Raw genomic sequence first — 67,970 nt, 5'->3', positions numbered from 1 at the left:
CTGCTGCTGCTTTCTTCCTGCCCAGGATGAGGGACCCCGCTGAAAGGCAGTGTGGCCAGGAGCAGCCCAGTACAAACCATGCTGTGGTGGCCAGACTCAGACTGGGTTTTGCTTCAGTGTTGCAACGCTCTTTCATAGGTAGGTTCCAACCTACTGTATGGCATTATCTGCAGTACAATATTACTTACCCATTCCGATATACTTTTCATTTCAGTTATATGTTTTTGTGCTGTTTTAATAATTCCCAGCAAATAACTTTGCTGGCCTTGGCTAGTTCTGTGCACATGTTCATTGTGGTCCCTTACAGTTTGTTTTAGTCTAGTGACTACTGAATGATCACAAGGAATTGAGTTGTGTAAAGGAACTGCCTAGAAAGGGATTAATCACAACCAGACCTCGTTAAAATCCTGTTGTCACATCAATTCCCCACACTTACAGAATCTGACCACAGTGTGAAAATTGATATTTATGCTGAGTGTCAATGAACTGCCTGTGCACTGTTTCCTCATCTAGTGTCCTTTGGGGTTCAGATTCCGGGGCTGCAGTGAGATGTTCTGCTTGATTTCCAAGCCCTGAAAATGAAATAACTGCCCACCTAGGCCATTAGGTGTTGAATGTGATCAGCCCGTTAATGCTGCTAGATTCTGCAGATGATCAGCCTTCAGCTTGAAGTTGAGTCATTTGATTTCTTGCAGTCCTATTTCTGTAAACTTGTTGAACCAGATGAAATCAGTAGTAGAACAGCCAGATTTCGTGATAGGGATTAGACATCTGCTGCCGGGCATGATTTAAACTCATTTCTCTTAGCCTGTGCTTTCCCTCCCTCCCACTGGCTAATGGGGGCCAGCCTTGGTACAGTGGTGACAGGTTTCCAAAGAAGCCAAAAGCATTGGGGGATGTTTTTCTGGACATAAGGTGACTTTCTGGGGCTGTTGGGCCCTGGTCTTCTCCTCCTTGGGCCGTGTGTCCTGTGGCTGAAGAGATCTCCTTGCCCAGGGCCAGGCACGGGTTTGAGAGTTTGTTGAAAATGATAAAAATCTCTTAGTTACCAGTATTATGGCTCAACAAAATAGGAGGGTTTTGTAATATTCTGTACAGTGGAATAATTCTGTGAGTGAGTGTCTGTTGGCTTTGAAAGTCGCTCGCTCCGATACTCTTAACCAATGGATTGCTGCTTGCAGTGATGTGATTAGTCTACACTTGCGACCCTTTGGATTCCACGTAGACATAAACATTTCTTTAGGAAAGAGCAAGTTCCACCTGAGATTGTAGCTGTGGCCTCTGGGGACTGGAGGCAATGGGTAGGAGAGGAGTTTGATGCCCCATGGCATGCACAGCTTGCCCAGCCCCTCGCGATACCCAAGCTAACAGCATGACTTTCATGCTCTGCAGCTTTTCCAAGAGATGCAGCTAAGGCCTGGGTGGAGCATCTTGCTGAAAAGGATGCCAAGGCACACTTGCTGAAGCAGGGTATGCTAATAATTCTAGTGATTCTGGTTTAACCAATAACGGAGCTGTTAACGTAGTCTCTGCAACTAAGAAAGACAGGTTTATTTCTGTACCTCTCAGGAGAGAGACTGGAGCTATTATAAAGTTATTAAGCTATTATTATATACAGGTATTAAGGCTGAACAAAGAAGTTGGCTGTTACGAGGGCATAAGAAAGAGAAACCTCCGAGGTGCACAGAAGTTAGGGGAAGTGATGGTGAGATGTTTGTAGTGAGAAGGGGCTGGTTTAGCTGTGGGACCAAACAAAGCTAGAGAAGAAAAACTTAAGTTGCCTTTGAGCTCTTGACAAGGTTCGTAAACCGTTTTCTTCTGCTGTAAGGATGATTTGTGAGGATTCCTGATTTGTGAGGGGAGGTGAGCAGGAGAGCTGGCCCTTAACTGAGGACATCCTGATCACCAGATCCATAAGTACTGTTGTGCTCTGCAATGTGAGCAGAGACCAGCAAGCTCCAAAACTCAGGGAAGAGCCCACCTGTGATTGCTCTTGCTATAGGCCTCTCTGCAAAAATTATATTTAGTCAGCAAAACTTGGGTATTTGGTGTGAGCAAGTGTGCAAAACCTGTAAGGTCTGAATTCAGCTTGCTGGCTGGAGGAGGGAAGCTCAGGAAGAAAGGAGGACATTACATGGAGGTGGCATGTGAAGAGGATACCTCAAGACCCAGTGTGGGCAGTTTCTTGGATTCGCTCAGGGCTTAGAAGCTCTAAATACAGTGGGATACAACAACTAGATATTTTTCTGTCAATCTCAACATCCGCACTGAGAACAAAGGCAAGGCTGTGATGCACGAGCACAAAATGTTAGTCAGAAAGGATAAATGGGATGTGAAAACCACCAGAAACTCTCAAAGTGAGTTAAATTCCTTGATGCATCTCACAATAGATGTAGGATGGGAAGGGCAGGATCAATCTGGTTGCATGTCCTTCTGTCCCTCCCGAAATCTGGGCTCCAGTGTGGGCCTGACTCCATCACGGTGAAATTCAAAGCAGGCGGCTGAAACGATGGAAGCCAGAGGCTCTGGCTGTTCCTCCGCCACCCGGGCCTGCCTGGCATAATATTAGCTTCACGCCTGAGTGAGAAGGACTTGGCTTATTAAACTTGCAAACCTGCCTTGTGCTAACCCTTGGGTATTTAGGCATGGCGGGTCTCTGGGGCAGGATGCTCTAATGCTACTTTTACGCCACATCTACCGCAACGAGGCCTCATTAATTGGCTTGTGGTTCCCACCAGCACTGCTAGCGAAGAACAAGCAATGGAGAACAATCTGCCAGCACCACAGATACCATTTGGTGCCAGTGCATCATTAGCTTATGTATCGTCTCCCTCCCCAAAGACAAACAACCTGGGTAGTGAAAAAGGTCTGTGTGGAAGACGTGCAGCAGAATCCAAGCACAAGATTTGGGGGGACACAGGCAGTTCTCATCTTCCCATCTGGTTGCCCCCCTCCACTGAGTCCTGACTTTTCAACAGTATGGGGGGAACTTGAAGTGAAATTTTCTTTTTTTATTAAAAAAAGTAGTGTGTGCCCCTACCCCTCCCTTCCCTGCTTTAATCACTTTAAAACAACCCTGGAGGAGCAAGACTAAGGTAAATAAATGTGGGAACCAGGGGAGTTCCTGAACTGTTAAAGAAATCAATATAAATCACAGAGTAACCTTGCCCTGATATCTCCCTTATCACCTCTGAGGCTTTACCTGCCTTTGTCTAACAACAATCTCATTTAATTAGATAATTAATCTAATTATCCAATTAGGTGGAATTGCTAATAGCTATTCCACCTAATTAGGCCAGTGGCTGTATCTCAGCAGCAGTGGTTCTGTCTTTCTGGCTAATGTTCCACCTTCTGCCATGCCTCAAACCAGGCACTGACACAATTCACATCTCTTTGTTTGCTTTAACCAAAACCACCTGGAAACAGTTTTACATTTTTACTTGGGCTTTCCTTGAATGAAAGCAAGGTGACCAGTTGGAGAGTAGACAAAGCAGCTCCCAGCACAAGATTAATTTTTAGCAATGAGTGCAGCAAGCTCTTAACTGTTGCAGTCCATTCTCCTGGTGTAAGATTATTTTTAGCTTTGAATACGGCAACCTGCTATATTCAAACTGGTCCTAGGAAAACACATTGCTCCGAGGCTGTAGAAACAACATAAGTATCTTCCCCCCACCTTAATCTGGACAAGTTTAGCTCACTCATAGCTTTGGTCCTAAACCCAGTCTCTTCTCCTGCAGAAATGCAGGTTGTTCTCTCACTGCAGCTTTCCCAGTCTGTCCGATGTGTGATGGCAGGAGGGAGTTGGACAGAATTAAACCCAGCCTCAGGCTGTTGGTCCCCCTGGCAGCAGTTCCCCCCTCAGCTCTACAGGGATGCTGTGGCTGGCAGTACCGTGACACTCCTTTGGACTGGTGATGGCAGCACTGCTGTCCCCTCAGGAACCGTGGAAGCCTTTGGGGCTGCAAAGCTACCATACAACACTCATGGGGTTTTTTTCCCCCCTTAATGCCTAAATTGGATTTAAGGGCATTTTTTTTTTATGTTCCAAAGCAAATTGGCAGCTGTCTGCGAAGCAGGCAGCCAGAATTCTTCCTGAGAAAAGATCAATGTGCTTATGCTTCATACCCAGAGCTCTGCTTTCATGGGATTCTACCTTATGCACCAGTCTAAACACAAGAAATACCATTCAACATCTGAGCAGTCAAGGATTTAGATTCTTCCAGTCCAAGAAATATTTGATGTCCATCACTATCAGTTGCTGGAAAGCCTCTCTGGATCCACTCCAACACCCACAGCTGTGACAGACACTGTTTGGTGTGGTGCTCAGGGAAGGGGGCATTGGGCTTAGACATCACCTCTGGGTGTCGCAGAGTCCATGGGAGCCTTGGCTGGATTCTAGAGAAGATAAAATGGCCAGGTAGGTTCTGTAAGAGCATTTCTGCAGTAGACTACTTCTCTCTCCTGGAAATCCTTCCTGTAGTGCCCCCAGGTTAATGAGCTGCAATAGCATACAGACCTGTGACCTGGCTCTGGGAAGAGTTCTGCTGCTGCCTACATCCTCCTGTATGAGGATGGTGGGTAACAGATGAATCCATGGCTTTTTATTTTGCTTTCTCTGTGTTTTGGCTTGGGTTTTTTTTATATATTATATATATGTATTTAAAACTGAAGCAACCTAAAATGTCTCCTTGGGGTACTTTGACTTTTCTTTAAAAAAAACAAGTTATATATTTTATATATATTTTTGAACTGCTTGGAGCAAAGTTGTCTCGGCATTCTCATTTTGAAACCCCCATATTGAGGTGTTTATTACAGCATTGTGAAAATTCACATTTAGTTGAAACTTGGCAAATGTCTTTTTTTGCTTGAAGCAAGTATTCTTTTGAAGGAGTTTACCATTAAATGTGCAAGGTTTGGGGCTTTTTTTTTCTTTCTTTTTTTTAAAGCAACACCTTCCACAATTGGGCTCACAGAGCTGCAGCCATTCATGCTTTTTAACTGACATCTGTTAAGGGAATGTGAGGAAGGGAATTCAGCTGTACATTACTAAAGAGGCTCTTTCCTTTTTGTTGTTTTGGTGAGTCTTGATTAGCTACACTCCCATCAGATGATAGTGATCCTAATGAAAGCTGCACAGAGCACGGCATCTCTGATTGCCTGGAGCTGGTCCCTTCACATACCCCAGAGCAAGTCAAATTTGCAGTATCTGTAACAAGATTGAGTGTATGGCAGGCTTGTTGCTGTTCTGTGACTTAGCTGTGTATTGAATAAGAACATCCTTGGCAGGGCCCAAAATCATATTGTTACAGTTTCACCAGTGTAATTGCAGTTACTGCTGCGATCTGGTTTGTGCTATGACCTCAGTATTGATGACCCAATCCATACTTTGCTTTATATTCACAGGCTTTTCTTGTTTTTCAGGTGTGCAGATCCGTGTTTTTCAATGTGAGGATGTGCAGGTAGGTAACTAGATTTATACAACCTGTGCTAGCAAGCTGCATGTCCCATAAAGCCAGGAGCAGGAGTCACCTGTGTGGTCCTCTGATGGCAGCAAGCCTTGCTTCATTTCTTCCCTGCATGGAGGACTTGCTGTGAGGCAGCAGGAGTGTGTGAGCAGAGCTCTTGCAGGGAGGCTCTTCCATGTGCTGTATTCCTGCATGCCATGGATGTGTGAGGAGCAACCCAGGAGCTGGTGTCTGGCACCAGTGGGAAATGCTGTTGCTTACCAGTCAACGTTAGGTCTCTGGCAGCCCAGGGTAGCCCAGCAGTACTGCCAACGTCCTGCCCCTTTCAGCCTGTAAACTGTGAGATGGGTGAGTATAAGGATGGACAGAGCAGACAGACAGATCTCAGGCAGCACATCTTTAGGGCCAGCATTAATGGCCTTGTATATTTTTGGCCATTAGTACTTTTGGCAGTTAGTACTTTTGGTCCAGTCCTTCTGGTGCTTTTTCTATTTCTGCTCTCCTGCTGAAGTTGCCACAGCAGAATTGTGCTTGTGCTGTGAAGGTAACAACATATTACCACCATTTTGTATCACAGATCTGACAATTTCACTGCAATGTTTAAGATATCTTGCTAGAATACCTGTGGTTGGACAAGTGTGCCTTTGGCTTTACCTATACTGGGACGTTTCATTCCCTTCTACAACATACAACTTACCAATAAGTGAATTGCAATGTTGACTTCTTTTCCCCAATCGCCTTTCATGTTATCCTAATTTTTTGGTTTGTATTTTATTTGGTATTATTTTTGAAACTGTGCTCCCATGTGTCATTGCTAGGCAGCTGTTACACAGATCTATTTACCATTTTCCACTTGCCCTGTGTACTCTATTCAGCAGCTTTGTGTCTTTCCTTGTGGCAGGCTTCAATGTTCTACAAACTGCGTGAGGCTAGAAGATCAAGGTGCTTTTTCTTGGTTGCCAGTGTCTAGCACAAAGCGGGGAGGCAGATTTGGAGACATTGCTTGTTTCTATGGATAATAATCAATAAGACCCATTAGGGAGACAACTACATACATCACTAAACTTTGACCTCTGCTCTCCCGAGCAGTCCCAAGATGCCTATTCATATGCTGGTGACATCCAGATTGCGCTATTGCAAAAGCCTCTTTGCTTGGGAAGGGATTACAGATTTAAATTGCACAGCCCTTGCTATCTGTAGAATACAGCGTGCAGGATGCTTAGCTAGAGCCTCTAGTTTGTGTTGGCTTTCTTTTATAATCAGCTGAGGTTTTTTATTTAACTCTGTTGCACTCAGAGTTTTTATGTTTCTCTACCTTTTCAGGCTCTTTTCTACTCCTGTTTGTCTGGCATTTTAAGGGTCTGCAGACCCTGGAGATTCTTGGCACTGGTTGTTGCTTGCAGATTGCTCCTCATCTTTCAGATCCTTTTTCTTCTTAGTTTTCTCCAGCAGGCTGTTTCTGATAGAAAGTTTTTGGCTTGCTGTTTGAAGTTCCTGATAGTCGGCACTGGATCACTTGCTAATTCAGTTCTAAACTATTTTTCAAAGAACCCGTGAAAGACTATCTATAAATAGATTATATTAAAAAAAAAGAAAGAAAGAAAATTTTAAAAATACCCTTATTCCACTGAATAGAGGAAGTCTTAAGTTTTCTTGCAGGAAAAATGCACATGCCAAGTTTAGAAGCAAATTGGAAATCCCTGGATGTTTGAGAAAACTATTTCTAGGCACAAAAGCTGTATAAGAGTTTTCTTCTCCCTGTACTTCTCACCTTCCCTTGAGAGAGCACCTACTGAAATCTGTTGGTTGGAAACAAGTCAGGTGAGATTATTTGGTGTGGATGTGTGAGGAAGAAGAGACAGGACTCTGAGAGCAGTAGGTTCTGACCTTGGTGGCATTGCAGGGGAAGGAGGGACTGCTTGAGTTGCTCCACTGTGTGATTCTTTCCGTAAGGGATCAAGGTCCATCTTTACACTGACTGCCTTTTCTCCTCCTGTTGTGAGGCTGTTTCTGTTCCCTGCTCCTCTGAAGGTTAGAAACAGATGTCTAGTTTCCAGCCTACATGTCCAGTATAAATCAGTTAAGCTCTTCTTTCTTGTCTGCAAGGTCTTTTATTGCTGCAATGTGCCACCTTCTTCCCCAGTGTCATATCCTCTCCCGGCCTTTGTGTCCCTAGGCTGAGCAAGTTGAATTTATAGAGACTTCTCTGATAAAATAGGCTTTCCATTCCTATGCCTATCCCAGAAACTCTTCACTATGCTTGTCCCAGCTTGAATGTGTATTTTTCTTGAACTGGAGAATTGTCTGGAGAGCAGTAATTCCAACAAGATCTTACCTGTGCACTGTGCCACTATGTTTCCCTGTCCCTGTTCATTGGTACTTCTCCTGATACTGTCTGCTTGACACTGGCCTTTTCAGGAACTAAGCCACACCAGTGGCACACAAACTCCTAAGACAGGTCTTTTCTCTCCTGTGCGCCAAACCAACAAGCTCCAAGTCAGAAAGTTTTATTACAAGTATACTCAGCTACCTAAGTTGCTAACACTGTATTTCATTCCATTTCCACCCTGCTCTGTCTCAAAATTTTTTGCGCTGTCTCAAAATTTTCTTCCAACGTGTTGCTTCTCATCTTCAGCTTATTAGCTCAATCCCTCCTTTTTCTAATGGGGTCACTAAGGAAAATCTCAAGTAATGTTCATCCCAAAGCAGATCCTTTGAGGAGTTCTGCCAATGATCTTTGTCCAGCTCCATGGTTCTCCTTCCTTCATCCCTTGCCTACTTTGCTATGCCTGTGCTCCCAGTTCAGCTGAAAATATCCCATCTGAGCACGCATCTGAGTCTTTACACATGTCTGGAAAGTGGCACACTGTACAATAAACTCTTCCTTTCATTTGTTTCTCTCCCACATTTATCAGTGAAGTCTCTTAATGTCCCTGTATTAATCAGAGACATTTTGTTAATTCGGTGTGTCTTGCTGGAGCATGCATAAACCTCTGTGCTGCCCCAGGGTCATCATTCATCAGGTTCTGTGTTTATACAGTCCCTAGCACAACGCTGTTCCCTAAAACTTACAAATTCAGCCCAAGCCAAGTTTTCAAAGATGCTGTCAAGTGCTAAGTGAGAATTCCAAGAGTTGTTTTCTTCCAGCTTCTCATTTCCATCGGCACCTGAAGCCAATGACAGTTAACACCATGCTCTGAAAGCAAGAGAGGGTGCGGTTAGTTGGCCACAAGTCTTTCTGGCCAATGCATGCTTTCTGGTTTGGTGTTTTGTTTTGTGGTGAAGAATTCCAGGCTTCTTAGCCTAGGCTCCTGCTTCCCTTGCCAAGGATGCTCTTACAGTATGGCAAACATTATGCTACTTTGCGTGAAGTCCGACAGCTTTCACACAGCCTCTTTCTTCCACCCTTTGATGTCTTCTCCTTGATGTCTTCTTTGGGAGGCCAAACACATTTAATCCTCTCCAGCAGGATTGAAAAAAACGAATGCTGGCTGTTAAGGTGCAGTAGTGTAGCATGGTTCACCATTTCTACCCTTAATTGCTAATTTCCCTTTCCACCCACTTCAACTAAAAGGTGCTAATCGTGTGGTGATAGGCAACTTCCCTGCCCCAGCGAGCAGCAGCATCATTTCTGATCCTTTTACCTCTAGCTAGACTGATAGAGACCTGTGTTCTGAGACTGATTCCAACTCCTGTGTAACAAATTCCTTATTAAACCCACAGAAAAGTCGTTTAGCAATGGTTAGACTTGAGGCTGCTCAGGACAGCCATCACTTCTGAGAAGTTACGCACATCTGATGCAAAATTACAAAAATGTCTATTTACCACAGTGACCAATGGGGCCGAGAAGCCCAAGGTAATATTTATATTTGGCATTGAACCCTATGCACAAATACTGTCTTTGGCATGTAGTGTCCCAGTTCATTTTTAAAACAATTTATACTCATGGTCTGGGTGCAGAGAATTATCTCTATGCTCCCTGCACCCCAGGTTTCCAAGGTCTCACTGTACTGAAGAGGCTGTTAGCAGAGTGGAGTGTCCCTCAGACCATCCCTGGCCAGCTGCTCTGTGGAGGGTACAGACTGTCAGTTTTGCCTCCCACCTGTTTTTGTGGCTGAAGCAAAGCAGGAGCAGCTGCAGCGCTGCTGCGTGAGGGACAATTTGGGTGAGTGAGACAGGGATGCTGAGGTGGTGCAAAGGGATAACCATGCTCAGTCTGCCTCATTCCAGTATCTCCATACCTGAAACGAAGGATATACTGATGCATAGCCAAAGTTTGGCCAGGCAAAGGCAGTTGCCCAAGAGTTTCCAGCATAGGTTGTGGTAGCCAGGTTGGTTTGATAGGTTCATGCTCTGCTCTCCCAGCTGGTGTGAGTGTGCCTGCTTTCGTGCTGTCTCTTGTGCCCTGGAAGTACCTGCAACCGGTGTCCCTTTACAAGGCTTTTTGCAGTTAAAAATATAGGGGAGGGAGGAGAGAGGTGGAAAGAAGGGGGGTTAACAAGATCCTCTTGGAGTTGACAGTGCTTTCAAGCAAGCAGTTGCGCATAGCTGGCACTGCTGAGAAAGCACCATCTTCTGGAGGTAAGGATGGGAATTTCTTCAGCTGGATTTACTACCAACTGAACAGCACTGAGAAGTCCAAAACATGTAGCTGGAAGGAGTTTGGTTTCAAACCTGGTGTCACAGATTCACGAACGAGCCTAGAAATTTACTCTTTTCACTTTTCAAATCCAGACTGCTGGAGTTAATGAGAAGTGCTAAATGAATTGCCCAAGGCTCCTTTGCAAGCACATGAAAGTCCAAATGCAATTAAAAATCCCCAAATGCTCAGTGGGGTGTGCTGCCTATGCCACCTTTGTGAATTTTGAGACCAGCAGTATGTTCACCATGCTAACACCACAGTGTGAAAGAAATACCCCATCAAGGCACTTCTAATTAAATTTGACGGTATTTTCAACCCTGATTTCTGTCAAAAGGTTCCTGTCTTGGTGTGCCAGTGTCTTGAAAGGTCAAGAGGAAAAGGCTGCCTGCAGGATGCAGCATGCCAAAAGCTCTGGCTGAATCAGTGCATGAACCCACCAGCAGCCGTGGACATCCTCCAGGAGCTGCCTGTGAAGACAGAGACACCCAGCTACAGCTTGGAGGGTGTTTAACAAATTGGGAACGATCACCTCCCATTGTATGTACGTGACTGAATGAAGTCATGCTATACTTGGGTTGCCAAGCTTCTAGCATGTGACTTTCAAAGTGCTGTTTGCCGAGGAAGGAAGGTTTCCAGGGGAATTGATAATAAAGGATATAGTAGTTTTTTGGAAAGAAAACAACTTTTACTATGAAAAGAAAACAGTAACCCTGAAACTTTTTTGAGGAGATAAATTGCTTCCTAAAAATGGGCCATACGTCCTTGATGTTTCCACAATAACTTACTCTACCTGTGATGGCTGTCGCTCTGCTTAATGCAGCAATGAGAAGCTAAGGGAAGATGTGGCAGAAAACAGGAGTCAGACTGTGCGTAGATCTCCTCTCAAGCAAAATTTCAGAGCTTTCTGCCTTTCTGTGCTTCTTGGGTTCTCCATTGACTTTGTCCCCAAACATGGTATTCTTTTTGCCCCCATAAACATCATTGCCATGAAGTTCTATTACTGATTGCATACCAGGACTTGGTGCTTACCAGACCCTGTGAGCACTGCTGAGTTGCTGTTCCCACACAGATTCCCAAAGCAAACATTACTGCTTTAATCTAAAAGAGCAAAAATGTTTGGAAAACAGCAGATGCAATGGGAAAATGACACTTCCTACATGTGATAATTGCGTAGCCTTAACTCTGCCCTTGGAGTATGTCTACTTCTTGCTGTATTGTTTTGGAACTTGTGTGGCATAGAAAAGTCATTGGAAGTCTTTGCAGATATAGCAGTTAAATTGGTTGGCAGAGGTGCCAGCAAGGGTTAAATTACCTGTGTGGGGCTGGGTAGGGCAAGTGGATTACAAGCAACTATTAAATAAGGAGAGGTGACTCTGTCAGCGTGATTTGACTGTCAAAATGGGCATTGGTGGAGGGGGAAAAAAGCCTTTGTGGCTCATGGGTTTGGAGCACTCAAGCTTTAAAGCGCAGGACACGGTTATGCTTTGCTCCTGTCATGGTAGGAGCGTATCCTGCCTTAAGCCACTTGCATTGCTTTGCTTTTTAAGCAGCAATTTTCTTTATTTTTGTCTCGTAGTCGGCCATAGGTTAGCATTGTTCAGATTGTCTTCACTCTGGCCCTGCGGCCCAGTGCAGCCCACAGGCTTCCCTCCTGCCTGCCCTGTTTCTTGCCTGGGGATGAAGTTTGCTCTGCACTGGTGGGAGCTGATAGCTTGGATTAGTGAAGAAATGTCTGCCCTGCAAGGCTTCCACTCATGCAGGAGGAGCGGTTGAACCAACTTTTGTCTTCATCTATCGCTCATCACCCCTGCCCTTCCTGAGCTGTTTGTGCCCCTATCTCCTCCTGGAGCTGCTGGGGAAGCGGCCCTGCGTGAAAAGTGCGTGAGCAAAGACAGCAAGGGTTTGTCCTCACCACAGCCCCACCCAGCCCACCATGCCAGGGCTTCTGCGGGCTCCAAGCGACAGGAGGGAGAAGGGCCAAGAGCTCCTGCTTTTAGGAAATGCCAGTTTTTGCCATCCTAGGAGTTTTGAAGAACCTGAGCCTGTGAGTTTTGTACAAATTGAGCTCGGGAGCCCTGCTGAACCAGAGCTCGGGAGTCCTGCGGAACCAGAGCTCGGGAGTCCTGCGGAACCAGAGCTTGGAGTTCTGTGGAACCAGAGCTTGGCAGTCGTGCAGAACCAGAGCCTGGGCATCCTGCCGAACCAGAATTTGGAGTTCTGCAGAACCGGAGCTTGGAGTCCCTCGAACCCGAGCTCGCGTTTTTGGCGGAGCGGACGGATCCCGGGGAGGTCGATGGGGACGATAGGGGCCGCCGCCGCCAGGCCCGCGGGTGCCGGGGCCGCCCCGGGGCGCTCGGAGGGCGCAGGCGGCGGGGGGGGGCGCGGGGCGGGGCGGGGCCGCCCCCCTTGGCTCCTCCCGCCGGAGCGGCGCGGGGAGGAGGAGGGAGAGCGGGAGGGCGGGCGCCGGGGCTGCGCTGCTGGTCTGGAGCGGAGCCTGGCAGCAGCGGCGGGTGCGGAGCCGCCGGAGCCTGCTGGACGGAGGCAGCCGCGTCCCCTCCCCTTCGCCTCTTTCTTTGTGCGCAGGGCAGGGGCGGCCGCCGCCATCCATGGTCATGGGCGACAAGAAGAGCCCGACCAGGTGAGCGGGGTGTGGGGGGGGGGGGCGCGACGGAGAGAGAGAGAGAGAGAGACGGAGAGAGGCACCTAAGATGGAGGGAGCGCGGGGCCGCCCCTGCCCCGCTGCGGAGCGGCCGCGGGGAGCGGGGGCGGCGGCGCGGGGGCTCCAAGATGGAGGGAGCGCGGGGGGGGCGCGCGCGCCAGGTAACGCGGGAGGTGGGGGGGAAGGGGGGGGGGGGCCGCTAAGATGGAGGGAGCGCGGGGGGGAGCGGGGCCGGCGGGCCGGGCTGGAGCCGGAGCGGCCATGGCGGCCCCGCACCTCCCGCTCCGCGCACTCGCCGCTCCCAGACAAAGGGAGGTTTAACAAGGTGGAGGAGGAGGGAAAGCGCCTCCCAGCCTTCAAACTCGCCCACCCTCCCCGCGGGGAAGGGGGGCGGCGGGCGCCGCGGCTCGGCCCGGGCCGGTTCGGTTGGGCCCGGTTAGGCTCGGCTCGGCCCGGTTGGGCTCGACTCAGCTCGGCTCGACCCGGTTGGGCCCGGCTGGGCTCGGCTCGGCCCCGCCGGCCGCTCCCGGGGCCCGGGGGGGGAGTCAGCGTTGGGGGGAGCCCCGCGCCGGGTTCGGGGCTCTGCAACATGGTTTCTCATGTGTGTGTTTTCTTTCTCTCCTCCTCCTCCTCCTCCCGCCGCCTCTCTCCTCCTCCCCAAACACACACGTACGCACGATTCCCCTCTCCCTCCCCCTCCTCAAGGCCGAAAAGGCAAGCCAAACCTGCAGCCGACGAAGGCTTTTGGGATTGTAGCGTGTGCACCTTCAGGAACAGCGCCGAAGCCTTTAAATGCAGCATCTGCGATGTCAGGAAAGGCACCTCCACCAGGTACGTCTGCGGCTTTCGCTCCGCGCTGGGCTGCGCCGACTTGTTGATTTTTTTTTTTTTCCACCGTTGCCTGGATATCGCCTGGTTTCACCCCCTTTCCCTGCGGTGCGATCCCTTCTGTCCCCATTCAGAAGCCTTCTGGATTTTAAAAATTCTCTTTCAAGCGCTTAATTAGAGCTGGAAGACATGTTTTGTGGATGTGGCAGCGACCTGAATCTTTTTGTTGTTTGATGCTTTTTTGTTGATGATGTACGGAAGACCTCTTGGAGACACGCGGGCAGCCAGGAACCTTCCGACTGTGGTTTGGGTTTTCTGTGTTTTGGGTGGAGATATACCTGTTTTCTGCAGGAGTAGAAATGATGGGGGAGTATTAGAGTACGAGAAGGGAAATGGCTGAAACTAAAGATGCCACGAGAACAACTCCCTTCTTGAGATGTTGATCTCCCAGTGTCTGTTGTCATCTGAAAGGAGTCGGCTTTTTGCTCAGTGTAGGAGTGGTGTGGATTTCTGAAAGGTTTAGCTGTCAGGTCCCTGTGGTTGCGTTGCGCGGAGTACTCTGTGGAGGTCTTTATGAGATGGTGAAGCTGATGTGCAGTAGTTAATTTAATCTCAGAACTCCTCCAAAAAACTTGAACTCTCTCAGTTAATGGGTTCAGAAAGTTTATCCTGGAAATACCAGTTGGCACTGAAACAGGCATGTGGTGCTCTGATTTTTCTTTCTATTTCTGATGTGTTCTACCACATTCACTCCTGACTTTGTTCATATTGTACCTTCCAAACTTGAGTTCCTGTTGCTTTGCTCTGCCAAGGAAGTAGTGTAAGATTTCTATTGTGAAAGGCATCATTTTCCTCCTTTGAATGAAACTGTGTATTGAGATGCTCTCATCAGCAGGGTGTTTGCATGACTTGGCTGTCTTGACTTGATTGACAAAGGAGGTGAAGGCGTGTTCGGTTGGTTATTGTTCCTGCTGTGCTTTAAACAATGTGAAGTGCCTACGTTTTTAATGGGGAGCATGCTTTTGGGCCATTGAAACCCTGAGTTACAGCAGCAGAGCGCTGTAGTGCTTCACCCTGTGTTGTACAGTGCACATCAGTTACAAGTATTCCCGTGCTTTTTGCAAAATGTACGGAGGTGTTAAAACTGTTTCAGCTAGCATAGTTAAAGCATTGAGTAAGGATGAGCTTTAGGGTCTGCAGTGTTCTGTATCCACCTAGAGCTGATTCTTCACTCATTTTGTTCAGTCTTATTTTGCTATGCAATTGAACCTTCACAGCTTGCTTGATTTCTGTGGGCTTCTGCTTCGTTGGCTTCCCCCTTGGTTCAGGTGAAACATGTTGGTCTTGTAGTTGGCTTATATTTCACTGTGCTACTACAGTGCGTAGCCTTGTAGTCACTGCAAGTTCTATTGGCGTCACATCAAGCATGTGCATGGGTGTTTGTAGGAGGAGAGTCTTAATGAGATGTAGGAGCCCATATGGGTTGTATCTTTTACCAGACTCAAGCATTTCACTTGGCTACCGTGCTGATGTTCATTTTGAGAGCAGCAGCTTTCTCTCACATGCCCTTACTTCTTTCTTTTTAACAGTAATTTTCAAACTGTTTGAGGTAGTAGGATGTTTTGTCTTGTAAAAGGCCCTTGAGAGAGATAGCAGTTGATGATTTTGGGTTAAGAACTGCAGCCTTTCTTGCAGATGTGATCCTTGGGTCTAGAATATTGTACTTTTGTTTAGCTCTTCATGGACCCTTATGAATGGCTTCTAATTTTAATTCATTTAATTCATCAGCATTCTATTCATTTTTCTGCTTTTTAAATTGCTTTTGTTTGTAGAATTTGAGAAAGTATTTAAAATATTCAATGGACCATCATGTTGTCTTGCATATTTATGTCACTTATGAATAAATATAACTGAAAGCAGGAGTGATTCAACATTGTGAGCGTCATATGTTGGGAAGACCTGGGAGGTCAGAGGTCTTTGTTGTGGTTTTGCTTTGAGTGTTACAGTATGTGATGTATGAGTTGAAGCCGGGGAAATTCTTCAAAAATTTTAAAATAAAAATGACTGATGTAAAGATACTTATGATTGATAATTTATGACTTGAAATATAAGATGTCTGATGAGCTTGACTTTTAAGTTGTGATTTGACAAGTTGATGACACTTTTCCACATTTAAAACTGCCTTGCTTTATTAAGGCTTACTGCAGTAACACTTACTGGAAGTTTATCAAACTCATTTTTTTAAAAACTGAACAGTAGTGAAAGACAGACCGCAAATGTGGTGAGGCGACTAGTTTTCCTCAAATTATTGTGTGCAATTACAGCATGCTCAGTTTTTCTGTCGAGATCTAGTGTGACCTACTTTCCCCCTCCACTATGAAGCCAGTTGTTTGCTTACTTTGGCTGGTAAATATTCTCTGATTTGAGAACTAGTTAGGACGTTGGCTACTTCTCGCCGTGTGTATATTTTTTCAGACTTAGTCTTTTGGTAGGTGGGAGGGGTGGCTGGCAGCAGTTACAAGTTTTACTTTCTCAGATCCAACTATCTCCTTTCTCTAGGATCTCACAAAAGGAGCTTCAAACAAAGTGAGTTTCAGAGTTGACCTCTGAAGTCAAAGTTGCTGTAGATGCAAAACACTTAAATTGCACCTGAATACTTCTTCAAGGGGCTGTTTATAAATATTTCATTTGCACTGTTAAATAAAAATGAGGTCAAATTCATCTCAAGAGAATTGAGAGTTGGCATGCAAAGATTGCATTAAACCTGTAGTACTTACTCCAATACTGGATTTGTTACGCTATGTCACTAACTCCCTTTCCTCAACTTTATGCTTACTATTTTATAGTTAAGTTTATTACGCTCTATTTAGGCAAGTATGTTGATTTTTTTCAATGGTTTTCCTTCTGCGAGGATCATGGTAAAGACATAAACTATGTTCAGTGCAACATTCAGTTGGGCAAGAGCATGGTTTAACCAGGTGCCTTGGGAGTGAGCAGTAGTAATGTGTTTGCTGAGGTGTATGATAATTTATTTTTCTTCCCCAGAGTTTTTTGTATTCATGCAATGGCACAGGGAACTGGTGCTGGCCACCCCATCCACTTATGTCCTGTGGCTTTTTAGAGTTTTGCTCTGATGTACCCGCACCAGATCCGGCACTCAGGAGAAGGCTTGAATTGAAACTTTGCCAGGAAGTTTGTTTGCTTTGCAGACATGCATTCCCTTCCAATATCCATTACTTCTTCGAACATGGAAGTAAAGTTTACTTTGGATTTCCTAGGAATGTGAGGACAGAATTTGGGCTTGTATTTCCCATCATGGGGAGCTGGGTGTTCCTGTTTGAGGGTAGATGATGGCTCCTTGCTTCCATTTGTTTTTTTTAATGGGATTCTTAGCTCTGTTCCCCTTTGGTTCTCTGATGGTTTCCGTATATTGTGTTCCTGAACACCTTTTTCTGTGGCCTTCTCTCTCCTCCCATGCACGGCCACTTAGAGTGTTTCCATATGAGATTGCTTTCAGACATCATTGTGAAGGAGAATATTCTCTTCATCTGATTTCACAGAGGAAGTTATTGTTTTCGGAATCTTTCCTTTAGGATAAACAGGCAAGTGGTGCGAGGCCATGGAACCTCTCTGATGCTAATTTTTCTCTGACTTTAGGATAAATGCTTTCCATGTCCAAATGTCATGCCTTCTGCAATGAATGTGTCTTGATTAGAGAGAAATGCACTAAAAAAGCCAGTGGAAGGTGCAAGAGCAACTTCTGAATGTCTGACGTACAAATTAAAGAAAGCAATGGGACCTTTTAGTACATAATTTGTAGTGTATATGTCCTCTACAAAGCATGTGCTTTGCAAGCATTTATCTTGTATTTGTTACTCACTCTTGTCCGCCCCAAGTGTGTCATCTGGAGATTGGATCAAGTGATTTGAACATACCTTTTGTTTTGGAGGGCTCAAGGTGTATACATCAGTCGTATTTACCTCTTCTTCCATTCTTATGAGGGGAGGTTGAGCGCAAGCGATTCATCATAATTTTCAAATATGTTTTCTCTTGTGTGGAACAGGTGTCTCAGATATATACTGGCCTTTGTTCCCCAGAAAATTCCTTTGCTTGTTGGCAGGATCTAAGCTAGCACTTTGGAGGACGTAAACTACTGTCCATGGCACCATTGAAATGTATTCTCTTGTTCTGTGTACAAGCTGCGCTGACCAGAATAGACACTAGATAGTCCTGCTATTCCTGGAATGAGGAATCGGGCTTATGATCCTGACCTCTGTGCAACTAATACATGCTCTACTTATTTGCCATCTATTTGCAGGACTGTACATCTAAAAATGCTTGAATTGGTGTGTTGCAGTGGTGTAGGTTAGAAGAAAGTGGTTTCATTCAGTTCTTTTAAGTTAAATAGCTTTCACCTGCATTAAGGTGGGTTTTATTTAGCATCGTAGCTGACCTTTAAGTGGGTTATTTTCTATAAAATTTATATTTTATTTTATGGAAATTTTATGGAAAATATATTTTCCGTAAAAATGGAGTATGCGACTCATCTGCAAAAAGATGTGGTGGAAGGGACCAGTGCCTTTCCTCTGCAATACTTGTTTTACTAATTGGCCATTTATATCTATGGTTAAATCATCCCCTGATTTTTGCTGAAGTTAAATGACAGTTGGATCAGGTGGAGCAAAGTGTGGTCTGTACCAGCCTGGAGTCGTGCCAGCGTTCCATGGAGCCACCTGGATCCAGAGAATGTGTCCCCTCCAAGATTGCTTTTTTGGTAATGGATGGAAACCGTGTATTTCTGCCTAGGTGGCTCAGAGTGCTGTAATGAATGATACCTGTTTGCAAAATGTTTTCCTGCATCTAAGGAGTTCTTGAGACCTCTGTTGCCTCATAGCTTGTTTACGAGCACTGTCTGTAAGTAAGTAGCTGTGATTTTCTCCGTCTGCAGATGAGGATTACTTCTGCTAGGTCTGGCAAACCCACCAGAGCGCTGGAGCTACAGGCAGGAGAAGTGCTTTGCAAACCTAGTGTTTTACAAGCAGACGATGCTGATAGTCGCAGCAAGCCCCAGATTCTGGGGCTGTGGTTTGATGATCTGCTAAGTTTGAGTTCGTGATTCCTATTGCTGGACCCCAGTTGCCTCAACCACCTGACTTGAAGTATTGATCTGTTATAAATTGTGGGTAGAGATTCATGCTATGCTTATTTTTTTTAACTGGCATGGAATTAGTCTGTGAGATTTCACCTGAGCAGATGAAGCTGTTCAGCTTCAGATCAATTCCTATCCATCATCCTGGTGCAAGCATAAAGCTGGCATAAGATCTGTCTCTTGCACTTTGGGTGGTTGAAAGAAGTTAGAGTTGTGTCCTGATTTGTTCTTTGCTGGTGTTTGGCTCTGGTGTTAATGATCTCATTACCATCACCCCAGGATTTCTCTTGTGTCTCTGCTCCTCTGGGAAATCATTCTCAGGAGGGAGGATCCTGAGGATTGACGTACAGCACATTGGCAATACCCCTTCACTATGGTTGCTGAATTTGGGTGCCTGCAGTGCTGTAGGTGACAAACGCCATAGGTGCTGTGGTGACTGTTGTGACTAGCTTTACTTCTACTGCTTGGATAGGATCCTATTAAGGAATAATAGCTATATCTGTTGTGCTGCTTTTCTGTTAGGGGAAAAAAGAAGTCTTTACGTAGTAAGAACTTTAGCATACATGAGGGGTATGTGTTATAGTGTTTGTGTGGATTGTCTATTTGAGTTAAATAGTAGTGGATGGGGAGGTTTAAAGATCTGTCTGACTTTTGTTGGAGATAAAGATTTAATTTATAAACTGCGGCACTGAGCATGTTAATCTATTGCTGATAATAAGCAGCATAGATATTACTCATTTTTTCCTTCGGCCATAGACCGCTTTTTTGGGGAGATGGGCATCTAAATCAAAGTGTGTGTGGAGGAGGAGAAGGCATGTGGCTTTTACTGCTCTAAGGAGACAGTGCGTTCGCTGGGACACTGGCCCTCGCTCTTGGCAGGTCCTCATGGAGAACTGGTAGGCAGAGGAATGCTGAGCAACTTTTCCCTGCATGCCTTTCTTAATTGCACCAATTGTTTCATGTTCCCGACAGCTGGCTGTGGAGGGGCTGCTGCATTTGCAGGGTTGGCCTGGCACACTGATGTGAGTTCATCTAGTAAGTGAAACCTTGTATGAACTGGAAATAGAAAAGTGTTTGTGCGGTGTTGAACAGAGCAATAGCTGAGAGGAGGGAGGTGGTAGATGCAAGGCACAGTTCTCTGGAGCCCCTCAGCTCCTGTGAGATCTTGGCTGCCTGTCCTGTACTGCCTGTTAGTGTTCCCCATCAGCTCATTAGTCTGTGGGGCTCTGTTTTGGCTGAACTATTAGTCCCTGAAAGCAACACGTGGGACCCAAGGCAGTGAGGGATGAAGGCTGGCAGGTAATGTGGTGTGGGCAGGATGGATTATTTTAGCTGGCCACATCCAGCTTTTGTGCTGTAGCCTGGATACCCTTTCTGTAACTCCAGGCTAATGGTGAATTGGGTGTCACTTGTACTCTGACTGCTGCGAGACCTGCTTTGAGTTCACAAGGCTTACAGTTCCTTGCTGCAGTGGTGCTCCTTTTCTTCTTGCTCTATTGGGATTTGAACAAGCAGACAGGTCCTTCCAGAGTCCTTCAGCGAGAAGCAGAGAAGTTCACGGCACTCCTGGGGAGTCCTGCCTGTGTGCAGGAAGATGGCAGCAGGGCGGGCGATACAGTTGCAGCCTGATCCTGTGTTAGGGAAGGATGTGTTCTGCTTGTCCTTTATGTGCATCTCTCCTTGTCTGCATAATTTTTCTTGTGAGGAAACCCACTGACCTATTTTATGGGACTTCAGGTTGTTCTGTAGGTTAGTGGGTTTCAGTCCCGCAATATAGGTCACTTGCTAGGTGTGCTGGAGTTCTGTAATGCGTGGCTCTGACCTGGAGTAAGATTCACTCAAACTCTATCTGTGGCTGTCTTGCAGCTTTACTTTACGTCTCTCTTTGCACTGGTCTCTTTGTTCACAAAGTAAAAGGCAAAATTGAGGTATTTCCAGAGGGGAGAGGGTCTTACAGGAGGGTTTGTAAGGATTTACTTAAAGTGTTGATGTATCAGACAGGTAAGGGCAATTTATCATTATTGTCACTTAGGTTTATTAAGGACATGGCAAAAAAAAGTAGACCAGAAATACTGAGTAATGCATACGTGCTACCCTGAGCAGATGTCCAGGATTACATGGTATGACAGAAATAGCGTGGAAATGCCTCCATTACATTTATGTAAGTTCCTTTTACAGCTGACACATGCTAAGTATGTTGATTTGTCTTTGTACAGACAGATTTTCTTTATATCAGCCAGAACTCCTTTTACACTTTCTTGGTACATCTGGAGGTATGACCAAATCTGTAACATTGCTCTTCCCATAAACCAGTGATTAATTGGGAATGTGTTCTTTGTAGCAGAATGCCAATTTGTACATCAACAAATTCGCTGACTGTTAAACATGAGAAGGATAGCAATTCTTACTGGCTTAAATGAGAGCATCACTTCTCTGTTCTGGGCTTTTGGTTTTGTTTGACTGTTCAGTAACTCAGTGTCCTTAGAGTCAGGTGAATCTTGACCCCTTCCTAGATAAAATAAAATGAACTGCCTGAAGCTAGCATTATTTTGATCATATTTTATTGTTGAAGTGCTGCCTGTGTTTCTGAAAGTTAGAGGTACACTTTCAACCAAGCTTTTGTTGTGTAGTATTGGAAATACATGAGAAGAAGGGGTTGTAGAGATCTAAAGAATGGATTGTGAAACCTGGAGGCCTGGGTTGGAACTGTATGTGGTCTTACTTGAGATGCTGACCTGGGATTGTGGAGTTAATTCCTGGTTCTACAAGGATCAAAATACTAAAGATTTGTAATTATGTGCTTTACCAGGGAAGTCTTGTAATAATCAAACTGGTTTTAGCCTTCTTGCTGATAAACATTTTGAAGCATACCTGTTGTGGCAATTTGCTGAGAGGTGAAACAAGCACAGTGTATGCTTTGTGTCAGTTGCTATATAAAGGTGCAAACGCTCAAGAAACTAGTATTTGCAACTTACGTAGGAATAGGTTCAGGAATTCTAGAAACTTTTATTTGAGGATGTTATCTGCTTGGTTGTCTTTAAATGAAATGGAAGCAAAATAAGTCAGTTTTGGAGTCTGTTTTGGGGTAAACAAGGAATAAATGTTTAGATGTGTTTTCTTAAACAGATAGTTCTCCAGGATTTCAGAGTTACAATAGAGTGCTTGTAATGTGCAGAGGTGCTAAGTGAGACAAAATATCTTGCCTGAGATAAAACTGCCTTCTTCAGATTTATGTTGTTGAGTAGACAGACGTGAGACCGATCATAATCTGAAATATTTTTCCTGAACAAAACTATTTTTGTGCACATGGATTTATGTCTGGGTAATTCACGTGCGGTTTAGTATGGTTGAATTGGGGAGGTGGGTGGAGGATGTGGAAGTACTAGGATTTGGTGGCTTCAGCGATGATGCAAAGCTGACCAGAACACTGTCTGAGTGTTGAGCATGGTTTGCTCCCTGCATTCTGGCCCTGAAAGTGCAGTGTTTTTTTTACATTATTGAAATAGCTCTTAATTGAATGGGATTACTTCCTTTTAATTTTTTATTATACGTGTACTAAATAAATACATGGATGGATTTGTATTTTCTTTCACTTCTGCTTGCGGTGGGGATAGTATGATGCTAGTGTGATTTGAGCCTGTGAGGCTGGAATTCACCCTTTAGCAAATCAGCTAGCTAAATATCCTTGAGTTACCATTCTTTAATCTGTATGATTGTATTCACAGTCCGTGTTTCAATTCGATCAAGAAATTTATCTCTGTGGGGTAGGTGTTTAATTCCTTTTGTTTTATAAAAAAGTGTGCAGTTTAAGAGAAGAACATAGATCTTATTTCTCCTGTTGGATAAAGTATGCATGTATATACAGGTTGTGGGAATTGTGTGTTTTTGCTGAAACATTTGGTTTTAATTATATATCTTGGAGCTCTTATTCTGAAAGTGCTTTCACTGTTTTTTTCTGAAGTGGTACTGAGCACTTTTCTCTTCCCGAGATGAGATTACAATGAGAGGCAGTACATTGATGGAGGATGGCCCTGTGATGGAGTCAATCAGCCAGGCAGTCATTTGTCTCCTGGGAATACAGGGTAGAGCACATCATTAGCAGCAGAAGGGAGGCTCTGTAATGCTAATAGGGTGAGGGATCTCTGGTTGGTGCCTGTTTGCTGCTATTGCTCCCTTATTACAGGTGCCTAATGGAGAAACAAACCGTTTTCATTTGTTATCCGTAACAGTCATGGGTGTGGATCAACTTAACAAAAATATTTAATAAGCTCTAGGAAATGTTTACAATTCAGCACAGTATTAGTAATTTGTAAACCTGTATCACATAAACCTACTGGTCATAAAAAGGGTGATTTTTTTTTGTGGAGTTCTGTGTGTTTTATTGGTTTTGCACACCAGTAGCTGACTTCTGCAGGGAAAACTGGCAGCTGCCTGATGCCAGCATGGGATTCAAAGGACCATGTGTCTTAATCAGAGGGGAAGTGTTGAAAGTGAATGCAGTGGGTTGCAGAAGTTACTCTAATAGTGGCTGACGGCACTGGGTTTCTGTCAAAGTGAAAGACGAAGCAGGCCGTAGTGACGGCGGGTGGCTTGTCCAAGGCACAGCTGATGGTGTGCTGCTGTGTTGCAGCTGAAGGGTAGCTTGGTGTGCTTCTGGTGGCAGGCAGTCTCTAGCTTTGCCCAGAGAGGACAACTTAAACTGCAAGTGGCTGCTCCTCCGTGGCTGCCTTGTTCTTCTTGGGGGTCTTGCCTTTTGGCAGAGGTGGCGCAGTGGCAGACCTATTGGGAACAAGAGTGGGGTTTCGCTGGGGTGGGCAGGAGCACCCCTGGTAGGAGTTACAGGGCTGCCAACCTTACATAAGCAGTATCTTGCTGTCCGGAGGTGGTGAATTCCCCTGTGACGTACAATGAAAGTGTAATTGTTGGCAGAAAAGTATTCCTCTGGCTGGCAGGTGTTTCTGTGTACTTGCCAGGAGTGGGAAGGTGGCAGCCAGGGCACCGCTTATTCTGGGGACTCCCCTCCTCTAACTTGCTTTCACTCTGGACAGTTAGGTTTATCTGTCTGTATAGCAAATGTAGTAAGTCCCTACCACATACAGCTTTATAGGAGGTTAATTTTTTGAAAACAGCTTGAAATCCTGAAATGTCTTCTCAGAAACTGCGCGTCAAGTCAGACTTCAAATCCAGTGTTTATCTTCCTTTCCCTGAACTGTATAGATAACTGTTTAAGAGCAAGGGAGCAAGAAAGCAAATGATCATACAACTACTGGAGTGGTGCGGTAGGGTAAACTTTCTATACTTTGTTTCCCTGTCATGTATGGTGATGTCTTTGCTCCTAAAGCACTGGAGGAATGGCACAGCTCTGTGTTGTGTGGGTAATAAAGGCATGGGATTGTTAGAGTTGCACAATTTTGCATGTGCGTTAACAGGGTCAGAAATGTGCTTAATCATGGGTGTGGGTACATAGTACTCTGGCATCAATTAAGAGTCATTAATTAAAAGCATTTATTTACCGGATGTGACTCAAGTTAGTTATAAGTTGTTTAACTTCTGAGGTCAAAAAGATCTAATGCATCTGATACAAGTGTTACTGAGACTGTGGGTCTATCCACAGGGACAGATGGGCTGTAATGCCAGAGCTCAATTTGTGAAATTTTGAGGTTCATTAAGTCACTTACTGACAGTGACAGCTTCGCAGCACCTCTGCAAGCTGAGGCCACGCATTCGCATTCAGAAGCTTTAGACCTGTGAAGGGTCTGTTAAAGCTCCTGGGTAGTGTCTGCTGGGAGAGTACAAGTGTGTGATGGGAATTTACACTGCTGTGCTGAGAGTCACTATTATTCAGCCAGCATTCAAACAAGTGACAGTGAAACTTTATAATAAACAAAAGCTTCCCTGTCTGTATGAAGAGGATGATGTTTTTTTTCCTGTTACATATTAACCGATTTGTATAAAAATCAACAACAAACGAGGCAGTAGAGTATCCTGCCACTATGCTGCATACCTGCTTGGTGAATGCATGGGAGATCGCACCTTCATGTTCAATGTATGTATTAATAAAGATGTGAAATGTTGCTGAGGAAGCTCTTGGTGCTTGTACCTGAAAGAGGCATGGGTTTTGCCAATGGCCAGGCATGTCACGGAAAATGGTGCGTGGTAAGGTACCTGTTACAGTTCTGGGTCAGTTCTCAGGGTTTTTCCTAATGTGCAGGGGGTGTGAGTGATGACACCTAGCAGTAGTTTGGTTTTGTTTCCATCTCTTTAGTTTTTCACATCTTACCTTTTGTGTAGTAAGCCAGGCTGACTTTCACACTGGCACTCTAAATTCAAAGCCTTAAAATTATACAGCTGTGTACTACACTTACTTGTTTTTAAAAGCCTGTCACAATCATGAGTGGTGTTTTCTTTTTGCAAGAAGGCATACAGTGTAAGGAACAGGTTGACTTACTCACAGGTGTGGACGCTGTTCTAAGAAATCAGTTTAATAACTGTTGGTCACTTTATTTCTCAGTGTGCTAGCATTTGCAAGTCTCCATTGGTTTGACAGGTAGTTGATGCTTGTAGGGAATGTGACCTTTTGCTCTTCTCATTGATTTTTCCTGAATCATGTCCGGAGGCTGCAGAAGTCGGTGCGGCACTTGGTCGGCAGCTGCAAGGGTTGGGTCAGGCTTCGAGAGCAATGCCTTGAGAAGAAAGGGAATAAGTTGACATGACACGTAACACAGTTATCTTTTGTGATCTTGCTTTGTTCCAAGGCTATTTTTTTTTTTCCATGGAGATGTTTATACTAGATAAAAAAGGATTGAGAAGTGATTGGTATTGTGTAAAGACCTAAATGAGACCCGAGGGGAAGAGGGTCTGGTTAAGCAGTGGACTCCTCAGATCGCTGATTACTCTCTATTGTCCTAAGGAGCTGCTAAAGTCTGCATAGGGCTGAGACTGATAAAACTTTAAATAGGTGTGTGTTCAGGTTTTTTTTGGTTTTGTTTTTTTTTTTAAGTAAAAGTCATAGGTAGTGACCAGACAGCTTCTTGTATTTAAGCAGAAAGAAACAAAATACCCAGGAGGTCCAATATATTCACCAGATTTTGCAGAGCCATGGCTCTCAATGAGCCTCATCTGTCAAAAGTTTATTCGTTCTACTGCCAACCGTATAAAACTACTGATTTTGATGTTAGTGTACAAATACGTTAGTCCTTGTGTGTACATGTATGCCTTTGAGTCAAAAAGGTGATATTCCTTCCCCATGGAGTTGTATCAATGCCTTTGCTCATATGGGTGGCAGGTCATTAGTAGGTAAGATAGGTCCTTTATCAGTGCATGCTGCTCTTCTGCCCTGCTCTACTTCAGACTGTTATTGTTAGTAGCTTTTAAAGTAAGGCTTCTCCTGGAAGAATTTCTGGCACCAGGCAGAGAAGTTTTCTTACCAGTTTGGACTACTGGGATTATTGTGTTTTCTAAAATCCTATTCATTGCTTCACAAACTTCTACAAGTATCTTGAATCATGCATAGCCTGGAGAATATCCTAGGGGTAGGGAGACATAAATAATTGTTTAATTGGGCTGCTGTGCTGTGTAGCTTATATCCTGTTGAGTATATGGAAAGGACTGATTTTATTTAGTTTAACTGTAATGATTCTGAGTCCTAAGCTGAGTGTTTATCTTAGTAAAATTTAACATGGTGTTAAGCAAAACATGCAAATGTGCTTTTAGTTGGTGGATAAAAATGTGGCAGAATTCTCACCTTTCAAATATTCAGTAATTACGCTAACCGAAGTCTTATAAAGAAGAGTCTTAAACAAGGAAAAGACTCGGAATGAAAAAAACCTGTGAGCTAGCTATTTTGATATTTCATTAGATTTATCAAAAAACATATTTTCAGTGGTTGTTAGCAGAAAAGGCAAGAATCTAATTAATATACCAACATTGCTTTAATTAAAAATACATTGTTATTCTCCTAAAAATTCACTTTTGGCATCCAGCTCGTAGACTTAAAATGAAAGTAAAACATAGCTTTTTATACTCCAGGAAAATATGCTCTTGTGCTCAAAACATGCAGCAAAAGCAATCCCATGGAAATCAATTAGAATAATAGAGTACAGCCATTGCAAAATATCATTACAATAGTTAAGTAATTATCCCACTGCATGACTTAGCAAGAGGGATAAATAATGCATGTAGAGTTGTTGGAGCTTGCAAGGAAGGTTCGTGCTGTGGGAGAGGATGGGAAGGGCGAAGTCAGAGCACACGTTCTAGGATGGGGTCAGCTGGTTCTGGGAGCTGGTGATTGAAACCTTTCAGTGCCTGTGATAATAAAGATGCAAAAGAGAGACAATGTTCTGTTTTTCTTAGAATTTCAAGATGGCCATTGGGAAGAAGTGTTCTTTTGATGTGTTAGCACAGCTCCTCCAGCTGCTTCTCTGAGTTGCCTGGCTGGTCCTTGGGTAGGAGGATGTGGGGCTTCGAGGTGTGAGCATGGCCATCCTGGAGGGGGTTACCTTTTGGAACAGCAGAGTGGGCACTTGACCAGGGTCCAGCTGTGCTGCCAGAAGAGTGGAAAACCCCTGAGATGGCATCACATCAGGGTGCTGATTGCAGCAGCTCACTATCTTGCCTGGCACTCCACTCTTAACTTCTGTGTTTCCACCCACATTTAGTGTTTTACCACTCTAGTTCTGGGCTCCTTGTGCGCCATACGTTGGGGTAAGAGCTACTAAGCACATTAGCACAAGGCTTAGAGTCAGCAGTGTGTCCCAGACCCTGACTGAGCTGTGAGTCTGGTCAGCAGAACTGTTGGCTGTTTTTACAGCAGACAGATGAAAATTTTGATTTTTCTCCTTTCACCTCAGACTGAATACTCTGAATCTGTCAGTTGCTGTCAAGAAGATTGTATTTTGGATTAGTGAGCTACTGGAAGCAGTTTGAATCATTGCAGTTAAAAGCACACTGAACAATGGTGTAATTAATAGTTACGTAATGTCACCAACAAGCTCAGGAAACTAGAATGTGACTTGGAAAGAAGTACAGCCCCACACAATCCTCATATCACCTAAGGACCACAGTGCATTTGAAGGATGATGTGTTTCTTATGAATACCCTTATGGTCAGGGCAGGTTTGTTGCTGATGTGTTGGTTCTGTCATGAGACATATGGAAGCACTTTTTTTCCTTCCACTCCTTTTTTCTCTGTCTTTAGCATCAGGACAGAGTCAGAACAACAGCCCTGCTCACCTTAGGCTTGTCAGAGCTATTCTATGTTCTTGTGGTTGCAGGAATCTTCAGTTAATGTCTAATTATGGATGCTGTATGAAGTAACTTTTAGGTCATGAAATGCTTTTTCGTTGCTGTGTTTTTGAACTGAAGTTTCAGGAAAATTGTTCAATACCCTTTTGTTACATGGTACTAGTAAAACTGTCAACCTTTTACCACCCATGTTTTTAGGGAAGCTGAAATAGTTATTAACATTTCCACAGTATTTTCTGTTTTGTGACAAGCTCAAACTTGTCTGGAAAAGCTGGGTATTTCTGCAAGGCAGCAGATGGGACTGTGCTCCTGAGACCTCTCTTCTTGTAGGTATCGAACTGGAGGTATAATGCTTTCAAGTTGCTTGCTTTAACTTCTGTGAATATCTTAAGAACATGGAAATGGTGATCAAAATTCTGGGATGTTGCTGTAATTATGGACAAGTTTGATAAAAGATTAATGTAATTATTGTTCCCTTGGCTGACTAGGCTTCAGTTGTCTTAAACGTTGGAGCAAGGTGTAAGGGTTTAAAAATACTTCTTTCTCTTAGTTGAAAAAGGGCGAATTATGCTGGTACATAACTAAAAAAGTACCTTACCAAATGTTTTGATTGATGATTATTTAGAAAGTAATTCTCACGTCTAAAAAGAGCAACTTTATATTAGAATGTGGTACTGCTGCTAAGCAAATGTAAGACTGTCTGTCCAGTTTATCTACATTGCCTCACCGACTATCAGTTTGCTCAGTATTCACTGCCATTGACCTTGGATAATTAAGAAAAAAAGTCTGCTGTTCCAAGGAGATAAGTACAGCTCATGTTTGGAACGTGGCTGATTAGCTCAGTTGTGAAAGTGTAGTTTTATGTCTATAGCTTCTGGCAGGATGGATGCAGCCTTTGCAAAATGTGATGTTTCTCTTCTGCTCCCTGATACCCAGTTGAAGTAATTGTTGAAAATCTCCCAGGACTTCAAGGTCTGAAACTTGCAATGGGCCTCTGCAAGTTCCAATGAAAATGGATTTAATTTAGTAGGGGCTTCTTTTACTTAATCACCTTTTCATCTTCAGCCTGTTTTCAGTGTCGATATAAGACTGTAGTTGTGCACTGAGTGGGGTTTGAAATTCCAGGCTGTTGTGGTGACTGAAGCAAGAGTTGGTGGATGTGGATTTACCTCTTCTGGAGCAGGATTGGTGTCGGTGTTGGCTGTTGAGAACTGGAGTGCTCTGGGGCTGGGAGCCGAGTGTTGATTAGAGAAACACCAGTGGGGAGGAAAGCCCAAATCATAAAAGCAACAAAAAATTAAGGGAACCAGATTTCTTTTCAGACTTTTGAAAGCTATTTGTCAAAACTAGAAGATAGGAGACTGGTGGACACTGGAGTCTGTTTTGCCAAATTCATTGCTCTTCTGTTCTTCTCTGTGATTGCCAGTTAGACTCCCTTTTTTCACTTTTGTGTTTGCTCTTTGTGAGTTACTTGAACAATTTGTGACTTAAAGGGCTGTTTGTTTTTTAAATGTCTGCATAACGATAATTGAGTTGTGTAGTATTTTGGTGGGCTTTTTTCTTAGTGTAGGTTTTCTGCTTGAGATGCTCTGCTACAGAGAGGCTGGAGAAGGGCTCTTTGTCAGGGAATGCAGTAATAAGACGGGGGGAATGGTTTTAAGCTGAAAGAGGGGAGATATAGACTGGATATTAGGAAGAAATTTTTTACTGTGAGAGTGGTGAGGCACCGGCACAGGTTGCCCAGACAAGTTGTGGCTGCCCTATCCCTAGGGGTGTTCAGGGCCAGGTTGGATGGGGCTTTTAGCAACCTGGTCTGGTTGCCCATGCAGGGAGGTTGAAACTGAGTGGTCTTTAACGTCCTTTCCAGCCCAAACCTTTCTGTGATTCTGTGTTTGCACTGGCAAAGTACTCCAGGCCAAAGATGGCTAATAAAGTTGCCTTTTGGGTTTTTTGGGGGAGGCTTGGCTTTTTTCACTGATGTAATGAAACTACCTTAAGACTAGAAGCTGTCTAAACCAAAGTATGGCTTCGTAAGGGTAGTGACATCCATGCTGTTTTGTATTGGTGGATTTTGTTCTGTTTTGGTGTGGGTTTTTTTGTTGGTTTTTTTTTAAGCTAGTATCAACCCCTCTACTGCCTTTAGAGACAGCACTATAGTGGTAAATTGTGTATTTTACCAAGTTCTTTTGTTACTACACAGTGGGACACCATTCTTGATGGGATCCTTGGGTGCTAATGCAATGTCAATAATTATCAGGAAGATTTGGGAAGGCATGTGGTTTTTAGAGGTTCTTTGCTTTTGAAGACAGATCTGCAGCCGTGAAAATCTTAGGAACTTTGTAATCTTCCCCCTACAAGGGTATTATTTATTTGGGAAATTGCATAATGCTAGTTATGCAAGCAGTCTCTTTTCAGCCACTGTGTAAAGTGTATTATAGAAATAAGTGTAATTTTTTTTTTAAATCGGGCAGCAAGCGGCACAAAATAAACCCCACATCTGAGATGTTTTAATGAGGGTGGAATTCATTTTATAACAGAGGTGAGGTAGAACGGAACGCAGCTCCAACAAACGTTCACACCTGTCTCCACAAAGAAATTCAATTCCCACCATGCATCAGATTCTGAGAAATGGTGTTTGAGTGGGCAGACTGTGTTGCTGATAAAATCAATGTAGGTCTACTAAATTGAAATACATTTTTCCTGGGATGTTTCTAGTAAACATCTTATGTGTAACCCATCCATACCTTGCTTTACAACATCTCATTTCAGGATTTGCTGTTTACACTAAGTTCTAGGTCCTTTTTAACATGTCTATACGTGTCCTAAAATAACTCATTTTGTAGACATCGCGCCTTTTCCTCTGCAGGCTGGTTAGTGATCTTGGTTTTGAGTTTCTCTGAGACTCTCCTTTTAAAGAAGCAGGAGTTGATACCATGGAGTATTACTGAGCTTGTTGGAGGATGCTGGAGCCTTCATCCCATTCACATCCTCTGTGTGTGCAGACAGGACTGGAGAGGCTCCAACTCCACAATGTTAAAATATAGCGTGTCTGCTTCCCAGCGTTGGGGAACTTTTTTTTTTTTGTGAGGGGAACTGAGCTTTACATTCAGGTTTTAGCTGTGTGTATTCAATGTATCTGTTTAGCTGAGAAATGGTTGTTCTGTGTAGTATGTCTAAGAAGAAGAGTTATTCACTTGCACAAAAGAGACTTAAAATGAAGCTGTTAATTGTCACAGCTGGTGACTTTTTTTCTGTGTGTTGCTGCCAACTGAGAATGTTTTAAACTCACATCTGAGGTATGAGGAGACCTGTACCTCTTATCTTCACCTCCCTGAGTAAGCAAAGCAGTCATTCATTTATTCTCTATAATTAATGTACTTCAGTGGGTAGGCAGGTGGTAGTTATTTATTCATAGTCTCTTTCACTGCCTCTTACTTTTCCAAGAGTGTTTACATACCGGTCTTCTGTGCTTGCCTCTGTCCAGAGGCGTTGGGGATGAGGTCTGTATAATGTGTAGGCTACTCCTGAGCGTTGTGGAAAGGGGGTAAGTTCAGATGAGTTTGAAAATCAGTCCAGGTGACGTTAAAATATGGAATCTAAGTTGAAAGCATTTGAGAGATACTGTGATTGCAATAATTTATGAGTTATTTAGAATAACTTATCCAGTTCAGCATGGTTGCCCTGAAAGTAGGCTTGGAAGTCTGAGGGTCATTTTTTTTAACTGTGTGGTGTTGATTTAAACAAAGTTACATCTTTCTGTAGAAACTGTTGATCTTAAAACAGCAGACCAGCACAGCTTTAGTACTACTGTTGCTGCTGCTTTCTGTGAAACACAGATACAAGTATTGCGGCATCTACAAGGTTTATTCATGACTGAGCACTTGTAACCCAGGCAGGTTGTTTGTGCGCGTGTGGAGGGTGTGTGCATATAGGATTAAAATAGTTTAACTGTGTGGAGAACTTTGCTTCACTGGTCTGTAAAATTCTGAAAGAACCCTTAGGCTCTGTGTTAGGCGACTGATTTTTCCTCTCTGAATGGACCAGAGGAGATTAAATGTCCTGAAGCTTTTGCTGATATTAAAATCTTTTTTTGTATTTCTTTTTTTGGTGCTGAAACTTCTCTTATAAAAATGGTGAATGAGCTTGCCTGTGAAGCTGCTGTTGTGGGCTAGTTTGTTTTTTGAAGCAGTGAAGAAGTAATTTGTGAAGGGACACTGCTTTTGCAGTGGACATTGTGCGTGGGCTTGCTTTGCCTGCTGCTCTTTAATGGTCCAGCCTCAGTAAACTTGATGATTTAAGGTTCTTTTTATAAGCTCATCAGGTATTTTATGTCACTGTATGTCAGTCATTGAAATGGTAGCCCTTAAGAGACCATGTCTGTTTAAATTAAAATCACTCTTCTATTGGCAATTTTTTATCCAATACTTTGATGGGAGTCTGTCTGTTTTGGTGAATTTCTTGTTTAGCTGTGCCTGTGAAGAACTTGAGAGGAACAGCCCCGACCATCAGGTCCCTGCAGCTTGTTTTGCCCTGTGTAACAGTTGAGTTTCATGCAGCAAAGTAAAGTAGTAACCATGCATGTGGATTGCTGCCTGCTGAGTGTGTTGGATGTGCTCAGCTAGCCCGTGGGGCTGCTGCCAGGACCCCCGGTGAGAGCACATGCTGGCACAGCCTCTGCTGTGGTCTGTGTGGGGCTTGGAAGTCCTGTCCTGATGTCAGACATACCAGGTCCCAGCAGTGCTACTGTTAGCCACGTTCCAGTATCACAAGTAGCAGGCTATTTTGTGTACCTTGCAGTAATGTTTCTTTTCTTGTTGGCTAGGTGTACTTGACATCAGGAGAACTGTAGGTCTGGGTTTACATCTGAATGCAAGCACACCATTCCCAAAGGAAGTAGAGCAAGACTTGCGCTCTGCCTGGACACTGACTTTCCATGGAAATCCCTGTAGAAGAGCTCTACCACTGGTGTTAAAATGAGCATACTTGTCTGCAAAGGTTGTTCGGTATCCAGCTTTCCTGCTACAAATGTGTGCTTAAAAGGTTCATGTTGTTACTCTTCCTTCAGCCCTCGATCCCTCAGTAAGTCAGTCTTTTGTCTCCAAAAGGCAGAAGTCATTCACTTGAAGTTGGTGGAATTGGTGTCACTGAGGTTAAACTTCAGTGAGGGATGTGTTGTCTGATATATAACCAACATGCATTTTGCCCATAAGCAGACGTGTTGGACGCTTCCCAAACATTTGGTGACCCTACCAGAATCTCTGGGAAATGACTGCACCATCCAGGGAAGGAGTAGAGAGTTTTCTTCCAGCTCGTGCTGGTGTTTTTCACATTTGTGCAAGCAGTATATACGGCAGATCGAGCTTAGACTGTGTAACATGCTGGCTTTTCCCTCTTGACCTTCACTACCATTTCAGCTTAATATGACATTTGTGAAAAAAAACCAAGATTTTTTTTTTTTTCCAAGCAAACTCTGTGGTCATTTGCTACCCTTTTCCTTTAGAAAAGACTGAGGCTTCTTCTGAATTCAGAAGAACATAGCTACCTGTGTTTCAGAGAACAGCTGTCAGGGTGAGGACTGCTTGTTGGTTTTGGATGAAGCTACTTGCCCCATGCTGCCCTGGCTGCCACCGGGAGAGGAAAGAGGCTGAATAAACAGGGAAACTGTGAAATAAACAGAAACAAAATCAAACCTAGCCCCTGCCTCGGGGTGTTGGCTTGTCTCTGAAGCAGCTGTTTCAAAATTAGACTTTCTTTTGTTAAAAAGAGGTACGTAAAAGCTTTTCTGCTTTTGTTTTTGTGCCATAGTGATATTTTCCGTGCTTGTTTCTGTGTTCTTTGATTGATCTCAGTTTCTGCTGAGGGAACTTGTTGAAAAATGAGCAGTTGTATTATTGCAGCATTAAGGTGGTTGCTTCAACCTTGCCTACTTTGTGTACCCTCAAGTTTTCTATCAGAAGTGGCCATTATAATGTATTGAACTTAAGCCTACATGTTTTTCTAAGTTGCCACTTGGTCTTTTAAGATGTTAAATAGACCTTAGGGGCTGCAGTTCAGGCTGCAAATACTTGTGCTGGGGCTTCAGTGCTCATGACCTTCATTGCCACTGTTCGCTGTGAGTGCTGGAGCTGCCGTTGCGCCGGTGTTGACCTGGCTGGCTTTGTGGCTCTGGCAAGATCTGGCCAAGGGCAATAAGTGGGTTTGAGAGGCTGGGGCACAGGAGCAGGGCTCCTGTGGTGAGTGGAGCAGGGCTGTCTCATGTGGGCAGTGCAGATGCATGGGGAGGTTTTGTGATGGTTTGAATCCTGGCACTTGCTACTGCAAGTGACTCCAGAGTTTATTAAAAGAGATGATGATGACTAAATATTTTCTGGTTTTTCCTCAAGATGGTTTGTATGTGTGTAATTGCCCATAAAGTTATCCTAGCCACACAAGTGTGTGCTCTTTTTTACTCCCCAGTTTAGTGCAGAGCAGGGGTCTGAGCTCCTTAGGAAGTGGTTGCTCAACCCAGTCCCTGTTGCTTTCTGCAATGCGTTTGAATGAAGACAGGGTTCTGGTTTTAGCTTGCTCTAACTTGGAAATTCTGGTGATAAGCAGTTAGCTGAACAAATGCAGGGAGAATTTGGAGGAGGAAGCAACGTAAAATAGTAGAATATCACTGAGTCATTTTTGCAAATCTCTAGAAGCAAGTAATTTCTCTAATCGGGTAGATGTGTGTCACCAGTGTGGGTTAGTCCTGGGGCTCAGGAAACCTTTTTGTTTTCTTCTGCTGTAGTCATCCTTAAGCAAGAAAGTCACTGTTAGTCACAATTTCCCCATGGTTAGTTTTATTTCCTTTTAACTAAGGGCTATATTGGTAAGTACACCTGAGGCTGAGGTGCCTGAGTATTGTGATGCTGTGAGCTGGATGATACACTCAACCAGAACCAAACCCAGTGCAGCTAGGCTGCTTAGTAGTGCTTTTCAAAACTTTCCTTTAGTTGTTCTGTTATTGTTTGCTATTATAAAATAATTATATGTTTATTAGGAGAAAAAATAGGTTTATAATGTGTTGCCTTAAATTCCCTGTATTTAGTGTTATAGTAGGTAATCTTTGTCTTTCTTTGCTCGGATGATAATTGACAAAAAATCTAATCTGACATAAGATATGAAATAGAAAATCTTTGTGTATGGACAGAATGTGGTGTTTGAGGAGATTGCAGAGGATGTGCCATGTGCTGTGCTTGAGGTTTCTGTTGTATTTTCATGTATAGAGGAAGTGAAACTTCAGCTGTATTTTATGTACTCTTTTCTTCTATTTCCAAGTAAGATCTCTGCTGGTTCTGTATTTCATTCATCTACAAACCTGTTTCACTTTCATTACACTTCTTAGTTGGCATGATGTTAAATTTGCATTTATTTGATATTTGCACATTATATGTTGTCTCCTTTGTAAACTCATCCTGTAAGAATTTACAGTGGGATTTACAGAGCTGATATGTTTCCTCACACTTTAAAATACCGCACTATATTTTTATACTGAATGATGCGTAAGGCTCATTTCTTTTCTGCCCTGACTAAATGCTGGGCATAGGGTATGGTTTAAACTGATGAGTGACAGCTGACATCGTCACAACTCATTTTTGAGCCCTTATCTCTGAGTTTTTACTGACATCATTTAGTTAACAGAAGGTGGGTTATGTGAAAAAAAAGTTACTCAAATATAGAGTCTTTACATGCAGATTTTGAGTCATTGCAAGACAATGATCAAGTGGGGACAGATGTTTCATACGGGAAAGCCCTGTCCTGACTCTAGCCTTTGGTTAAAGGACCATGTGAAATGTTTCTGCTCCTACCCTGCATGTTTGCCTTTCAGAAATCAAGCAGTGGCAAACACCCAGACACTCACTTCTGTATCTTTTGCTACCAGTGCTGGAAAGTGTAGTAGCTGGGAGTTTTGGGAGCTGTTGGCTGTTGCTATGTGGACGCCGTTGGGTCTCGCTTCGTCCGGAGACTCTCCAGATGACATAGTGCATTAGGCTGACAAACCCACACGTGTTGTGGGCCAGGCAGGCTGCCAAGTGCTCAGCACTCAGCCAGCAGGGAGAAAAGGCATTAGGAATCCCAATAATCCGCACATCAGTCTCTGTGTGCTGCTCGGTCAGTGGAGACCGAGCGAGTGAGCTGTGGAGAGATTGTGGGTATTAAGTGGGATGGGTAATGAAAGGCTGTACTGGCGCTGATGTGAGACTCTTTAAATGGAAAATGACTTTAAATGATGGTGCCAAGGCGGTTGGAGTGATTTGCAGCTGGCACAGGTTCACAGCGTAACTAGTAGTTTTCAGCGAGATTAACCACTTCTTTAGGATGGAGCACCAGAATTGTTTTGAAGAATTAAGAAAAATAAAAAAGAACTTTTAACTGCATTTTCTTGCTCTTCCTCCTCGGGGCTTGTACCAGAAGGATGGCAATTTAAGGTTTTGGTTGTCTGGTTTTGTGTGAAGTATATGTACAAATAGATGCAAGCCATGTGAGTGTGTGCAAGACTGCAAAATAGCCGTCACCGGGATGATAACAGCGTGAGGACATTCTAAAATACAAAGTGAGCGTTTTAGGGTTCTTATCCAAGAACTTTCTTAAAAATTATAGTTTTGTTAGGACCAGTCATTGTCGTTGTTAGGACCAGTCGTTATCGTTGTTATCCACAGATCAGAATTGGTCTTGCAGAGGGCTTGGAAATATTTCTGTTGTTTTAATTAATTATTCCCAGCTTTCTGTGACATAGGATAGTGCACTCTGCTAGTTTTGTTTATAACAGTAGCTGAGTTTCCCTATTCTAAACATGCTAGCTGCAAACATAGGTAACTCTGGTGCTCCAATTAGGGAACCAACGGTCTGCTTTACAGGTTTCTTCTAAGGCTTTCTAGTTAGGGGGGAGGAAGAGCTTCCGATCCGAGTATTGTAGTATTGTTTCCTGGCAAATTTTGAAACCATCTGGGTCAGTTCCTCATGCTCAGGAGTAATAATTCTGAAAGCAAAAGTTTCTGTGCTCTTGGGCTCTCTTGTTCCCACGGTGCTGGAACAGCAACTATCGATGGCAGCCCGGCACCTGGCTTCTCCTCTGGCTTTCCCGTGGGCAGGATTGCTGCTTGTTGTGCTGCCTGGCTGGAGCCAGACACCCCAAAATGCCACTTGTATATGTGTATTCAGAGGATGCAATGGGGAAAAAGAGCTCCTTTTAGCACATAGTGGCCTTTTGAAAATGCATGTCTGTATGCCTCATTGTCCTTCAGTGCCTTTTATTTCTTCTTGTGTTTAGAAAAGCAAACTGGTTTATTGAATTGACAGTGACTCTTTCACTGCAGATTGTTCTGGGGCAGAGGTATGAAGGAGTAGGTGGGGTGCCACTTACGGGTACCATTGTGTGCCGCCTTGCTGTGCTGCTGCCTGGTGCTGTGTTGGCTTCCCGGGCAGCAGTGGAGCAGCAGCCCTTGTGTGTCACTGAAATCATAGAATCATAGCATGGTTTGAGGTGGAAGGGATCTTAAAGGTTATCCAATTCCAACCACTCTGACATGGGCAGGGACACCTCCCTCTAGACCAAGCTGCTGAAGGTCCCATCCAACCTGGCCTTGAACACCTCCAGGGATGGGCAGCCACTGCTTCTCTGGGCAACCTGTGCCAGTGCCTCAGCACCCTCGTTGTGAAGAATTTCTTCCCAATGTCTAATAGCACTACATGCCCTTGTAAAAAGCCCCTCCCGAGGTTTCTTGTAGCCCTCTTCAGGTACTGGAAGGCTACTCTAAGGTCTCCCTGGACCCTTCTCTTCTGAGGCTGCTGCAGGCTGGAGCTCTGTCGGCAAAGCCACCTTCTTGGTTGTTCAAGGACTCTTGAAATGTAGTTTCATGTGAAAGACAATCCTATCATTGATGGTTTGTGTTTTGGTTTTTTTTTTTTTTTCTTTTTTGAATAAAAAGGAGGTTTTGCTTGCTAGAAAAACTCAATTTCATTTAGGTAAAGCCTGCAGTGTCTGGTGTAGCTGAATTAAAATTACTGCCTTGCTCAGTTGGTGCTTTTTTTTTTTTCTTTTAATGGCATCCCTAGAGATTTAGCGCCTATTGAGACCATTCTGCATCTGTTGTAGCACTGGCAGTTTCTTGTTTTGCTTCTATGTAAACTTAGCTTGGTTAGTAAATGTTAGGGAAATTTTATTTTTTTTTTTTTTTTCCCCCCTAGAGTACAGTGTTACAGTGTCATGGGAAATTTTACTCTGATAACCCAGCACACCCCAGCATTGCCAGGAGACTCTGCAACAGAGTTACACAGTAGAAATGTCTTAGTTGTTTTCAAGGAAAACTATGGAGCCTTTCTATCTGTGGGTTGCTTGTTGCTTGTTGCATGGTACTAGATATGCCATGCCATATTATTAGGCATTGTATGTCAATACATATTCAAATTTGTAGATGCTTAGCGTGTCAAAAGAGAATGCTCTTATAACTCACCTTCCTAGAAGAGAAAAGTATGCATTTTTCTTCGGGCTTACCCAACAGCAGGCTTTTAAGAAGGATGCTTTTGAAAATGTATTTTACTTCTTAGTTTTAGTACAAACTTTTGGCGAGGGGATCAACTTTAGAATTTAACTGTGTTCTTGGCATCTTTCCTTTTTCTTGCTGGTTTTCAAAATCACAGGAGAAACACAAAACTTGGAAGTGTGAAGCTTCAGTATCCCAAAACCTGGGGGCAGATGCTCGTGGATGGGACACATCATGCTGGATTAAAGGATGGTGTATATGTGACAATTTCAGTTACTACTCAAGATTTCTGTGTCTGGAACAGAAGTACATATACTAGCAGCAATGATAAAGCACTTGTATTACACCAAGTCTAGCATTCCCAGCTTTTAGCTTTAGTTAGAGTTGCTGAAGCTATTATTTTCCTCATATTTTCATTATTTTAATTTATAATAATCATGAGCAGTTGCTTTAGGGAGTCTAGATGTTGAATTTTCGACAGACTCATTTATATCCTCATGCTACCAATGGCAATGTGTTACTCAGTGGGAAGTTTTGAGCCTGTCCACTCTTCTTAGCATTACACATAGCTTAATAAACAGCCAAATAGGAAAAAGTATTTAAGTAATTGGGTTTGTTGTAAATCTGAGTATATTATTATACACACCTTGGTAGCAGCCAGTTTTATGAACCGTCTTCAAATTTTTGCTAGTGAGAGCAGTTGTTTGTGACAAGCAAGTAAAATAGCCTCTGTTTTATCATCATTCCTGTGAGAGCAGACATGTAAGCTTTGTGCTGAGATCAGTGAATCTTCCATAACAATTTTGTAAGTCTTTGTAGATCGTGGAACGTTTGATATTTTGTAATAAGGTGTGTCCATAGATGAAAACACCTGCACAACGTGTTTTACTGTTTCAGTGCACAGCCTGCTGAGATGCTGGTTGGAATTTTCAGTGACAAATTAACCTGAAGCCCCAAGTGGGTCAGCAAATGGGTCAGTATATGATGAGGGCAGTTACAGTGGGCTTCTAGAATTGAAGCTTATGCAGCATTTGTAACATGTGAATAAAATTATTGGTGACCAAATAAATTCACATACCTAAGAAAAATGATTTAGTAATCTCAAGGCCATCTTTTCAAGTTCAGGCATTGTGTGATCTTCCTATTTACAGCTGCATCTCATTTCATAAACACTCACTTGTAGATTTTGTATATAGTAGCACAATTTTTCTACTGCCGTAGTACTTCTTCCCTACAAATGCAATAAATGAATAGGAGGTGGTTTATTTTTGGGATGTTTAGCTGTGGACCTAAGTGTCCCTGGTGGTAGGCAAATGCTTAGGCAGAGACCAAGAAAGGGAGTTGTAAAGTTGTTCAACTGGAATTTAAGGTGACATTGCCATTGGGACTTGATGCTAATTCAATCTGTTACAGATTGCAAGTTTTGTTTTAAGCAAGAGCAATGTATTGAGCTCTTTTTTCCTAATTCCTGATTTATTTAAACAATATGGCCATTAAATTGTAGTAGAAAATTACTTTTTATGTGAATTAGTGGAGCAAGAAAACATCTGAAAAGCTGAAGTTCTGGCTATGTACTTTTGTCTTAGATTTTATATATGGTCATAATTCAGAAGTAGCTTTATAATATTTGTAAGCATAATGAAATTTAGATAATTTGGAATATTCTTCTTGCCCATCAAATAAGACAAAGTGCTTAAAATATGATAAATCTGGTGGTTTGCCAATTCTTTACTTATTTTACGTGCATTTAGAAGTGTGTTGAACTCCTTATTTAAGGAACTGTGCTTTATTTTTAATGAAAGCAGAAAAAGCAAATTCAGACTTTTTTTCAATTCTAGTCCTTAAAGGATGTTACTACAGGAAATAATTTTAGCGAATGAATCTAGGTGCAGCTTCAAAAGCATGCACAGCTCTTCCGCTCTGCCTTGCTGTTGTGTGTCTGTATCCATATCTCCACAAGTGTCTGCAGTGCCTGCAGAGGGGGAGCAGTGCAGGTGGGCACCGCGCAGCCGGCAAGGACAAGCGTAGGGGCTGCAGCCTCTGCTTGTAGCTCCAGGGACAGGGCTGAGAATGCTGAGCAGCTGCTGCTGTCGGAGCAGGTCTCTGGCAGGGATTGGGTCTAGGCAGAGAAAGCAGCTGCAGGGTGAGCATCTGCTGGACAGCCTGAGGGCTTTTGCTGGCACTTGTTAACTGCTGCAGATTAGATATGAAATTATCTCCTGCTGCAGTTTAGGTGCTACAGATGAGAGGGTGGACGAGACTGCCAGCGCCGCCTGAGCTTCCAGGCAGGCTTTTACTCTGGAAGGAGAAACAGAGCAGTATTTCTTCCAAAACTTAAACATGACTTTTGTTTTGCCTCCTGCAGACATAGTAGCTTAAATTCTAGGGTCTTAGTGGTTAAGTAAATGTCAAGCTCTCTTCCAGCAACTGATACTTAGTGTTGTCATTCACTGTCACCACTGTTTTCCCTCCACTGGTATTGAAGAAGCCTGAAGAACAACTTGTGTTTAACTCTTCCTTTTGCCTACCTTATGATTTCAAATTAGATAGCTGCAAAAGGGAGAATTAACAAGTAAGAATTGAGGTGTATTTTTAGTCATCATTCAAAGAGGCTCAGCTCTCCTCTAGTGGCATGGTGGCAGTGATTAGCTGCTTTCCAGCAAACAGGAATGCCTGTTGTGCTGTGTAAAGGGAGGTGGCAGCTTGCATTTTGTTAAACAACTTTCCCATTCTTAAAAAAAGAAGGGAAAAAATACAGAAAAGCAGGTTTTCACCCTAAAAGGCAGAGGAGCTGGCAGCTGAAACCACTAAATATTAACTACTGCTAGTAATTGTGAACTTTAAAAAGTTTAAAAACATAAGAACTGTGGGAGGTGTTTGAACTGTGAGAAGTGACCTGAAGCTGCAAATTTTCTGGTGGTCAAACGAAGCTTAAAACGCTTTTTCTGAAATCTGAGCAGCTCAAGGTTTGCTGTCACAGACAGGAATAGTTATCACAAAGTTGAGGCTCCTTTATCACTGTGCTGCCTGTTCTTGATTCTTCTGAGGAGATGAAAGACAGCGGGCTGGATGGTTGAGGGGGACGTTGAACAGTTTGGAGGCTTTCTGGAGGTGGCTTTAAACTTTAAAATACACTTAGTTTATTTTGTGGCAAACTTTTTTGTTTGTTTGTTTGAAGCTATTCTTTCCTGTTTTTTTTCCAAAATGTTCAGATTTAACGCTATTGAGTCTTTGAAGAGTATTGCTGTGCCGTTCTGTATAAGGTTGGTTGCTGTTCTCTTCTTCAGCTGAAAGAGACCTGCTGGCAATGCTGTGAAAAAAGCAAAACCAGTAGACTAGAAGTGGATGTTCCGTAGATGTTTAAAAATAAAGAAGTTAATCTGTCTTCTAAATAAACCCGCAGCATTAGCACATCGGTGTCTACGGAAAATTCTGTTCTTTCAACAATATGTTGCTCTATCACATACTTCTTGCCATTTCTCCTTCTAGTCATCTTTTACTATTTTTTCATTGACTTGTGGTCTTGTATCCATGAAGAACTTTCATGGGATAGATGCATACAGCTTCCATACTGCTTTGTAGTTGGCTACTAAGGACAACTTGTCCATTCATCCTCTTTCTTGTTGCTAAAAAGGACCGTGTGGTCATCAGAAATGTGCTGGAAAATATGCATACAAGAATGAGTGCTCACCCTGTTTCTGGCTGAATTTCTCCAAAGCTTTATTGATTCTGGATGTAGAATCCTTTTAAGATGTTAAATTTTTGTTGTTGTGGGTTAGCTTCTGACTGTGCTTTACTGTATTGCTGAGGAGTACACTTACTGTATTATTGTTCTAACACTAACCCTTTTATAAATGCTTTTGTAAATACATTTAGTATTGTTTTCTTGTTTTTCTTTAAGCAAAGATATATTGATGTGTGACTAGGAATATTAAAATAATCCTGTACTTCACGCTGCACAGCGTATGAAATGCATTTTTTTTCAAAGAAGCAGTGAACCATGCAGAGGTCTGCTGGTATCGCTGCTTGCATCAAAGCCAGAACAGCATGAAATTATCCAAATCCTCGGTACTTCATGTTACATGAGGCTTTTGACTCTGAAATCCCACTTGATGCCACTTTCATTCTTCTGATAACACAGTTGTAGGAAAGTAAGAGCAATTGTAATTAGATCCACATTTCTGGGGATTGCCAGAGTCCCTCAAGGTCTCTGTATTGCTGGGGGTATGAGAGCCAGCAGCAGTCTCTACTCTGCAGTGTCCTTGGGAGGCAGTTGATTTGCCTTTTCTCGAGGCAACAGAACCAGAGAAATCCCAAACAGACACAGAAATTAAGGTCACATGAAAAATATGGTGGAACTTATCCTCCTATATCCGTGTTGAGATCCAGGTCTGAGTAGCTAACATGTGTTGGATGTGTGATGTGATTTGTGCTGCTCTACTGCTAAGCGCAGCTGCAGGGGTTAGGAGTGGAAAAGTGGAATTCCTGGGCATCAGTGCTTTGGATTTGGTCCTGAAACAGGCTTTATAGGTAAGCTGTTAGGTACAGAAGAATATGCAGGTGGTGAAGCACTGAGATACTTAGTAGAACCTTTGAAGTACATACTGTGCTCTTGAAAACAGAAAAAGTAACACAGGCAGTGAGCCCTTCATGAAAGGTCTAGCGTTTGTTCCACTTCTCATGAACCAAACATCCCAGTGTCACTTAATCTCGAGGTGTTGTATTTGGAGTCATAACATTTCTGTGCAGGTCTGTTGCTAAAAGAATTAGTAAAGAGTATTCTTGTGCATCACTTACAGTAGTTGATGGTAAAGGCCTTAGTGCTTAACCTGCACTTGGAATAGGCAAATATATTTCAGCTTTTTTATGGATCAGTGTCCTTGCTGCAGAGATCATGAATTGTTGCACAAATATCTGCTGCTGTGATATAAACTGCAGTTTAACTAATGTGAAACAATTTATTTGGCTGAACATAACTTTGAAAGCACGGTTTAATTTACTTTAATTGCTCTTAGAGGGAAAGAAAACATTCCTCTCTCATTGAAAAAAGAAAAAGGCTAATATTCATTTATTTGTCACATTAAGATTATGTCTTGATGATTGAGTCTTGTGCCAGGCTGTCCCTAAACTAGAGTAAAATTGTCCAAGCAAAGTGTAACTTTATGTTAATGTTCAGGTGGAAGGAAATGTGTCTATTTCAGACACTTACACTTCAGACACTTAGAAAAATTCTTAGTGTTCATCTGCTGTCATTACCAGCTGTCATGTGTTATTGCGCAATACTGGCTTCTGTTGATGAAAGCATTCGCTTTATACTAGGTACCAAGCAGGCATAAGTAACAGTGGCCACCGAGGCATAAGGGCACGTTTTGATTTGTAGGGACATAACGAGGAGGGGATTCAAGCGAAGTCTCTTGTAGCAGAAGTTGGGCTGGTAGACCTGGTGGTTTTCAAGAGGAAGCAGAGCACCATGGCTCAGCGTTCAGTGTCTGCCTAGGAATTCAATAGCCAAGTCTAGTACTAAGTCTTGCATCTCTTCAAATATTTTTTTCCGAAGTTGAAGCTTGTTAGCTGTGGTTTCTGTGTAATATTAGCTTTAAACTTTCTACTAAATGACAATATTGTTGTTCCCCAGGTACTGGGGCTGTTAGAAAGCTTGGAAGAGACCCAGGAGGGCATTAATTTTGTCACGTAGATGTATTCTTTGTTTATATGGGTTGTTTTAATGTTACAGAAACTAAGCTTGTGAGCGGATTTGGGGTAAAAACAGTTAATACTTAGGGCTGTTTATTCTTATAAAAAAAATTAGAAGGGGCTACAAGTTTCTGTTCAGGGTATTCTGTCTGAATGCAATTATTTTGTTAATATATCAAAGCATTCTCTTTGGAGATTGCTAACAAAGAAAAAGAGCCAGCTGGAACAAAATTGGAGGTAGAGAGACTTAGACACATTGTAGTGTTCAAAACAAGAAAAAGTAAAATGGGATCCTTCTAGTCTGACAAGTTTAAATTCTGTGGTAGAAGCAAGAGCACACTAAATTGTTGTGGCCGGAGTGGGAATGAGGCTTATTTCTCTCCACTGATATTTTTTCCCCCTTGTTCAAATTTTGAAAGGGAGGACGACTGGTACCCGCTGCAATTTATGCTTTTGCTTACTTCTGGAAGGCAATGCAAGTGTACCCACTGCTGCTGCTGGAGGAGAAATCACAACACTCGAAGAGGGTGACTGCTTTGACAGACAGTGTGACTAGCATGTGGCATGAATGGCTGTCAGGGGAAGGAATGGTATATGGAGGGGTGGTCAGTGCTAGGGGTGCTATGTTAGATCAGCATTAGTCCCTGAAGCGTGGGATTTTTGGTAGGCAGGGAAACTTGGAGCAAGTTTTGGATATTGCAGCTATTTTACATGATTGTGGTTACTATGGCTATAGTTTTCTGTGGTTAAAAATGAGCTGCTCCACTTGATTTCCTTGGCTTTTTTTGTAATGGGCTTGTAACCAGTATATCCTGGCTGTAGTGGCAGTGTGGGCCTTATTTGAAAGATTGTATTACTGCTATTATTAGAACTATTAGTATGCCAGTTGCTTAACTTACCTGTTTTTAACTTTCTTAAGTTTGCTGCCAGTGTGTGCAAGTGAAATGGCCAAATTAGGACTTGGAAAACTATTGGCTATTTTCTTTTTTTTTTTTTTTTAAACCTGTTCTTTTAGTACAGCACAACTTGAAACATGCTCAGGGTTGGCCCCAGTTACAGCAGCTTTCTACTCCCTTCCTCTGTGCAGCAGGAGAAACTCCCTCAGCAGGGCTGCACTCCTGTAGTCCCCTGCCTGTGCCCACTGCCTCCTTGCTCCACTTGCAGTGTTGGATTTGCCCTGACTGGTGAGCCATCCTGGATAAGAAGGGATAGAAGATGTGCTAGTTATGCCAGTGGCTGGCCAGAAAATGATAGAAATTAGTAAGTATAGTGTGCCGTCAGGAGCAGGAGAGCACAGGGTGAAGTGTCTCTGCAGGAGCACTTTGAGGCTGATCTTTCTTGGATTCCAGCCATCTCTAGGGAAATGCAGTGTGACTTAGCCCTCTGAGGTGCTAAGGGGCATGGTTTAGTGTTTGATAGGAATGGTTGGACTCAGTGATCCAGTGGGTCTCTTCCAACCTGGTGATTCTATGACTTACTTATGTCATTTTAAATCTTGCTTTATTTGAAGTTGCCATTTAAAAAAACCCTGTTTTCTTTTAAGCAGGGCAGCACTCCTGCAAAAGGAACAATAGCTCAGTAGCTGTGGAGGTTAGACATTGCAAGCAGGCGCATCAGACTTGGGCAGACTATGAAGGTGCCCTCAGGTTCATTCCCATGAATGGCTCGGGTTTCAGACTTGGCTGGTTTTGTAAACAGCAAATAACTAAGTCTGGGCAGAAGTGGCAGCTTCAAGCAGTGAGGTTAATCACGGATAATCATGCAGGGAGTTGGTTATCTGCCCTCTCTTTGAAGATTTCTTGACACTTTATCTCTCTCTCTTCTTTTTGAGTAGGCAGTTAGCAGATTGCCTGAGACAAGCTACTGTTGTCAGCATCAGTGTGGTTGCATCAATCAGAAAATCTTTTCCATGTAACCAAGACACTTTTTTCTTACGTGTTTGTTCTCAGTCATAGATGCAGAAATTACTCTGTACAGGGTTTTAAGTGCAAGGATGTTAAGTACCTTCACTGTTCTGTGCAGCAGGTAACTGCTTGATCAGATCTACAAAACGTTGCAGCACTGTAGTTATTTAAGGCAGAAGACCAGATCATTTGTGTTCACTCGGAAATGTATGTGGAGCATAGCATAGCATAAAAGTGAGTTAAAGTTTGTGTTGGGTGAAACATCCAATGCAAGTGGTATTGAGGTGGGTCAGGGGCCTGGTTACAACCTGATGCATAGATTTTATAATAAGCTGTGGTAATGAAATAAAATATTGAGTGTATCTGGCTTCAATAAGAGCATTTTGGTACCATTATACAGAAAACAAGTGCCATGAGAGACTTACTAGATACTTGGACCTTTTTGTGACAAGTAGAACTACTGTTCTGATGCTCTGTCTGTATTATTTCTAAATTCAGATGTTACATGTGAGCAATTAGTATTTTGTACATGAACACGTGAAACCACTAAGTATCTTCTTAAAGTGTCTCTGGCTGTTTGTAATTAAACTTGGAACTCTGCAGCAGAAACCCTTGAGTTTGTGTTCCAGTTGTAGACTTAATGATAACTGCGTACTGATTTCATTGATGATCTGTTTGGTCTGACCTATGCTGAAAACTTGAATTGTATTTACAACCAATGTAACAACTACATCAGCAATTGTTGCAAGTAGTATTCAGCTCATAATGCACCACTAATGGAGTTGATAACCTGGTTTTCTCCTCAAATTGATCATGGATAGTTAGAATATTCAGAGTATAAACTGTTTTATGATGTGCCAGGCTGGGAGGGAGTGGTTTTTCAGTCATTAATCTGGGAGGAGACAAGTGTTTGGAAGAGGAGTACAGGAGAGACAAATGTACATGTTTCTGTGAGAATGTGTGAGGAGCAGTAGCCAGGGTATTGGTTACTTGTGAAGCTGTTTCATATAAATCATAATTTGAAATGGAAATAGCCTTTGAAAGAGTTTACTTGTGTGCTTTGTCCGAGCACCGCTGGGGACTGCAGACAATTGTGTGAGGATGATGCGTCGGAGGCTGGCACAGCTGCTCCCCTGTGGAAGTGTGAATGCCTGCTTGTCTTCTGTGCTTCTGCCAGCGAGCTTTGCTCCCAGGCCACAGGACAAAGTCATCTCAGTTACCTTCTCTTGTTCTTTGTTGTTTGTGCATGGTTTACTTCTTCAGGGAACCAGAAGCTCATTTGAAAAATCAAATTGAAAGATATAAAGGAGAAGATGTTTATCAGGAAACTTACTGCTATCACACTCTCTCTGTTCCTTCTCTTAATGTGTAGCCACAGTATGTGGCTAGCAACTTCTTGAAAGCTGTTTTTTCTTTACTGTTGTGTCTACCTCCCTCCCCAAATTTGCTGTGATTTCATGACAGGGATGGGACAAAGGGAGCATTATACTTAAGAATGTTAAATGAGGGTAAAAGTGGATGAAACAGTGGTTTGGAGTATTTCTTAATTTTAAAATTTCTATCTTGTTTGGTAGTACTTCACATTAAGTAAGGACATCCATTTGGCTCTTTATAAGTGGAGTGTTCTTCCCTGGCTGCTGAAATAAATCCTTATACTGCTTTTGATGAAGTCATTTTTACCATGTAAAACTGACTATAGATCTCTCTTTTTATTGTCCTTACAGAAAACCTAGAATAAACTCTCAGTTGGTGGCACAGCAAGTTGCCCAACAGTACGCAACCCCACCACCACCTAAGAAGGAGAAGAAGGAGAAAGTGGAAAAGCAAGACAAAGAAAAACCTGACAAAGAGAAAGAAATTAGTCCAAGTGTTACAAAGAAGAACACTAACAAGAAGACTAAGTAAGTTTGAAGAATGCAGTATTAAATGAGAAGTGCTTTCAGTAGCACTGTCAATTGTTGAACTGTGCAGTTATCTAACGTTATCTCTTCCCTCTTCCCTCCAATTCTTACAGACCAAAGTCAGATATTGTGAAAGATCCTCCTAGTGAAGCAAACAGTATACAGTCTGGGAATACTACAACAAAGACCAGCGACTCAAATCACACTTCAAGGTAACTTTAATATAAAGTTAAGCTCTTGGTTTCCAACAACTGTCTTAAATAGCAGACATTGTCTTTTTGATGGACAGAGGCAGAGTACTGTCTGACCTACAAGGGTCTGCCAGCATTAGCAAGCAAAGACTGTGAGTGGCTCTGAGCCTTCTCCTTATACAAGCACTCAAACACTCTGCTCCTGAGAACAGATTAAAGCACTGGAAATATTTGTTCTGTGGGCCACTCAGTTTTCGTTTGTCTTCTAGAATAATGATATTGTCAGTGGGGTAGTAATGCTTTTGTCTGTAAAACACAGTGGAGGAAAAAAATTAACCAGCTGTCAAATTCTTATCGTCACTTGATAGCAGTAACAAAGGTTACTTTTTAACTTCCTTATCCGTAATTCAGTCACTCTTATTGTCAAGATAATTTTTCATGTATATGGGAATTAAAAGACTGCATGAACAGATTTACTAGAATCTTGCTATCAACAAAACGCATGAATGGTTGGTTTCACATTTGTCTGAACCTCAAATGAGTACTTGTATGTGGAGAGATGTTTATTCCTAGTCTTGCCTTTACTCCACGCTTGTTTTCTTTAAGCAAGTGCTTGATGCTCTATTTCCTAAATCAAAAATTCAGCATCAAAGTATAGATTCTGTGTTCTGGAACTTTGAGCAGAATTCGACCTCAATGTAGCGAGGGCATTGGGATGACTTGCTGTGCTAGAATACTTGAGCTGTTTGTGGGGACTGCTATTAACTCTTCCTCAGGTGCCAAAGGTGTAAGTGTCCATGCCCAATCTGGTTATAGAAATATATCTTTATTGCAGTGACTTTTTGGTCCTGCTCTTTTTGAAATGTTTTTTATTTTGAACCTTAGGATGCAGGAGACTTGATGTGCTTGACTGACGAGATAAAATTAAATTGATAGATTACATCAAATAATTGGTTTTTAACTCCTTGAAGGAGTTAAAAAGACTCTGTCTACTGCAGTCTTTTAGACCATGTTTTGTGGCAAGCTTTTATCATTCCTAATTAATCCTTAATAGTATCAGTTCTGGGTGGGTATTTTTAAAGTATACATCATCTCCTTCAGTTATTAAATTGTCTTAAGTGTTCACTTTGTGGAACTTCTCTTGCAGCTCACTGCCTATAGGAGTGCAGTCAAGTGCCTTTTTAAAGGATCTGATTTTTACAGAGTCACAAGTGCTGTTCAGGATTTGGTTTGTTCTTGGGTTTTTTTATGCCTAGGTTTCTTAATTGAGTTTTATAAATTGTCTTTTAAGGATCTCTGTGAATTTTAGGGAATCCTGTTTGAACTTATTGTATAGTGTGCCTGTTTCTGACAAAATATCTTGATTTATTCCATATCTTTCTGTGCGCTTGCAGACTGATTGTCTTGAAACACATTTCTTACTTGGCCATAAACCTTTTCAGCTATAAATATGAATCATCAGGGTGTTTAATTTTGCCAGATAACATGAGTGATCCAATCCCTTTGCCTTCTGCAGGAATCAGAAATTGTATACGTGTGCTGAAGAGACTGTCTGTAGGCTTCCATCTGTGCTTAATCAGCCCCTTGCACAGGGGAGACCCCTAAAACATCCCACAGAAGTGGTTGAAGGATTCAGTTCTAAAACTGACATTGAGAATAAGTTTGTGAGTGGGTCTTTTGAGAAATCCCGTGCCTCAGCTCTGCTTCCCCCTAGTCCTTCCGTGGTCCTTTGTCATGGCATTTAGAGATGCTGGGGCAGTTCCATTCAGGCATTTGGTGCATGGCTTATCTCAAAGACTGCTGGTAGCAGGAGCTTTACTGGGCAGAACTTAATGCAAGTTAGGCCATACAAACTCCTTGGGTTTTTTCTGGTTTTGTTTTGGTTTTATTTTATTCCCTAAATATGACTATCAGTGCTGGCTTGTGACAAGCAATAGCAGGAGTGTGTTCAACCCGGTAGAAAGGTGGAGGCAGGAAGGTCTATTCTAATACCTGGGCCAGCATTTTTTGGCTGTTTCTGAGTACAAGGGAAAACAAATGACCCAGGCAGATTACAGGAAGAGCTGGATTTCCTAGAGGAACTTGGGGCTTAGGGAGGAAAATACGTACATGTACTACGCTTCCGGGAACACATGCTGATGAGTTTGCTGCTGACGCTTTAGGGGCAGCCTTCATCTGCTGAGATGCTATCTGAAAGCCAACGGAAACCCCAAAACTTGCTGAGCTGGCTGGCCTTTCTTGTTACCCACAGAAATAGTGACATCATTTAATCTAGCCTGTGGTTACGTGTTGAATTTGCCAATTCCTGCAACTGCGTATGTACAGCACATACGTGTGGGCATGTGTCTCACTGCTGCAGGAATTCACTGAGCACAGTTAAGGGCTTGAGAAGGCTGGTCACTAAACGACAGTGTTGTTTCATGTAGGAGGTTTTACTGACAGTTATCCCAGCACAGTAGTATTTCAATTGTATTTTCTATCTGTTACAAGTGCTTTTCCTGGGGTACCTCTCGAAAGTTGAAACAGCCTCCTAGATAATCTTAGATATGAAAATAGTATTTTTGGTGCAGTGACAAGACAAGTGTTGCAGACAACAAAAATTTCATTTTTGGGGTAAGGAAGTTTGTAGAAATACAGTTCTATTTTGAAGCTGTACTTCTGTCCTTAACACTTTATTCTGTCTGTTCTGAATACCACTTGTATAACTACTTCTTGAGGACTTCCCCCTTGTTAACTTACTACTGCAAGCCATTGAGTATGCGTGGCTGACAAATATGTAGTAGGTTTAATTTGCCCTTTTTTTTTGTTTTGGCTGCATTAGCCTAGTGTGCCGCAGATGAGGAGAGGCACAGATTTAAAAGCTGGAGCTTGATCCCAAAGTAAACTAACCTTCCCCTTATCCCTTGGAATAAGGCAGTTCTCAGCAAGCTACTTCTCAGTGATGTATAAAGACTCTCCTTTTTAATTTTCCTGTTGGGAATATTCTGCTGCTTAAGCCTGACCCTTAATTAGGAGCAAAAGCTGTAAATTGCAGGAGTCGCTGCAGCTGGCTTGGAATTTGCTGGTAGCTGGAGGAGTGTCCAAGGTTTGTGTCAGAGCTTTGGACCAGCCGCTGAAATGTGCATGAATGTCAGCTTTCTAGAGTCTAGACCCTTTTTAGCTACATTACTAATTGAATGATAGCACAGCATGCAAATCACTGAGATAATCCTGAGCTATAAATACCAGTGTGTTCTTTTCTGGTGGTTTTGATTTTTTTTTCCTTTCTTTTTTTTTTTTCCCCCCTTCTAACCAAAAGTGCAATCTGCAAGAAATACCATTGTGCATTCTGGATTTTATTTACAATAGCCTTGGCTCCAGAGGGAACGTTTTGAGTGATTTTATACATAGGCTGATTGGGCATCTGATTTGTATAAGCTCAAAGCAGCTGAAAGAGAAGCCAAGTTGTCCCAGTGCCTGTGTTGTTTGCAGCTGCAGAGTTCCAATATGGGAATGAAAGAGCCATGGTCAAATGCTTTCATGTGGTTTTGTATTGCAGAGTCACAGCCTTGTCTCATAACATCAGGGCACATGATGAGATGGTGAATTTAGATAAGAGAACTCTTTCATCTGCCCCTTGGGGAGGAGATCCTTCAGTTTGTCTGGCTCCTGTCCTCTTGGCTTTGTAATAGTGTCCTCCTTTCTGGCAGAGTTGGATTAGGAATAAGGCTACAGCAGAGCACCCTTGCAGGGCTCTGCAAGCCAGGTTTTAACTCTGGGGCTGAGTGTGCTGCTGCAGCCCTCGCAGCCTGGGCTGCCACAGGGAGCAGGGAGTCAAACCTTCGTCTGCTGTTGTGCAGTACTAGCTGCTGCCTTGGTTCTCCTCTCAGCTACAGTCAAGCGTGAAAAGGAGAAATCACGCCGAGTTTGTTTTTGAATGCTTTTCTAATAAACTTTTCCTTTATCATTTATCTTCATCCTTTTAATAAATGTTTTCTTGTTTATTTTAGACCCAGACTGAAAAATGTAGACAGAAGTACCGCACAGCAGCTGGCAGTCACAGTGGGAAATGTCACAGTAATTATCACAGACTTTAAGGAAAAGACTCGTTCCTCTTCCACATCGTCTTCTACAGTGACCTCCAGTGCAGGATCAGAACAACAGAATCAGAGCAGCTCGGGCTCTGAGAGCACAGACAAGGGCTCGTCCCGTTCCTCCACACCAAAGGGGGACATGTCAGCAGTCAACGACGAATCTTTCTGAAAATTGCACATGGCGTTGTGGAAACTATGAATCAGGGTATGAAATTCAAACACTCCACCTGCCCACGCTGTTCAAATCCTGGAGAGCCTCTTCTGTGCTTGAACATACACTTTCTTGGACATCGACCTCTTAGTGATGCAACCAGGATAACTTCTGCTTGCTGTGGGCATCTGGCCACCAAGGAATTTCTCACCCTAATGATTACTCCTGACACTTTTATGTATTCCATTGTTTTATATGATTTTCCTAACAATCATTTATAATTGGATGTGCTCTTGAATCTACTTTTTTATAATATCTGCTGTGCACAATTTTCCATGAACATTACAACTTTTTGTTTTGGGGCAGGGAGCGGGTGGGGAGGGAAGGGGGCTTTATTTATTGCATTCACAAACTCCATTCTCTTTCAACATATCCTTTTTAAGTTCAGTTCCTCTTCCAGTTATACTGTGTACTATCAGTTTTGATATAAATTATATATAAATATATATATAAATAAATATATATAAAGGGTTATTTGAAACCAATACATGGAAACGCTGGTGCTTGAAACACTGTGAAGTGAAAAAAAAAAAAAATGAACAGTTCAAGATCTGGGACAGTCCCCTTCTGTGAAAGTACTGAAACTGAAATGGAACTGGTCTTAGGTGAAAAATGTTCCTGAAGGTTTGAACCTGGATGTGACCCACTCTCTCTCTTGTTCCTTTCCTGTTTCTCCCTTAAGCAATGGCTAAAACGTACTGGACATGCGGTTTTGGTTTTTGTGGCTTGGGATCCGAAATGAGCAAAGATTGCTCTGAGTAGCTTGTGGTTCCACTGGGGTAACTCAGATTGACAGTGTGCAAAGTTGTGCCCGACTGGAGCATAAGAGTTCATAACCAGACTGGTGTTTGGCATGCCATGGATTTGTGTGTTTCGGTACTGTGAGCATTGCTCTGTCATGCATAGCCAGTCCCATGGACATTTGATGTTCTTAGATTGACTCAGTTTTGTCCACCTGCATCAGTGATGGAGGTAACTTAAGAACTGGAGTGTTCTGCTTTGGGTTGGAAGGCAGCTGGGAGCCATTGTGGGTTGAAGGTGCAAGCTGGTGCTTTTTGCAGCTGGTGGCACCATGGGTCAGTCATCATCAGCCACCTTTGCTCTGTCCCCTCTGTGCTGATAGGGTGCCTCTTCTTGAAGTCCTATCTGTATTCCGAGAGTGGTTTCTGAATAGCATCTTCTTGTCAGTGCTTGGATGCTTCTAGATCTCCTGCTGTGGGAGCAAAAGTAGGGAAAAGTTTTCATGCTGGCAAGCAAGTGATATGTGTGGCTCATGCTCATGACCAGCATCTCCTTCGTTCTTGCTCTAAAGCTATCCAGACTCTTAATTTCTTTTTTCTGGCCTGTTAGTGTTGCTTTACAGTTTACCTTCCATGCTTTATCCTGCTAAAACACTAGGCTGAAGAGGTGGAACAAGCTTTTTTTTTTTTTTTTTTTTTAAAATACAACCTGAAACCCCAAACCTCTTCGGCTTTTCATCTTTATTTAGTGGCCCCAGGGTGCTTTGCAGTATTTGCAGGTGCAGAGGCTGTGGCTTCATTTGACATCAAATGCATAACTTCTGGGTATGATGAAAGAGGGCCGCATTTTGACAACTTTGTGCCAGCCTGTTACATTGTGAATTATTTGCTTAGCAAGAGTGATTTCTCTTTGTGGAGGCAACTGATTTAAGATTTCTTTTAAAATCTGTGTGGTTTTTGAGTAGCAGACGTAGGTTCCCTTTGCACTGGTGACAGAAATGTGCGAGGGATGCGTTGCAGCCCCTCCTTGAGGGTGCGGGCAGCGGCAGTGCCTTTGCAAGCAGCGGTTTTACTCCGAATACGTTAACATGGGCACCCTGACTTAATTCTGCTTATATTCACGGTATAGGCAGTCTTTACCTTTTTAAGCATTTTTAATGTATTTATTAAAGAACCAAAGGAAACCAGATGCTCCCTATGAGCATCAAGACAATTTATTATACATAGTTTTAAATACTATGAATTTCTCAATCCATATTTTAACATTAGTGGGATATTGCAAAGACATTCCTTTTCCAGTTTTTACTATTCCTTTAAGGGTCTCAGGGAGGGTAAACTGGTCAGCCATATTTATTTATTTTACTGAAATGTATTGGAATAATTTTTTAAGAGAGATTTTTTGAAGATGCCCCTGAACTTGTATATTTTGCACTGCTTTATAAATTATCCATTATCAATTAGGCTTGCGTGCATCTTGGCCTTGATCCAGTGGAGAGAGTGAGCGAGTGGCAAGTCCCTCTGGCGTCGGCAGGGCTAATTCTGGTGCTTCAAGTCAAACCGCGTGCTCGCTGCCTTCACTGAATCCGGGAATTTGTGCAAAAAAAACCAAAATAAAGCATTGTGTGTACCAGGAAATCGCTTCTTTCTCAAGTGAAAATGGACCTGTAGATCAGCTGAAAAAGCTTTAATGCCATAACCAGCTACTCATGGCTACTGTTAAAGTTGGTAACATCTGTCTCTTTGGGCATGCCTCCTTGATAAAGTAGCTTGCTATAAGTAAGTGGGAAAATTTCTTTGGAACAAGTGACCTGTAATCCTGCATTCAGTATAAATTGCTAGCTAAGCATTGAACCTCCTCGGCCTCATCCGTAGCTGTTGTGTTGTGGATTTGAAGGATAGCGTTTGCTTTTACACTTAATTTCTGAAGTTAGCGTCCCCATGTCACGTGCCCACAGGTGGGATTCTCTCCACGCTGAGCCTGTGGCTTATCCCGCTGTCAGTGGGGAGCGTCTTACAAACCAAACCAACCAAAACACTAGTGTAGGGGAAGGACCAGATTCGCGGTGTCCAGTGGCACAGAAAGCAGGTAAGTAAAGCACAGTGTTACTTCTGCAAAGTTTCAATTCTTACACAGACACACACACACAGACACCAACGCAGCTTGCCTGACTTGCTCAGTTTGATGTAGTTCTGCAAAGGAAAAATGACAGCGTTTTACACCACCAGGCTATTTATTTAAATTGGAACACTTTGCTTGTTTCTAATTGGACAAATCGAAAATTTGGCAGCAGCTTCCTTGAGTTTATTTCCACTGAGATGTTTCCACCTGCCTTACCAAGATCATTCTCAGTCTACTTTTTTAAGCTCTACCATAAACTTAAATTATTGAGAATTTATTAATTGCTGACTATATAATAACCTTTGCTTGTATGTAACCGAATGGTTTTAAGAGCCAACATTTAGAGTATGACAATGGAAGCTGAACAGTTTTTAATGCGCAAGCAGTTCTGTTCTTGTGTATGACTTGTAACCTTAATTTACTGTGTAAAGATGGTTACATTATTTCCTTAGCTTTGTTTGTTGGAGACAAATATAGAATGCTTGTTTAAGTATGTTAAAACATAATCTTATCTTGTGGATTTTTATGTTAATGTATTATACGAGCTATATTTTTCATTTGCTCAGAAAGACAGCTTGTATAACGCTTTTGAAAGTTTTTCCGCTCTGTAAAGTCTTTAGAGCTGACAGTCCTGTTAGGTTTGTTTTTAATCTTCATGCTAAAGTGTCAATGGTGGTTTTGTGAACTGGTCAGAAATTCACAGGTCTTAAATGTTTTCGGGAAATTTATATTGGACACTGCTCTTTGTCTAGCAAATAAAAGATGTTAATATATTCCTGTTACTGGCATGTGCACGACTGTTATTAGAAGCCACTTTATAATTTTCCTGCTTTAAATAGAAATGTCTATTTATGAATTCTGCTTGTAGTTTTTTCACAAATAAAATAGTAAAATTTAATTACATCTGAAAGCTCTTGTTTTTGGGAGATACCAGTATTGAGGAAAAAATGGAAAGTCCTGTTGTCAAAGCAGTTTGTCGTATGTCTTGTCCACAAGCCACTGCTCGAGCACCCCACTTCTGCAAACACATGGATATGTGTGAAGAAAACGTCAGTCAAGTGAATGAATCCAGTTTCTTCCCTGGAACTAAAGGTATACAGAAAGTTTGTGGTGGATGTGTCTGCAGAATTTGGGTTCTGGTACTTGGAAATAATAATTTTTCTCCTTTGTGTAGCTGCGGAAATGGTGAGGATTAGCATAGAGGATTTTAGTGAGCCCTTGGGAGTTCCTTCGGCTGTCTGGTGCTAACAAACTCCCAGGAGTAAAATTAATAAAACTTAATTGAGAGCCTAATTGCATTTTTGTAATGTAAAAATACTGCTATTTTGCAAGCAGGAATTTGGTCCTCTGCCTTGGAAACAAGATGATGTAAATTACTGTGCTCTTCATAGTCAATCTTTCCCCCAACCTGAGATGGGAGACATGCTATAACTGTTCAAGTAGGAAGTTGAAATCTGAAAACGATGCAAGAAGTAAAATGGAAAGGGAAAAAAAATTGAGCTTTTCGTCAGGATTACAAGGACAGCTGCTAAACTAAAAGCCATTTGAATATTTTTGTGTACATTGAGGGAAGTATGTGTTACAACTAGAGGTTGCTTTAAAAAAAAAATACTGCAACCAGACTCTAATGCTTTTAACCTTAGTTGGAAACGATTCAAAATCCGTTGTGCCAAGAATAAGAAGAAACAGGAAAAGGTAGTGGTTGTTCTACAGAACTAAAAGCACTTGCTTGGCATCCTGTATGAGTGAGTAGAGAAACAGTCCCTTGAAGAGCACATGGTCCCTGTCCTCAGCCTGCCGCCCAGTGCAGGTTGAAGGTGCTGGAGCAAAGCTGCAAGAGCTGCTGGGAATGGAGGAGGCGGGCTTCATCTTCATCAGCACCCGCCTTCTTCATCACCAGGCTGATGAATGAGTTCCAGGGAAGTGCTGGTGCCCATCAAGCCTGTTCAGCACCACAAAAATCTCTTCCCTTGGAGCCCTGTGAGCAGAGGGCCATGTTCGATGCTGGAGCTCCTGCAGTGGAAGGAGGTTGAAGGCTGCAGAGAAAAGCGCGCCCGGGGCTGCTTCAAGGTATGTACTGAAGTTACGTGTTGTGTTGAAGGGTTTGCATTTGGTACCTATGGGGATTACAGAAGGAGCTGGGAAGCTGTTGCATGGTTCCTTAGGGTTTTGTAAGCTTTCTGGACTAAACTATCAAGTGTTTTTTTTAAGACTTGGAAGGCATAAAAATCAGTGCTGACTCACATAACTGGGAGGGAGAGGGAAAACCCCTCTTCTCTGTAAGGCTTGTGTACCCATCTATTTTTTTAAATTATTGTTATTTAAATCTGGATGTACCTCCTTCACACAGCGGTTTGGGGGCAATTAAAGTGAGAAGACGCTGCCACCCTACATTGGTAGGAGATTTAAGAACCCAGGGCAGGGCTGTGTGTGTTCCTCACCTGCCAGGCACGCAACCCTCTGATTAGCTGTATGCATCTGGCTGCATTTCATTGCATTGAAATCATGATGGGAGTTTCCAGGGACCAGCTCGAAAGTTGTCTGCAGAAGGTATGATGGATGTGATGAATGTCCGTGCTGTATCCCATGAGAACGCAGCTGCCGAGTGCCATGCTGAGTCAGCAGCCAGCCCTGAGAGAGAGGGTGAGTTTTGATCCCAACACTGAGCAAACTCCTTCCCATCTCACAGAGGCAGCTGTTATACATCAAGAAGAAATTGAATTGGTGATTATAGAGCTACTGCCCCTCCTTCCTTGTTTACATGAACAAAAAAAAATAATAATACCCCAAACAAACACAACCTAAAAAATCTGGCTGGGAGACCATGTGCCAGTTACTGCAAGAGAGGGCTATGAAAGCGATGCAGGGCTGTGCTTGTGGGTTTGAGTGTGGGTTCCTCTAGGGTGCAAACATTTGGCCTCAGGCTGGTGTCTTGCCTTGCAGGAGGCTGGCCGGACTGCTGCAACCCCAGTTATTTGATTGTTGAAATGTAAACCTGAGGCTACAACGTTTCAAAGGGAGCAGAGCTGGAAACTTCATTTCTGAATCACAAATGGAAAAGCTAAAAAACCCTACGCCAAACAAACAAACCCCACCAAAAGCTCTTCAAACCCCCTAGCAGATAGGTGTCCCCGTAGGAATTGTTTGTAGGCTTTTTTTTTTTCATTCATTTTTCCATGTGCTTCTTCCTCTTTGTCTCCGAAAAAGAAACTAAGTACATGAGTATGGTAGAGATTGCATTTCATGCACTTGTTATCTCCTATATTTTTAAATCCCCTCCTGGTGCTTCCCAGCAGTCCGAGTTTGGCGGGATGGATGCCACGGTTGTGCAGACTCGACCTCAGAGCCTGTGCCTTGAAGCCTTTCAAAGGGAGGACTGGGAGCCACTCTGGAGCCAGCGTGTCCTGACACTTGTGGGAAACCAGCAGGATCTGGAAGAAGAAGAAGAGCTGCAATTTGCAGCACCTGGGTACCTTTATGGCTTTTCTGGTTGTAATAAGGACGGGGAAATGTCAGGCCTTGCCACCTACCTTTCTTTTGGTTGTTTCTTTCTGGAATATTCACATGCGTAAGTCTTGCTTGCCTCTTTGCCTTTGCTGCAGGTAGGCACAGTGAGGCTTGTTTGCCATTTTCTACCTTATGGTTGCTGATGACTTCGTATTTTTGCGGAGCTCTTTTCTAGACAGGATTACATCTAATGCTGATCTTGGCCAACAGGAAGGCATCAGAAACTTCTACAGTGCTTTCTCATTGCTTGTTTAGGTGTCTCTGCAAAGCAGAAGCTGAGTGCAGAAGTCAGCAATAACAACAAAAGGCTGTTTCAGAAGGTCCTAATCAAAGCATTTCAAGCCACACCAGTGCAACTATCACACTTGCAAAACTCTTCTATGGCATGGAAGCTTGTAACAGTGAAGAGCTCTCTGTTGCTCTGGTCTTCACCTAATAATAATATTGGAGCTAGAAAATAGCATCTTCCTGTAGCCCGGTCTTGTACTGCAAATCTCACAGAACTTGTCTAAAGTGCCCTGTTGCTCCTCAAATTTGGAGTGCCCCTCACAGAGGAGCCATAAATGATCTGGCAGCCCTGGCTGTGCAGGAAACATGGAAGGCACGAGCCAGTTATGCTTCCTAGATGAGGAATCAAGAAATAAATACTTCTTTGTTCTCCTCTGTGCCTTCGTAAAAAAAAAAAAAATAAAAAATTGCTCTTCACCAGAATTATTTATTATTCCTAGGATCCTGAAGATTTAATGACTTTCTAACATTTCTGGGTTTTTTGCAACTGTTTTTTCAGCACTAGGAGTTGTCACACTGTTCCGGCTCGAGAGGCTGTTCCAGCGTGCACGTTGTTCTGAGAAGGAGCTAACACTGCACAGGAACTACTAGGAAGTTACAGCAAGAGATTCCCTGTTGCTCTGCCTCCCCTGCTTTGGCAATTCCCCCTTCCTCCTCCTGCCAGGTGAGGCACAAGTGTTCAAAGCCTGTAATGCTGATGGTTTCATTTAAATACCATTAAATTCCTAGTATAATACACACTTGATAACAGCACATCAAAAGTTTTTAGGAAGTATTAATTGGCTAGAGCTACTGGAGCTGGCCTGAGTTGGAGGTCTGGTGTTTAAACTGCTCCAAGTTGCTCTCAGGTGTTGGAAAAGACAAGTCTGGTAGCTGAATTTAGAGATGAAATATCCTTGTGAGCAGGAGGAAGCTAGAATGCACAGAAACAACACTCTGTTGCCCAGGTAAAAAGAATGGGAATGAATAGAGCTGATTTTTGTTCCTCTTCAAGCTGTGCTGTCAGAGCTGTGCAATCTGCGTTGCTTGGCAGGAAGAGTTTTCTGTGTTTGTATGTATATTCTAGGGTGGATTAAAGCTCAGAGTAGTATGGAGAAGCAGGAGAGCCACTAAGATTTTAATTTTGCCTTCTCCCACAAATTCATACCTATCCAATACGTACAATATATAGTATATAATCTTATACAAAAATATGTATGTTATCTTGTTAGGTTATAGACGTTTTCTGTGTGACAGTCTAAAGGCTCAGTGAAGTTTAAAAACAACTTGTAAAATTTGCCTCTAAGGGATTTACTCTCTCATTGACTCTCTTGAGGAATCACCAGCATAAACAGAGTATAAATAGGGCCAAGAGTCCCTCCCACCCCTTTTAGGTGGTTATTAGTCTTACACTGCAAGCTGAATTCAGCAGCAAGTAGGTTGTCCCTTTGTTCATAGGCTTTACTTCCCAATGTGGTGGATAAAAGTAAGATGAAGAAAGGGCAATAAAACCATAGCTTTATATTAAACTAATTTCTTTTTGATCCTCCCTACCCCCCCTAAATTATGGAGCAGCAGGAGGAACCTGGTTAGAACTCAAGGCTGATGCTGCTCTCTGGGAGGGTCAATTTATTTTTATATCCAGATATTTTTCCCAGATTTGGAGAGACGTGCATCAGCTTTGAGCCTTCCAACAGCTGTTGGGAGAGCCTAGATGGAGAAGCTGCCTCACAGCTAAGTGATGCCCAGGAGCAAGTGGTTTGCATCTTTCAACATTTCTCACGTGCACACATTCTTGTTCTACATTCCCAGAAAAGAGAATCCTCTGCAATCTCCAAATCTCCCTGCACAGCCTTTGTGAGGGGTTGAGGCTTTTGCTGAGGGTTAGGGTTGCATCCAGACATTAACAAGCTTGACACCAGAGAGCCCGTAAAAAGCCTGACAACATCCCTACAAGCCCAGGGTTTGTGCTTGCTACCAGGAGACGGAAAGGGATGGAAATATATTTAGCTGCTCCTATTGTTCTCCGTATTCAACCAAGTTTTGTTGGTGTGAAGTTAAGGAAGGAAAATGTGGACTGGAGTTACAGAAACACTCCCTGGAAAAGGAATATGGTGATTCCTGGGGGGATGAATTGTTGCTGCAGTGCTGGGTGTGATGGGTATGTGACAGCCTCCGACAGCGATGTAATCGGGAGTCGCTGCAGCACAATGGAACGGGGAAAATGAGTGATGGGAAACTTCCCTGACTGCAAACGCTCCCCAACTGTGATGATGCTCAGAGGGGGAGAAAGCCTTGGGGGGGATGGGAGAGGCAGGTACACAGCGAGGCTGCCTGGGGTGCTGAGATTTGGGAATTGAGTGCAGGCTGGTGTTTTTGACTCAGCCCCAGCTGCTGTCTGGGGTGCTGCCTCCACCTTTCCACTGCTCCCAGGAGGCTCTGCCATCCCCTTGGCTTTCACAGCAGGAGCAGGGCTCCTTCTGAAGCAGCAGGAGAGGAGCCTGTGTGTATGGCTTCAGCAGTTACAGAGCAGGATCTGGGAGATGGCCCTGCTGTCCACCACTTACCCACAGATTTACCAACCCTTACACTTGTTTCCTTCATCAGTTTGTCTCACCAAGCAGGATCAGCTGTGCTTTTGGGCCCTTACAGGTCCATCTATCTTCTTACAAGTCCTATTAAAGATGCCAATTAACTTTCTTTCTGTGCAAAGTTATAAATCCCACAGATTTATATGCCAAAAGGCTTCATCAATCAAAAGATTGAGTTAAAGGGTATGAGTTAGAACAACCGGGAGGTGATTCTGTGATTCCCCTGGTAGGGAGTGGCTGGGTCTGGAGCAGGCTGTAGCCTACAACGTGCTCTGTGCAAAGCAGGGTGGTCAGGACTAATGGGGCACCATGCTTGAATGGAGATGAGAGCAGTGATGAGCCAATACGCAATCTTGTAGAGATGGAGATTCCCCTGAGCTGGGTGTAGCGGGCTCGCTGTGCTCTGCCTGTCAGCCGGATGGCTGCAACCAGTAGAGAAAAGTCCTTTACCTGAATAAGGACTACAGGCGAATGGCCCATTTCCACCCCAAATCCAAACATTGGCTGAGAAGAAGGAATTGGATGTGCAGCCCTTAAGACCCTGGTCTGGCTGAAACCAGGAGAAGCTGAACCACCATCAGTCCTAGTCTTGAGGAGAAGCCTGTCATGAGCCTCTTGAGTTATTGCAGGTCTGTTGACTTGTATTTTGCATGTGGTTTGGAGTCAGGTCGGCACCTAACCCGTTAGATGGTGGTAGATGTTTTCCCAACAGCAGATGAACATCATATTTGTACAGAATTAATGACTTTTCCTGTGCTTAACGTGTTCGCTTGCAAGTGGGTTTACAAAAGGGGTGCTGGCATTCCTGAAAGCTGGAATAGTGGAGTGGATCTCAAATATCACTGGATTTAGAACTACTTTCTTTTTCCCTCATCTTTACCCAGCACTGTCACAGAATCACTAGGTTGGAAAAGATCTCCAGGATCATTGAGTCCAACCATTCCTACCAACCACTAAACCATGCCCCTCAGCACCCCGTCCACCTGTTTATTAAACACCTCCAGGGAAGGTGACTCAACCACCTCCCGGGGCAGCCTGTTCCAGTGCCCAATGACCCTTTCTGTAAAAAATTTTTTCCTGATGTCCACCCTAAACCTCCCCTAGCAGAGCTTGAGGCCATTGCCCCTTGTCCTGTCCCCTGTCACTCGGGAGAAGAGGCCAGCACCCTCCTCTCCACAACCTCCTTTCCAAACAACAATACTCTTAACATCTGGAGAAGGGTAAGTAGTGGAGATGTTTTACCTTAACCTCTGCATTTGATAATTCCCAAGTCACAGGCCATGGTGCAAGGCATCGCTTCCTGTGGGTACAGTGACTTGAGAGCCCAAAGTGGGTGACACCACTGTGAATTCCCCCGGGAGTGGAGGGTGAGCAGGGAGAGCTGCCTCTCTGCTCCATCCACCACCAGGTTGTCACAAGCATTTGGACCTGGAGATGCTCCTGCTGAGTCTTTCACAAGCTGTGGTTTGTGATTTTGGCCAAAGCAAGTAGCATCACTTGGGAGTATTAAAACCATGCTGCCTGGGGAGGAGGGGGAGGAGCTCAGCCTCCCAGCGCTGTGTGAATGTAGCTGTGCTACTAAATGGATTAAAAAAAATATAAAATAAACTGTGCTGCTCTTACCTCAGGCTATCCATTAAGAGTGTGATTTAGTGCAGGGAGGGCTATAAAGGCAGTTGATAAATCTTTTGTGCAGCACAAATAAAATCTCTTATGGGGAAAGGAGACAACAGCCCTTGCCCCCTCGTCTAATTAGGCTGTCCAGCAGAAGTTAATATAAAATAATAGATCTGGAAAGCTCAGATCTTCACAACCTTGGGAAGGACTTCATCCCCTTAAATTATGAGACTAAGACCTTCTTCAGCAATACTTTGAAGGAGATCAACCGGCAGCACTGTTCACAGCGGCTAAGGGCTCGGACTGTGGCTCCACGTGATTTCAGTACCTTCTGAAGAGCTCGCTCCTGCTCCCATTGAATGTTACTATTTTTATCCTCCTTAATTTCTAGAGGGTATTTCCAAGCAGAAATCAGAGCAGAGAATAGCAGATCTTAACTCTGCTCCATGTAACAATTTCTGTAAAATGGAGGGAGAAACGTTTGAAATAGCTTATCTATTTTTAATACCAGCAGTGTGGCAGCAAAGCCCCTGGAGGTGCCTGCATTCCCTGCCATCCTGGGGCTGACAGGACATCAGGGGGTCGCTGCCAGCCAGCCCTTTCTCCAATGGGGTTCATAGGCTCCTGCCTCTCCTCTTGGAGCCACTAGTACCCACAATGTCTCTGAGGGGCTGCAGGGAGAAAGTGTCTCTGACCCCCACACTCAAGCCCACGATACCCCTCTTGTCCCACCATTCCTGGAGCCCCTCTTGCCTTGGCAGTTTGGTGGGGAACACTTTAATACTTTCCCCATATGGGAGACAGAAGCACAAAGGGGCTTAATTAGGTGCAATTACCTCACCAACCACAGTCAGAGCTGGCATGGGAGTTGGTGTAAGGTCAAATACAAAATCTGTGGCCCACTGGAGCCAAAAGTGTAGGTGTCCTGAGGGTGCCTTAGCCCTTGTTCTCTCTCCTACTGAGCTGCAAAAGACTCAAAGCCTAACTCCTCGAAAAGGCTGGAGGGGTAGTGGTTTGGGTAGGGGGTGAAATGGGATGGATTAGATCTGGAAATGTAGCTTGGGACCGAGCATCATGCAAGGAGGCAAATAAAGACTGGGATCCATGAATTCCCACTTTGGTTTGTGAACCTGGCTATGCAGGTTTGGATGCTTAATGGGGCTTTTATCCTGTGGTTATTCCCTTCTGCAGGCTTGGCTTTTACTTCTGCACATGCTCAGGCTCTCTGAAGCTGCAGAGCACAGTGTTGGCATACACAGCTTAGCCTTGTGGTGGGCAAAAGCATCCTGCTTCACTTGAACGTGAAATATAAATCAGAGATCAAGTGAATTATCGTGCCATGCTGTTGCTCGGGCAATAGGGAGTCTTTAAATCAATCAGCCCCCAAATAAATAAATAAACGTGCAGCAGACATGCTGGAGTGCATGTCTGATTCCTATCAGAGGCAGTAATTCAAATCAGATGCACAGAGTTTTTCTGCTTCCCAGCCTGCGTTACCTGGGCTGCTGAAGTCACATGAGACAAAGTAAGATTGTCTTTTTTTTTTATGAGATTTCATTATTGTTGCCAAAGAAACCATTTCATTTGGTTGCCACGTGTGCAGTGAAACTGGCTCAATCCATCTGGATGTGGAGGAAGGAAATCTGCAGAGTGTAGCCATCCCAGTGCCCATGATGCTTACAGCGCGGACAGGGCCAGGAACTGGAGGAGGAAGAACGGGTGCAGCTCCGGGTGAAGGCTAGAAGGGTCCTGGTTAGCTTCACCTGTTTGACCTACACGAATATCCCTACAGCAGTGTGGACACCTGGGTGAGCTGAGGCAGAAGGAGCTCCTCATCCCTTAGAGACCCTCCGACGGCTGCCCCACAGAGCAGCACCACTGGCTGCAAGAGCCTGGCTGGAAGAGCCCTCCAGCACTGAAAAGACTTCACTAGTTTTCCTTTCAGCCCACGGCAGCACTCAGGAGAAAAACGTTTGAAGTGTTTGATCGCTGTGGGCTGCCAGCTCTCTCCCGCAGGCACTGGGCTCTGGAGTGCAGCTCCCTGGAGGTCTGCATTGCCGGGCGTCATCCTGCTCCTTCCTCGGCTGGGATTGCTGGCACTGGCCAAATGCACCCTCACCGGGGGACCCCTGGGTGCTCTGGGCTGCTCTCCCAGTCACTGCCCAGCCTTGGGGGTGGCTCCAACATCAGCAGTGAATTTGGGCAGCTGAGCCTGGGCTGGGAGTGAGCCAAAAGCCACAGAGAGGGCCAGAGTGGTGTGGGCTGGGTAAGCTGGGGAGAGCAGTGGCTGCGTGGCTGGCTGTGCTGCCCCAGGAGGGTAGTAGTTGGGTTTAGCTCCTTTTCCAGCTCTGATCACTTGCCGATAGGCCTGACTCCCTCTCATCAGTCCCTAAGGCTGCAAATACACCACATTTTTTTGATTTCACTAGCACTTTCCTTGCAGCTGTGATGCTTTCCCTTTGTGTGTGTCCATGGATGCCAGTGCTTTATAGAGGCAAATTAGCCCTGAGGCTGCTACAAGGCCACTACTGTGGCAAGGCTTTCCTTTTTGCTCTGTCCTGAACAGATCCAGCAGTGTCATTCCAAGCTGATATTATTTGACTGAGTCAGATCCTCTTCTTTCGTGAGTTACTTCAGGAGTATGTTGAAACTGGACCTTGGACGGGTGAAGCTGATGTTTTCCTGAAATCTTACAGAAGATAAAGCAATTGCAACACTGGGGAGTCAGCTTGGGTTTCCAAAGATTTAGCCCTGGGGAAGATCTGAACTGATGCATGGGTAAGTTTTTTTTCTTCTAAAGCTCCCCTCATGACCTTAAAACAATAAAGGCCAACCACTTAAATTTACTCAGCACGTAATCCTATGCCCTTCTGAGTTAACACAATCTGTGTAACGATCAGGTGTGCTGATATAAAAAGTCATGCTGGATATACGCATTGTTTACCTAATCAAACTGTATCAGGACCACCTCTCAGACCTGCAAAACATTTTGATGTGTTCCTCCTTCAGCAGTGCATCCCAGCCCTGGAAGGCAGTGTAAGTCCTTCTTCACAAATCATTGACCCGATAGGTCATAAAAGTTCCTTTATGATCTGTCAAGAAAAGCTAGGTTCTTTACGTGAACCCTAAGTCAGCATAGTAAAACTTTTACAGTGTTTTTAATAACAAGAGCTACTGCACACGAACAGCAACTAATTTTTAAAGCCTTGGTATTTCAGCTAAAATGGGGTTTTCTTCCCCACCCCCCATGGTGGAAAAACACTTAGGTCAGTGCTTGCAGAAGTCACTGCCTGGAGCTAACCTCTTTGCCCTGTGATGGCTTAACTTCTGCAAACAGTGAGCATCCCCTGAAAGCATCTTCTGAAAACTGGTCTGTTTTTCTGGTAGCATCAGTGCAAATGGAGAAGCGGAACTTCAGGCTCATATTTTTAAAATATTTGGATCTTAAGCTGTGTGGTAACATTATGGTCTTAAGAAAATTTTATTCTGGTTCAGCTGCAAAATTGTCTTTAAGGTTTAATGCGCATTTATTAAAACAATTGATGTAAGGCGAAATAAAACACCTTCTTGTTCAAGGCCTTGTGTGCAGAAGGGGGTGAGGGCTGGGGTCCCAATCTGGCCCTGGGGTACAGGAGCACATCACTTCCCATCACCACTGGTTTATACTGGGCAGAGGAGGCTCCACAGCTCTGCTTGTTTGTGCCAACTTGTTAAGGTGGTGTAACCTAATCTCAGGTTTAAGCCTCTAATTTACAACTCCCTGGCTCATCCTCTCCTAACCCACAGGGATCTGTTGCAGGTCTGGAGTCTCTGCCTCCAGTCATATCTCCTGGCTGCATTTTGAGTGTTGAGCTGAAATAAGTGCCATAAAGTGACTCTTCCAGCACGATTCTGGCTTCAGTTTCTCAGCCCTGCCTTGGGCTGCCAAGAGAAAAGGGAAATAATGAGGAGTTGAAAGCAATATGGCAAGGTCTGAGTTACCCTCCAATGTAACGACCTCCTCTGCTTGTCTCCACGGCCCTGTCTAACCCTCCGGTGTTGCCAGCAAACCCAGCCAGTGGTGGGGGCTGTCTGAAGGACAGCAGTTTCAGCTCCAGTCCTGTGACAAGGAGTATGCAGGCAAAAGAACCTCCTCTGGGTGCCCTCAGTAAGGAACACATCCCAATCCCAGCTGCTGCCACACACAACGCAGTGACATCCCAAGGGAGGGGAGTGAGTGGCGCAAAGGGGCCACATACCAACCCAGGGATGCCTTCCTTAGGGAATTAACAGTGTTTGTTCAGTTTACTCTAATCTGCTGATTGCTACAGTCATGATTTTGGTTCTCTGAGGCTGCCGCCGCTGTGTGTGCCAGCGTCCATCTCTGCCCGACCCCGGGCAGCTGGGGCCCAGCGGTTGTGAAATGGGGGTAATTTTTCTGGCTCCTCTGGGGAATGTGCTGCTCTGCCTCTTCCTTCAGCTGTGGCGTGTGGCTCCAGGCTGGGCAGAGCCTATGGGGTTTGCTGACCTGGCCAAGGCAATTGTTTTTATTGTTGTTGGTTTTGTTTGCTTGTTTTCTAGGAAAATGACATTCTTCTCTGAGTTCTGCCTGGTCTGAGCCCTCCTGGCTTTGCATCTGACCTAGGCAGTCCTCAGCCAAGGTGTGATGAATGTTGTCCCCAT

The 67,970-nt window shown here is 43.6% G+C and overlaps 1 protein-coding gene across 1 annotated transcript; it reads left to right on the top strand.

The window, feature by feature from the left end:
* The first annotated feature begins 12,541 nt into the window (after positions 1–12,541).
* Positions 12,542–53,895, top strand: RYBP (RING1 and YY1 binding protein). The gene is made up of 5 exons (XM_069865536.1): positions 12,542–12,745; positions 13,472–13,597; positions 47,816–47,992; positions 48,106–48,204; positions 52,173–53,895. Exons 1-5 carry the CDS (start codon positions 12,714–12,716, stop codon positions 52,423–52,425), a joined length of 687 nt encoding a protein of 228 aa, XP_069721637.1. The 5' UTR covers positions 12,542–12,713; the 3' UTR covers positions 52,426–53,895.
* The last annotated feature ends 14,075 nt before the right edge of the window (positions 53,896–67,970 follow it).

This window comes from Phaenicophaeus curvirostris, chromosome 11 (genome assembly GCF_032191515.1).
Source record: "Phaenicophaeus curvirostris isolate KB17595 chromosome 11, BPBGC_Pcur_1.0, whole genome shotgun sequence".
Taxonomy (NCBI): Eukaryota; Metazoa; Chordata; class Aves; order Cuculiformes; family Cuculidae; genus Phaenicophaeus; species Phaenicophaeus curvirostris.
The sequence above is the reverse complement of the archived record's forward strand: the minus strand, read 5'-3'. Positions and strand labels throughout refer to the sequence as shown.

Excerpts from the sequence above, each read along its gene's own strand:
- RYBP (XM_069865536.1), top strand. The coding sequence starts at position 12,714 with ATGGTCATGGGCGACAAGAAGAGCCCGACCAG. Across the intron at positions 12,746-13,471 it reads GACAAGAAGAGCCCGACCAG|GCCGAAAAGGCAAGCCAAAC; the intron begins GTGAGCGGGGTG and ends CCCCTCCTCAAG. Across the intron at positions 13,598-47,815 it reads AGGAAAGGCACCTCCACCAG|AAAACCTAGAATAAACTCTC; the intron begins GTACGTCTGCGG and ends TTGTCCTTACAG.